General features: G+C 38.7%; 3 protein-coding genes and 1 non-coding gene across 6 annotated transcripts; 1 reads left to right on the top strand and 3 right to left on the bottom strand.

The window, feature by feature from the left end:
* The first annotated feature begins 5,965 nt into the window (after window positions 1-5,965).
* Window positions 5,966-10,229, top strand: LOC105059996 (cytochrome P450 90D2-like). 2 transcript variants are annotated; one of them, XM_073253175.1, is made up of 8 exons: window positions 5,966-6,230; window positions 6,531-6,855; window positions 7,601-7,750; window positions 7,822-8,064; window positions 8,291-8,380; window positions 8,464-8,649; window positions 8,795-8,916; window positions 9,481-10,228. In XM_073253175.1, the coding sequence occupies exons 1-8, from the start codon at window positions 6,016-6,018 to the stop codon at window positions 9,608-9,610; spliced, it is 1,461 nt and encodes a 486-aa protein (XP_073109276.1). In that variant the 5' UTR covers window positions 5,966-6,015; the 3' UTR covers window positions 9,611-10,228. The 2 variants fall into 2 exon arrangements, with proteins under 2 accessions (XP_073109276.1, XP_073109277.1); XM_073253176.1 differs by having other exon boundaries at window positions 6,098-6,230; window positions 6,616-6,855; window positions 9,481-10,229.
* A 4,304-nt stretch (window positions 10,230-14,533) lies between these two features.
* Window positions 14,534-24,533, bottom strand: LOC105059920 (uncharacterized protein ycf36). Of its 2 annotated transcripts, none has more exons than XM_073253177.1 (4): window positions 23,976-24,533; window positions 23,859-23,887; window positions 21,679-21,735; window positions 14,534-14,783 (listed from the first exon to the last, which is right to left on the bottom strand). In XM_073253177.1, the coding sequence occupies exons 1-4, from the start codon at window positions 24,478-24,480 to the stop codon at window positions 14,772-14,774; spliced, it is 603 nt and encodes a 200-aa protein (XP_073109278.1). In that variant the 5' UTR covers window positions 24,481-24,533; the 3' UTR covers window positions 14,534-14,771. The 2 variants fall into 2 exon arrangements, with proteins under 2 accessions (XP_073109278.1, XP_010941775.1); XM_010943473.4 differs by lacking the exon at window positions 14,534-14,783 and adding an exon at window positions 20,643-21,165 and having other exon boundaries at window positions 23,976-24,531.
* Window positions 24,534-30,820: 6,287 nt separating this feature from the next.
* Window positions 30,821-30,926, bottom strand: LOC140855902 (small nucleolar RNA R71). Its single transcript, XR_012139347.1, has one exon. It is a non-coding gene; the product is annotated as a small nucleolar RNA R71 (small nucleolar RNA).
* Window positions 30,927-35,990: 5,064 nt separating this feature from the next.
* Window positions 35,991-44,360, bottom strand: LOC140855398 (uncharacterized). Its single transcript, XM_073251283.1, has 3 exons — window positions 43,676-44,360; window positions 42,943-43,140; window positions 35,991-36,059 (listed from the first exon to the last, which is right to left on the bottom strand). Exons 1-3 carry the CDS (start codon window positions 44,345-44,347, stop codon window positions 35,991-35,993), a joined length of 939 nt encoding a protein of 312 aa, XP_073107384.1. The 5' UTR covers window positions 44,348-44,360.
* Between the last annotated feature and the right edge of the window lie 27,729 nt (window positions 44,361-72,089).

Below are 72,089 nucleotides of genomic sequence, written 5' to 3' on the forward strand. Positions count from 1 at the left end.
ATTTCAGAGGTGGTATGTGAGAAGAGAATTGCTGCTCCTTCCCTTTTTAAAACTTTTGGTTCTTACGATTTCCTGATTTGAATATGGTTAATGTCTATTTCGAAAAAAGAAAGCGGCTAATATGTCTCATTGATTGTTTTAAACTCTTTTACTCAGCATCTGTTGCAGTAGTCGTTTTTTCAATAGAGCATAAGTGTTTCATTTTGACGCAAGAGATGTAAGACATGTCATAAACATGGTGATCTAAAATAGCGTTTAGTGCAGAATAGCTAAGCATGAAGCTCGGCCGCATGAAAGCATCTCCAGCATGTGCTTATCTTGTCATGAACCAATGGAAACATTATAACAGTTATTTATATAATTAATATGGTAGCTTACAATTTATGAATAATTGATATACAGTTCTAAGGTAAACATTAGCAGTGTGTCAGTTCAAATTTACAGGATTTCTTGTTAAACTTTGAAAGGCCAAACATGTGAGTGGCCTCAAGAAAGCAGTACTGGATCAATCATTCACAGTTCATGAACTGCAGCCTTTGAGATCGTTATTGGTCCCTCTACAGGTTCTTTTCTCGAGTACTTCTGATGAGACAACAACAGAATTTAATGCTTTTGATCAAAAGAAGAAGAAGAAGAAGAAGAAGAAGAAGAAGAAGAAGAATTTAATACCAGAACACCACCTGCTTAACTTCAGGCTCTGTACTTCTGCAGGCAGGAACAAGTGACATTTGGATGTCAGGTTGCTAATTAAGGCCTCTTTGTGTGGCTGAAGTTGTTGATAGTGTTGTCAAGAAGCTACAAAAGATAGATGGACCAGGCATCTATTAGTCCAGATGTCGTCTTGAAGAATGGGGCGATGGGAACTTCCCACGAATTAGAGCCAGCTTCCATGCGCTCATGAACCACCAAGGGGGATCCACATACTTGAGTTTATGAACTCGTTTCTAGATAGGGCATAGAACAGTAGAATCTTTTAGAGATATGATGTCGCAATGCTGACAGAAGCCTTGGGGTATACACAAAAAAAGATTTTATGAATGGTGGCTTTGTTAAATTTATTATATTTAAATGAAGTAGGCCATAAAGGGTTCACTACTGACTCAGAGAGAGGGAGAGGGGCAGAGAGAGAGAGAGACTTAACAGATAGGAAACTAATTAGGTATATTTGCTAGCCTTATGCAGAACAAATTGCAACTTAAGTAAAAAAAAAAAAAAATCATATCTAAAAGTGGAAATAGAACACAAGCTTTCCACCAAAAACCATTTTCCCCCACATTGCGACACCTAGTGTCATTGGCTTAAATACTCAGCGTACAGGTAGTTTTGTCTAATGTTATTATTATACATTTGTGCAAGAATGTAAAGTACATATTCATGTTATCCAATTGTCCATGCGTACATAATGTTTGTGAGCATGTGTTCATGTGTGTCGTATGTTTATCCATTACTGCAAATTTCAGGTTTACATGAGAAGAATATGAGGTAGGCGATGGGAAAATCGAGAGCTTGGTTAACACCAATTACAATCTCTTTTGGGGGCTGCGGAATTTAATAAATTCTTTGTCACTTTATTTTGATATGGAGGGGTAGAGAATATGAGAGGATGATAGAGAATACTCACTCATATTTTTTTTCATTCCATTAACTCTTGCTCACTTAAAAGATATCTCGTTATATGGCATTATATAGTTATACAATGGCTCTTGATATACTTACATAAATATAGTAAAACATCTAAAACTCATTATTAAATTGTTACATGCGTAGAACTTTACAAGACACTACTTGAAAACTCCAATAGATATTCATAAGCACGCGCCTTATCAAATGACTCAATCCATGTGACCTTTTACTTACCATGAACTTGAATTAGTCTCTTGACTGGCTCTTTGACCATACCAAATTGGATACCCTGCAGGATGCCGTCTAGATAATTAACTCAAGTAGTGAGAATCAAGTTTGTTTTCCAATAAGCTCCTTTTTTTTTTTCCAATTGGCGTGAAAAATTTTGTAATAAGCTATTTGAATGACATGCATCAAGTATTTGGTGACACTGATTAACAGCTAACTTCAAAATTCTTAAATTTCTTCAATTGGTCTTTGGAATCCTTATCATTTACTAGAAATTAGATTGAAGCAAAGAAATTGAAAAGATCATCAATTTTCATTAGTTCAATAAAAATACAAAGAATTGGATAGAACAACTCATTATATAATATGCATAGCATAACATAATATAAAATAATATTATTATCATATAATAATTTGTTATTATTATAATATAATTTATCATCATAATAATGTATTATAGTATGAAATTATTATATTATTATATCATATTATAATATAATAGTATGACATAATATACTATAATATTATTCCAATATAATATATTATTATAATAAATTTATTATTATATTATGATATAATATATTTATATATTATATTATATATATGTATAATAAAGAGTATTATAAAAAATATAGATAGATTTTAACAACTTATTTGGGAAAATAATAATGCAAAAGAACATTCGTAATAGATTTTGGTGCTATTTTTTAATATATAAAAGAAAATAAATAAATTATTTTTTGATCTAAATATTATTAGAAAAATATTTGTCTAGGAAAATATAGATTTTTAAGTAAATTTTTTTTACATGGGCCTTAAATTTCTTCACTTGGTCTTTGGATTCCTTATCACATGCTAGGAGAAATTCTTTGTACACCGCCTGCAGTGTACAAAATTTGACGTGAAGCACACCGTCTCATCTGATTGAACCACGTAGCCATGATTTTTCAACGCACATTTATTGTCCATCTAATGCTCGTAGTTCTATTTTTTCGTTAGAAATTTTAGATGATGAAAATGCTCCTTTCAAAAAAATTATGGCATCTTGTATGCCATTATTATGGCATTCTACATTGAAATTATGATTTTTTGCACAGGATGTCATAATTTTTTTACAGGATGTTATAAAAAAGGAATGACATTTTCGTAAAGAGAAAGATATTTTCATCATTAAAAAAATATTTTAAATAATTTTTCAATAACAAAAATGCTCTTCTCTTTTTATGGCATCCTGTGAAAAAATTATGACATCTTGTGCCAAAAGTCATAATTTCAATGCAGGATGCCATAATAATGGCATAGGATGTCATAATTTTTTCGAAAGAGGAGAAACATTTTCGTCATCCAAAATTTCAAACAAAAAAGTAGAACAGTGGACATTAAATACATGTTAGAAAATGGTGGCTATGTAGTCCAATAGGACGAAGCAGTACACTTTATGTCGGATTTTCTACACCGCAGGTGGTGTACAAAGAATTTTCCCATATGCTAGACTTCAGACTAAAGCAAAGAAATTGAAAAGATGATCAATTTTCATTGGTTCAATAGAAACACTGGATTGGATAGAACAACTTATTATTGCAAGAGCACAAAGTGCTGCATGAACTGGCAGCTTTTCTTGACTACCATAAGCAATTTTTCTAAGTAACGACACACAATAAAGGCTTCAGCAATAGATTATTATTACCAATGTACGAGTTCATTTGATGTTTAGGTATCTAAGAGGTCATCATCTCTGTTGTTTCTTCTAAAATGAATATATATGTACCTGCTTGAGATCTACTAGTTTCTTGCACATTCCGAACTTACCCTATGATCGGTATTTGCTTTGGATTAAAATAGTTTAAAGAACTTTAGATCATTCAAGCAGGGAGTTCATTAACCAAAATAATGACATGTGCTGTCTGCCGTCAATTTCTCTTATCAACAGCGGTTGGCTCCCAGGGAGGGACAAAAAGGAGCAGCAATTAACATTTGTCATCTCCCTCTAGCAAATGTAAATGGCTTCTGGATCGATCCAATTGGTGTTTGCACTTCATGAGCAAACAATGTCCATGTCTTTGCTTTGTCATCCATGGGAATGAACTTGCCAGGCCCCTCAAAAGTCTCACGAGGTCCTGCATTATTAGTATTATTATTATTATTATTATTACTATTATCTGATGAATACATTAGATTCATACAGTCTTCAACATGACCAGAGAACATTTATAATGGCGTGACGATCTAGCCCAGGAATTCAAAAGAGTGTTCTCTTGAGCAGAATTATAATCCATCAAGCATGCTGAAGAGTTAAAATTGGCTATTCGTTTGTTATGCAGGAAAATAAACTAGTATTTAGAGATAGGTTCAGATCAAGTTGCATGAGAAAATGTATGAAAGTAAATTTCAAAATTCCCTGAAATCTAAGATGACGTGAGAACCCGAAGGATGTATCCATTTCCGAAGAAAGCCTAGCTAAACTTTGATCTTTGTATAATTTTTCCTTCCGACCATAGTTCGGACATTTGGCACTCCTTAAAATTCAGAAAAGAAGTGCAGAGAATTCAGTGAAAACTTGGGGAGAAGTTGGATAATGAAATTTTCAAAAATTTTGTATAGATAGACAATGCAGAAAATATTGATATATTTCAATATTTATCCAAGTAAAAGCATGAATGCAAGATGTCACAACATCAACAACAACAACCAACAGCAAAATGCTTGCGCCAAGTCCAACAACTTTGTATATCTACAAGAATATTCCATGAGTTTTTTTTTTTTTTTTTAATAACAAGCTATGAGTAATTCCCAAATAAACCAAATAATCATGAATAGTTAAATTATCTTTGATCAATACAAAGAAGCATTCAGCCAATAAATAAAAGGAAATATAATTCAAGAATTTATTCAGTAGCATGGAGAGCTCAATACCAATGGCTGATAGATTAGCTGTTTGGCACCCATCTCTCCAAGTGACTAAATAATCATTGTGCTCTCAAATAAAAAGTATGGAACGAACAGTTCTACCGACAATTAACCAACCTAGATAGTTTTTGAAATTCTTAAAATGCACTGAAAACCCTAATTAGTATTTCAAGAAAAAATGAATTGCAATATGTACGACAGACACCTCAAGAGCGAGATGGAATGCCAATCATAGGCTCTCAAGACAAAACTAACTAGATCTACCAATCATGTTTACAAGAGAAAAGAGAACAAATTTATTCTCCAGGAGTCAGTACATCTCATGATAGATCTATGATATCACCAACTTGGTTCACTAGGTCCACTGATTGCAGTTCGGTTAACTCTTTTTAACCTCCTTTGCCACCATATCTTGTCTTCCATTGATAAACAACAGTAATGATTTAAGTGTCTGTTTAAGAGTTTGTCTACATGCTTCTATGAGGAGAACTTGGTGGAAAATCTGCCGTTTTTGCATAAAAGGACTGATTTTTTTGTTTCTACAATAATGGTTTATTTGGATTTTACTATAATATCATGCCCTTGCCTAAAAGAATATGGCAGTAATCCTGCCAATAAAATCTTAGGAGAAAAGGAGAATTCGTACAAAAATAGAAAAAAGAGCCCTTTCAAGGAAAATTCCCTCTTCCATGATGCTGATAGCTCCGCAGCTGGGAAGAATAAATTAGTTTTTTTAAGAATCTGTTATCATTTTGTTAACATCATCAAAGCAGAGGAATGGGATATTCTGTAGTTTAATACTGTGGAACAATCAAAGCAACACAATAAGAAAGCTAAAGGATGGCATTCAAAATGGAGGAGTTTAATAAAGAGGTGCATTAGACTAAAGGAATCGCATGTGGGGGGCTCACTAACAAATTAAGGATGAGAGCTAAAGGTGGATTAAGAAATATACTTTATTTGTGGATTGGGCGATTATTTGGGTGGAAAGAGAAGGAGAGAAGGGAGGAAGACCACCAAAAGTTCCTTTTGATGATGATAGGTGGTGGATCAGGTCTTAAATTGAATGGGCCTCACATGTGTGCACGAGGTGAGCGGTTGCACTATTGCACGAGTCAATCATATACATCTACAGGAGTGGGGACTATTCAACCAATTTAAATGTAGCCTTGTACTTTAACTTCAAAAACAAACTTCCATCTAACCCTTTACCCCTCTCTCTCTCTCTCTCTCTCTCTCTTTCAAAGCCTATGCGAGATGGACAATTTGATGATGATGTGCATGGCAGCGGTCATGGTGGTGATCATTCTGATATTTTGTAAAAGTTGGAAGAAGAAGATGATGAGGGGAAGAAGAAGAAACCAACTCCCTCGAGGGAGCCTCGGTTGGCCTCTTATTGGAGAGACACTGGAATTCATGTCATGCGCATACTCACCTTGTCCTGAGAGGTTCATGGACAAGCGGCGGACCATGTGAGTGCATAACATCGCTTACCATCTCTTGCTCTTGTGATCTAAAAGAAGATGACCTTTGTTTTCAGAATCCAATTCTATGATCATTGGTTGTTGTTACTAAAAAAACTTTTTTTGGTACAGGTTACATAGAAAACTTGCAACAATATCATATGCTAATTCCAACCACTTTTTGTAGACTAACTTGTCTAGCATAAACTTGCCTTATAGAACAAAAGAAAAAAAAAAAAAATCAAATTAGAGAACTGTTTGTAGATCATCATTTAATTCTAAGTTTGAGTATTTTGTTTAAATGTTTAGGTATGGGAAAGTATTCAAGTCACACATCTTTGGTAGTCCTACCATTGTGTCAACAGAGGCTGAGGTCAATAGGTTTATTCTGCAGAGCGATGCAAGTATATTTGTGCCATCCTATCCAAAATCCCTTACTGAATTGATGGGAAAGTCCTCCATTCTGTCGATCAATGGTAGCCTGCAAAGGAGAGTTCATGGGCTTATCGGTGCCTTCCTCAAATCCCCAAGCCTTAAGGCTCAAATCACCCTCGACATGCAAAACTACTTGAAGGCATCAATGGCTTGCTGGAAGGATGATCAGCTCATCTACATCCAAGATGAAACGAAACAGGTTAGTCCATCAAAATATTCTTCTTCTTTTCCTCTCTTTCTGTCACTTGCTCTTAATTTCTAGGCACATGCAGAAACCCTCATGCACCTAATGAATCATGCGCTGGCTTAGAGAGTTCTGAAAGCTATGTGACTGAAAGAAATTTTTAAGCCACAAACATTAGAAATAATACTGTCTCTGACAGCAAATATTTATGTTCATAGCTAGCACTATTCTCCTTGGAAAACTCCCATGCCGATGAATTTTTCACAAGCCTTGTGACCTTTTCACCACTTCTGAATTTTCATCAATTATTCAGAAATTGTCCACAGGACCACAGCATGTTCGTGGATTATCAAGTAAATTAATATGTTATTATTATTATTATTTTAAACAGTTGTTGCTATTTTTGTTGTATCCGTCTCTCTCAAACTTGCTACTTTCAAGCGCATTTATTTTATGGTAGGTAATATGTGACTATGGTTATGGTAGAGCACGTTCTCAATATTTTTATAGTTGGGTAATCTTTAAGGCAACTCCACATTTCAGGAATAAAATTTAATGGTCACAAACTGAACCTTGTTGAGCCTCCTTATTAGTTTCAACACTAAATTGTGTAGTTTTATCACTCTAAAAATATATTCTAAGATCATAAACACTCTTTAATGGATATGGAGGTTTACAGAAAGTAAAGTTTACGAGTCCATGTCTATTATACATGGTAGAGAAGTATTAGATTAAAGTTTCATGTGGACATTCTCATCAGATGGTGTTCGATGTACTGGTGAAAGAGTTGATAGGTCTTCAGCCAGGGGATGAGATGCAGTTTCTAAAGCAACAGTTCCAGGAATTTATTGCTGGTCTGATTTCCTTACCTGTGAAGTTACCTGGGACCAGACTCTACAGATCACTGCAGGCAAGTCCTTTCTGTATAAAAACTAAGCCACTCTTCCTGGCCAGGCTAACTGGAAGAATGTTTTAATTTAGGCCAAGAAGAGAATGGTAATGCTTGTCCAAAATATCATCCAAGAAAAGAGAAGGAACAAAGGTTGCAACCCGAGAAATGTCATCGATGTGTTGCTCAATGATGCTACCAATCAACTAACCAATGATCTCATATCAGACAATATTATTGATCTGATGATCCCAGGCGAGGACTCTGTGCCCATGCTCATGACGCTTGCAATAAAATACCTCAGCGACTGCCCTCTTGCTCTCCAACAGTTGGAGGTAAACTACGTTCTAGCCACTTCTTTTTTTTTTCCCACTCATAGCAAGAAGACTTCAGTTAAGATTAGAATAAAGATTTGTCAAAAGTTAAAGGATTTAGAGTATAGATTGTGACATGAGGTTCACATTCTTCAGTTCAGTGCATGAAGAAGTCGTTCTATATATATTATTATATGAGACTAATTTATATACAGCGAGCGTTGTGACTTAGTTTGCGATGAAACAGGAAGAAAACATGCAACTAAAGAGACGAAAATCTCTACTCGGGGAAGATTTGTGCTGGACTGACTACATGTCCTTAGCCTTCACGCAAAACGTAAGTTTACATATACCGTTGCATCAAAAGAAAGCATATGGTGACCATTACTGAGAACTTAACAAGATACACTAAACATGCAGGTTATAATGGAGACATTGCGAATGGGAAACATCATCTTGGGCGTCATGCGCAAGGCCATGAAAGATGTGGTGATAAATGGATACTTCATACCAAAGGGATGGTGCGTCTTTGCCTACTTTAGATCGGTTCACTTAGACAGGAACCACTATGATGACCCTTATAGCTTCAACCCATGGAGGTGGAAGGTAAGATTTATTTGTAGGTTTCTTCCTGATGATCTATCAACCCTTATTTTGTATCACGCAAAGAAAAGGTGCATCTGCTTTTGCTCCATCGATCTCATGTATCGCTCATTGGAGCACCATATCTCTTCTTTGGAACTTGCCACAGGATAAGGACATAGCAGCTTGTAGCTTTACTCCCTTTGGAGGTGGACAGAGGCTTTGCCCCGGGCTTGATCTGGCCAGGCTTAAAGCTTCCATCTTCCTCCACCACATGGTTACCGGTTTCACGTAAGTATACCCCCAAACTCATGCTTGATGCGCTCATTTTTAAGCACCATAAAGATAAATACCTATGCATTCTGATCCATACTGAAAAATAAATGCAATGTGGGGCGCATGCATGCGTGCATCGTGTCACATACTCACAGGTACAAGTTCATGAAATGTCCACATATTACCCATGACTTTGTTTTTCAAGGCAAAAAAAAAAAAAAAAAAACTTATGGCTTGATTATATAATACTTGTGGATTGCAAATTAACCATGCCATATCTGATATGGGTCATGATGGGGTGTTATTGAACTTGAACTTTGCTGTTGCCTCTATTAATAGATTTTGTTTCTTTCTTCTTTTTCTTTTTTTTTTGACATGCCAACTAACTATGTTACAGTTGTTGGCATAGACTTTATTTTCCTCAAAAAGAGGATAAATATTAAATTAGTTTTAGTTTTTCTCACTTTTCCAGCCTAGATGTTTTCTGAACTTTTGACAGTTGAGTTATTTCTTTTTCCAATTTCCGAATATGTACCTCTCTACTTTGCTGAATTATTCCTCAATGCTAAATTCCCACAGATGGGTCGCTGAGGAGGACCACGTAGTCAACTTTCCTACAGTAAGGATGAAGAACAAGATGCCCATTAAAGTAGCAAGGAAGAAATCCTCCACCGGCCAAGGTGAGAGATCCGGTTGTAACACTATGTGAGAGAGGAAGACAAGGATCCATATCCAACACTAAAAAGTCAAAGGTTGTAAGTTTCTACGCACATAAAGGTCACCATCCCGAGAAGATGAGCAAGAAAATATGGGTACTGTGGGAGTCACAACCTATACAAATCAAATCCCGCGTGTGAAACACTTAAACCTATAGATGCATCCACAGCCTTAACCAACAAAGTAATTGAGTAGTAGTCAAATGATCCTGATCTTTGACCAAGAAATTAAGGAAGCCAGCAGCTTTTAGACTTCATGTCCTCAAAGGGTTGGGGCTCTAGGAGGATGCAGACCCTAGAGGACAAAGTCTGATAGGCCAACCCTAGCTAGGGAACTGCATTCACTTCATGGCAGATAGAAGTGACATGAATGTCTATGGAAATAACTAAGCTTCCTTTTTCCACCTTTCTTTTTCTATTCTATACATATGTCATCAGTACTGTAATCTGAGTGTAATCAGTGTGATCACTAAAATGTGACTTTCTAGATGTAACAGCTGAAATGCAAGGAGAAGAAAATCCTCAGCATTTTATCTATTGCCTTACAAGTTACGAGCAGCAACAACAGTCCATTTTATATTGAGTATAGCATTCCTTCTGGGACAATCATTAGTACCTCAGTGTCTCTGTGTCTATGTATAGTGTGTTTATTTCAAATAGAACATCCTTAGTTGGCATTCTGAGCATGAACAAGACATGATATTAATTAGAACAATTTATGCAAAACGTCCTTGCATTGCATCACAATTCAATTATAATAACCGTAGATTGTCGAAATTTAGCTTGAACCAAGAAGGGTTCTAGGAGCAAATTTAAGTGCATATAGAATCAATGCACATGAAAGTAGGAAGCAAGAGCAACTAGATGCATCTAAACTGTTTTTGTTTCTCTCTCTCTCTTTTGGCACGGGGTTATACTAATATATAGTCATGTATATAAATCTAAGGTACTTGACAATGGTGCAATGAGATAAATATAGAATAAAAAAATTCAGGGAAAAAAACTACAGAAGACCCATTTCAAATCACCTAAGAAAGATTTAGCATAAAGGAAAAGAAAATGAATAATTGATTGAGAAGGATATTAAATTATCATGAAGCAAGCAAGCACACATGCAAGAATGAGATTTCAAAGCAATATCAGACCCTAGTTCTAGGACAAGAATCGACTGCATAATTGCTCTTGTAATAAAGCATTCTAAAGAACAACTAAGCAGCTTTATCACTTAGACCGGACTCAAATCCTTTTCTGGATGTCTTTTTAATTTTCCAAGTCATTAATCGAATGAGCGAGTCTGTGCAAGTCCTTATCATTCTTGTTGCACAATCCTAGCTAGAAGCCATGACCAATGGCTTGTGTTGATCCAAATGCATATTTATACCATAGGCATACTGTCATATATACCAATGTAATGCGGGTCAAGACGTCAATCATTTGACCGTAAGGTATTCTATTTTTGGGAGATTGTGGGCCCTACCAATCATAATTTCATGCATCAAAATAATAAAAAGCATCCAAAAGAGAGATGCAGACTAAACACCTAACGTGTGCACCCAATCTATGTCACCCCAGTTCGAGAAGGGTCCTCTCAGAGGACTCAGAACCAAGACTCGACATTTTAGGTATGGGAACCATCAATACTACGGTCGAGACGCGGAAGTGGGGGGGGGTGGGTGGGTGGCATCACCACTGTGGATTGAGTCACATAAATCCTGTTCGAAGGTCATGGAACAACTGTAGTATCTGATATTTTCCAGGCACCCAGTCAGAATTCACGGGCACTTCCGGATCCCAAAGCCACGCGTGGTCGTTGTAGACCCCATATAGGCTCTTAAGAAGTCACGGTCAGCTTCTGTTCTGTGGGAGAAGACCTTAGCCATAGCTTTTTTTTCTTTTTTTTTTTTTAGGTAAGAAGAAGGAAAAAAAAAAAAAAAAAGGAGTGAGGGGTTGGGGTGGCAACCAACGTTAAGGACCCTCACTCCGTCAATCCTCATTTAATTGGCTTTAGTCGTGGCTCGAACCCAGAATAAGGTAATTGGAGGTTAGCGGTCCATTTCAACTGGGCTACCCCTTGAGAGGTAGATCTTAGCCATAGCTTTGAGGATGGTATTTTTCGCTGGCAGGAAGTTGGACGCACTTGAGGGTGCCAGCTTAATTGAGATGGCAAGACGTGGGATCAATCTCACTTACACCCTAATATAGACGGGACTACCTTATATGTTATCTTCTTATTCTTATTCTTCCTCTTTCTTAAAAAAAAAAAAAAAAAAAAGAAAAAAGAAAAAAGAAACACTTGCATAGCTGCATCAATATAGCTGATTCTAAATAGTGATTGCTACGTGAAAAAAATCATTAAAAAAAAAAAGACATGCATACATAGATACCTATACATATGTATGACATGTATATTTGGGCGCCAACACATATCACATGTTCCATGCTTTCTAATATATATGCACCATATAAATACAAAACTAGACGATTTTCATTATGCTAAAGTATTTAAATTAAAAATTCATCTTTTTTTTTTTGATTATGATTTCTATTGTTCTGCTCAAATATATATTGGTTGAAAATCATTTTTGCTTTCATTTGATGTATGGACTAGATAAGACATGATTCTTGATTTGTAAGAATTTTTAGTGGTATGTATATGTTAGAACAATATTTAAAAATCATATGTGTTGAAGAAGACGGGTGAGAGTTTTGGTTATAAAAATTGTAAATGATTTACAAAAAAATTAGAAATAAAAAAAAATTAAATTTGAAAGTATGTTGGACACTGACTTAAGGTATATTTTCATCTCTCATGCAGGAATATCCAGAAAAACTACCTCAAGATACGACTGGGATTCTCCGCCTACGAGCACGATTATGAAGGAGGTTGATGAAGACCCTTTTAGTGCCCAAGAAAAGAAGAAGAAATATTGTAATAGATGAGAGAAAATCATTGAAAAAGAAGATTAGAAGAGAAGACTTTTGGATAGCTTTCTTGGGTTCCAAAAGGGTTTTTTTTTTTTTTTTATAGCCAACCAATATGATCATTTATGATCGTTGGAATTTTTATTGGCCCATTAAGATCTTTAATAGGAAGTCCAATGATCAAAATCTTTAATTTAGAATCCAACGGTCAAAAAATAAAAATAAAATTAAATACACATGATCGTTGGTAAGTAGGAGCCCAACAGTCAGAAATTAAAATCATGATAATAAAGAGATTAAAATATTTAAAAGATAAACTTTAAAAATAAGATTAAATAAAATTTTGAGTTTTTCTTCAAAAATCTCCCACAAAACTCAAATTTTTTTAAAAAATTATAAAATAAAATAATATAAATTTATGAGTGCTTATACTAAGTAATGGGTAAGATGACTTAACCTTATATGGTGTGAATAGTTTCCATCTGAAGGAAACGGAGTGAATCAGATCTTGAATTATGTTTCTTTGATCTAGACTTCAACTACTATACAAAGTACAGAGTTTCTTTATCGCTAGTCTATGCATTAGTAGCCTTGCACATGTATCTTGATTTTCATGAGAGTTACTAGAGATAGCCCAAATCTTATATATGCGGTCATGTACGGATACACTCATATAGATGAGCCCCTCGAAGTACATATGTAGTGTCACATTTCGTGAAAAATACCATTTCGGATCTCATTCAGAGCTACAGCTCTTCCTAACCACTACATAGGAGCACTAGTCGCCATAGGGATGGGATAGAGTCTATGACTCTTATATCAAATAAACCAATGTGCTCTCTGACCAACCAATTAGCTTGTTGTTACCATATTGATCCTCCTTCAAGGGATCTCCTATCACAGAGGTTGGGTTTCTATTATTGGAAGGTCCATTATAAGCAAAATCCCATCTCTTTTGATGACTCTATGACCTTAGTTCTATTCAAGTCTTTATCAGGTAGACTGATATAAAAGGGTCTCACCACTCCCATAATTTTTTAATTATACCAAAATTTATCTCATGACTATGTTCTATAATTGTTCAACCATGTCATTAGAATAAAGAAAATAAGTAGAACATAAAAATTGTCAAAGTTACATATCACAATTTTAACGACACCATGAAATGTGCAGGCAAGCATATGCATGTGAACAAAAAACCATGATTTTTCTATGGTACATAAATAGCATATCTCGGACAGCCTAATGCATGCCAAAAAAATCATTTTCATGACTTTTTATTTCTTATCATATTTGAGTATGTCTTGAAAAATTTTATTTATTTATTGTAGATCTAAAATAGGAAAGGGCTTGTTTTTGAGTAAAGTTGTCCTTGTTTTTCACAAAATTATACACCAACCAGGAATAAAACAGAAGATGGCCATAAAAATCAAGGACCAGATAAAATAATTCAGTTAACAGGATTTAAACATAAAACAGCAATCAATCAGGGGTCAGCCTCAATAACCTCTAAACTGTCGGTTTATATGTTCTTATAAGCACACACAGAATGGTTTGGTGTTATAAAACATATTCAGTTACATAACAGATCTGCTAGGCAAGCAAGAACTCAATCCAAGTTAAAAGAAAACAGCCAACCTTTCCTGTCGCAGGATGAAGTTCAATAATGCAAACTAAATGAAAACTTTTAATAAAATTAATCACTATAGAAAAGAAAGAATGGTGAAGCCCATCATACAAGTACTGCTAGCTTCATACCTACTAGTAAAAGTGCACATGCAGATGCACATAAATTGGAAATATAAACCAAAGGCCATAATTGACAAGAAGTTAATAATGAAAATTATTTACATGAATATATTGGGTAAGACAATGATGTTAGAACGTTTTGAGATTAAAAATTTGACATATATTATTACATTTTTATTTCAGTCAAAAAACAGCCAAAAACAAAAACTGTAAGTTTATACCACATATATATTATCACACTCTCATACAAATCTTTGTTGATTAATGCTATAAACACCAGTGTCCAAGGCTCAGATGCTTTTTAATATGCAAAATATACTTAAACAGAATGGTAACAAAATGCAAATCAAACTTAATATATATAGGTGCCAACTAGTGGAATTGAAAAAATCATTGAGCTGGAGTGCCCAGCAACCTGTGTTCAAATCCTGCTTCACCGGGTGGCTTGGTGGTGCACAAATTCCTCCCCTCTTCTCATCAACCTTAATAACAGTACTGATATAATGACAATGATGATTTAATCCATATATTCTATAAGTAGTTTGAAGGTATAAGCTACAATTGAAAAAAAAAACAAGGGCAAAACCAACAACGTAATATGTAAGTCTGAAAAATGATGTCAATACAAAACCTTCCTCATACTAATAGAGAAAAACAAAATTAGAGAACTTATTTTTAAAACGATCTCGGCAAATCTGGAGTCTTGTGTTAGTGGTTGAATAAAAACAATTTGGAAATCAGATGTCATGTTGAATAAAGTCCAAAAAACTCTCCTCTATAAAATAATAGATCATGCCTTGATATTAACTACAGGATTCTTAATTTCAGAACAGATCACTACTGGTACACTCATTCTGGGTGCAAGCATAGTGCTGCTACCGGCAGAAATGCTTTTTGAATCATTTTGAATAGAAAGAAAACAATTCAAGATGATTAAATATGAATTTAAATTGGGAAAGTCAGGCACAAGTTTGTAGTGTTGCAAATCATTTTGCACTGGTGTATATCGTGCATTAGTATTGGGATGCCATCAATGATGTAGAGGCACACACTCTCATACATTGCTGTCTACCTACCATCAGAGTACATATAGATATGCTATGATAAGTATCAACAAATTTTTTTTCTCTGTTGATAGCAAAGTAATTGATAGTGATAAATTCATGCCTCAAGCCTTTTAAGCAGAGATCATAAATCAACACTTATAATCTGTTGGCAGAAAGCGCAAGAGCTAAATCTTGCTTACATGACACTGATGTGAGCTGTGCTAAACAGAGTTTAAACGAAGCATTTAATAAAGCACTTAGCATGTATATCAGCAGTTCAACAACTTTGCTAAAGTAGGACATGGAATAACGAGTTTAGAAAAAGAAGAATACGCCTTAGATTGTTGGAACAATATTTAAAAATCAGATATGATTTAAGAAGACTAATGAGAGTTTTGATTGTAAAAATGGTAAATGACTTACAAAAAAAAAAAAAAAAAAAAAAATCAAATTCGAAAGCGTGTTGGACACTATCTTAAAATATATTTTCGTCCCTCATGCAGGAATATCCGAAAAAATCACTCCAAGATACGATCGGGATCTTCTGTCTGCGAGTATGATCATGGAGGAGGTTGATGAAGATTTTTTTAGCATCCAGAAAAAGAAGAAGAAATATTGTAATAGAGGAGAAAAAATCATTGGAAAAAGAAGATAAGAAGAGAAGATTTTTGGATAGCTTTCTTAGGTTCCAAAGAGATCTTTTTTATAGCCAACCAATATGGCCGTTAAGACCATTTATAACCGTTGGGGTTTTTATGGATCCATTACGATCTTTAATAAAAAATTCAATGGTCAAAATCTTTAATATAGAAATCAACGGTCAAAAAATAAAAATAAAATTAAATATATATGGCCGTTGGTAATTAGGAGTCCAACGGTCAGAAATTAAAATCATGATAATAAAAAAATTAAAATATTTAAAAAGTAAAATAAAAAAATAAGATTAAATAAAATTTTGAGTTGGTCTCTAACAATATACATATTCAAGTTTTACATAACTCTCGGATATCATGATCATTATTGTGGATCTTTGATTTGGATGTATTTTTAGGGGAGAAGATTTCTTTTAATCTCAGGAACAGCAAAGCCCATGTTCTATATATATATATATATATATATATATATATATATATATATATATATCATTAATTTGGACGCATCTTTAGAGGAGTGGACTTCCTTTCTTCTCAAGTGGTGCTAAGTTCATACCATATATGTATATACATATATATATATGGCCACATTTATCATCACAATATCTGAATGAGATATTGGCCTCAAAGATACAATCCCCCCTCCACACTTGAAGTGTTGATTTAACAAATGTGTAGTATTTTTGTTTTCATAGTTTTGTTTCATGTGGTTGTTGATTGCATGGGTTCTCTAATTAAAATTTCAAAATCTTTCTTGGTCCTCTTGGCTTCCTTCTCTTGTTCCTTTAGCTTTACCTGATAGGCTAGGGTATGTGCAGTGAAAGAAGATTATTCTGCTGCACTAGGAGTGACCTAGCAAGTAAATGAAAATAGAACCGTGCTAAACTTATTCATGAGCAGAGACAAAATGGCATTTCGGGCGAAAGACACAACCCGGTCCCACTGAACACCGTAGTGCGCACCGCTCCTTCGTTCCCATTAACCATGCACACGCAGGTCCAAAGTAGCTTCAGAATAAATGCCGAAATCTTCGCAAAAAGATAAAGAGGAAACGCCGAGTCGTAGTTCATGGAGAAAAGAACTAGTACAGCAGCAAAGGGTGAAGACAGTGGTGGCATCAGATATAGTTCCTTAGCTAATTGATAGCAATTAGATCAGTTAAAGCAAACCTTCGATTTCTTGCTTGCTTTTGAAGACTAATAGTAGGAAATGCAATGTTAGCATCAACATCTAACAGAGATCTATCAGACAGCAACCTTACAACCACCTGCGGATCGTCCTTCACTGGTACCCTCGCATGGAGCTCAAGTTGGTGGCCCTAAATAGTCTCGATTCATTGTCTTTTTCTCACCCTATACATGTCCGTGAGCCTTCTAGCTGGACGATTTAGCTGTGATCCCATCCGGAGTTAGTTGTCCTGGTGATGACCTGCCACGTTTAGACTCCTCTGGTATTGGAATAGCAAATGCTCAGAACGAGCCAGTGACAACTAATCCTAAGCCCTGTCAGTGAGCATCTACCTTTGTTTATGTACTTAGGATTTGGTTGGATGAATAGGTTGAAAATTGCATTAAATTCGTGGATTGGACTGATACAACCAATTAGATGACAGGATTACAAGTATCAAGAATAGTTTTAGAATGGACCAACTTGAATTCTATAGGAAGCAAAAAAAAAAAAAAAAAAAACAGCTAACCAAAACCCTTTTTGGGTTCTTAAGAGTAAGGACTAGTGCAGCCTGCAAACTTATGATTTTGCTTGTTGTACTAGCCCAATCTACAAATCAATAGAATTTTTGACTCAATCATCCAAACGTGTCCTAACTTGGATCAAAATTCTAGATCGGGTGCTCTTAGAACATTGCATAGTGTGGCACTGTTCAAAGCATCTGTGATGTGATACCAAGTACCGAATAAATGTGAAGAATAGAGAACAAAGGACAGTGAAATCTGAATTGCACAGAGGGAACAGTGCACATCATCCATAATACTGCCATTCAAAAGGTGAACGTGAAAATCATAGTACACAGACGAGTGAACTTGCATAAACATACTAAAAGACGAGGTTAAATTATGTGCTTAGCTGGGGACACTATATGCCATCACAGCTAATATCATGGAATGGAAGTATCCGGCGGCAGTAAAGAAGCTAGGAACTGTCTTTGTAATTCTAGTTTGAGTGCGGTTTTACCTGCCTCTCGGTGAGGTGGTGCATGGAAGGTTGGAACATTTTTTATTTCTTTGGCCGTACCTGGAATAATATATTGCAAAGTCGAGCGAGGACACTATGAAGCCCAAAAACATCTTCGTGGGTTACTCCATCCTGACAAATTCGTCTCTTATTTGTGGACATCATGAAACTGACATCTTGAACCATCAGTCGGCGTGCCTGGAAGGATGGATTTGATTCAAACCATGCTTATTTCCTTTATATCATCCTTTTATTAGGCAGAGTTACTAAATTTCAACTATGAGACAGCAAAGACAAAGCTTCCCACTCAAATGAGAATCTGGCCGCCTAAAAGCATCCCTGATCACATCAAGACCATAAACACTTCCAGGTCACTCTTTCTTTGTTATCCCATGCGATGACATTGCTTAAATCACCTTTCAAACAAATCCTGTAATGGGGAACAAGGTCTTGCTCTCTCAGGATTTCCAAGTACATCAACCTCTACTTCAGTTGAAGTACATATACCAGCAAATTCTACAACAGATTGCATGGTTATGATGCAAATGCTGCGAGAGCCAGAGCAACCTTCTGACCCATGAGGGTATACGTTACCCCAAAGACTGAAGATTGCACACTGCGTTCCGGGCCAACCTCAATACATGCCATATCAAAATGGAATATTTTTTGTCTCAACCAAATCTTCCGCGTATGGCACATTACGAACTAAACATTTAGGTGTTCCTCTTAATAGAATCAATCAAGAGATCAACTGGCATAATTTGGCCCCGAAAGCAACTCCAATTTTTCTCTTTCCAGATTTCTATCATCATCTCTGTAACGTTTAAGCTTCGCAATTCCTTGGGCCAGTTACCCAGATGTGCTTCACGTCAAAGACATCCACAAGATCCCAAGGGAGTACCCAGAGTAAAATCCATCAGACCAGGTAACATCACAAACAACTGAATCAGATAGTGAAATGAATGAGGTTGATATATAATTTGTCACGATTTCAATAATCTTACTAGTACACAAGAAGATGATTTTGATAGTTTCTTTTCCTTTTTCCCATAATTTGCGTCTCATGATCTCTAAATAGATAATCATCCAACAAGGAATTCATGCAAATTGAAGCTCAAGTGCTAAAAAATGCAACAGAAACAGGATAGTTACAAAGCATCTGAAGATCCAGAGCACACTAATAGAATCTTTAATAAGAAGTGATATAAATTTCCTTGAAAATGTCAGGAAGAGTAGCAAGCTCACACACTTCCTCCTATAAATATCTGATCAAACTTTTAAATGATGCTTCTGCTAGCTCACATATGAATTTACTAGAAGCATCTCACTACCTGAGTCTACACTTGAAAGATTTCAAAAGCAGAGACCATGTTTTGTTCCCTGTAGAAAACCTTCCAATTCACATGGATCCCCTCATATAGTAGTATAAAAATAGCTCCCACCAAATCCACATCTCTACTCACCCTTCTCTCCCATCCCCCTTACTAGAGAGCAGAAACCTTATAGTAAAACATGATCCCTTTGATGCCCAAACTTCTGCCCCCCCCTCTCTCTCTCATGCACATGTTTAGCATATGGTGTTCCTTTGATCCTTAATCTTCTTCTAGAAGAATTGAATTTTCTCTAGTTCAGTTACCACTTCTTCAGGCATTTTACGTAGAAAGTGATATTCAGGTTGGAGCTTAGAAAGCACAGACATGAGACTCCGGCCAAAAAGGGATCATCTCATTCCACCTCAAATTCCTTTCCAATATTTTAAGCACCAAGGTTGACATCGAAGTCAAAATGGGAAAACCTAGGCCCACATTTTTTTCTTTAAAAAAAAAAAGAAATAAAGGATTCGAAAAGAAAAGAAGAATCAAGGCCTTGAAAGATCTTGCCAGATAGACTACTCATTTTCTCTGTATCAATCCCTAACCTAACACTTTAAGAAATATCCAGCTCAAGTTCAAGACATCTTTGAAGTGATAGAATAATTCCCTACCTGTTTAGAGAAAACCCCCATCGTTGTGTATTTATAGACTACAGAATCAGTAAGCCATACAAATTTTGAAGTTCAGTCTAGTAACTAAAACCAGCAATGAGACATCCAGCATTCTCATGATAATCATCAAATATAGTAGTTCCAACTGTTTGTACAAGTTTGGCATGAATCTTTAAGCTGGCAACTAACATATGAACTTTTTCTAACTGTAACAATGTATATTCAAGCCATTTGTAAAAAAAATATAGGCCACTTACCAAGCAGCTATATTCTCATACACTTCAACAAAACCATTAGGCTTGGCTTACTTTTAAATGGTATTTGACCAATCCCAGAATATTATGGGTTATACACAAGCTCCAGCTTGACGAGTATAGAACTCCTCCAAAAGAATTAAATTTTAGATTGCAACAAGATTCAAGAAGAGCATGTGGTCCAGTTGTATGATTAAAAAATAACAAACCATAAAAGTCAGGTCACATGATCATAAATGCTATGATGTTTTCAATATTCTAGACAGTTTCTAGAATCACAGCAGTAAAATTAGCTTCCTATACAATGGTATGTAAGTACTTGCATCCTTGTGACTCATAAATCAGAAATAACCTATAACCACCAACGAATTCACAATATAGGAATTATGTATTTATTTACAGAGATCAGATGATCCCCACATGAAAGCAAGAAAGGTGATGATAGCTAACTGTCCATAACTGGAAATGTGGCATCTGACTTCTTGTTGTGTATATATACTTATGTGGAGAACAACAGACATATCCAAGGCTCTTCCCTAAGGTTTAGGACAAATCAGGTTCACCACAGAATGCATCAGGCTCAAATGACCTTGCAGAAGCATCGTTGTATACTCCAGCTACAGCTCGTTCCCCAGCATCTTCTGCTGGATTTCTTGGGTTTTCAATGTTGATGAAAAGAAAAACACAGGCCACTAAGGAAACTGCCAGACCTACTAATGTAAGCTTGACTCTGCTTAGCAAAGGCTTCACCTGAAGTGTGAGAAACATATAATATACCAAAATGGATTTGTTAAACAGATTAATAAAAAGTCTTCAAGACATTCCTTAAGATTTGCTGTTTAGAATACAGATAAACATTCTCAGATCACATGCCATGTTAACTAGATGGTTATAGCTCTGGTTCCCTAAGAGCTCATGTAATTGTAAGAAGTGATAGGGATCATTAGGACCTTCACTTATAGGTGAAACTAGATGCACCTGACATGCACTGTTCTGCCATCAATACTTACAAGCAACATATACAGATGTCATGTGTACTACAACAATCTTTGACATACTTAACCAGACATCAACCACACTCAGTTTTGTCAAAAGTCAAAGCAAATGGAAAACCAACCTGCTTCATAATTTGAGCCTACCTTTATCAAGAGAACTAAATAACCGAAGTGTATGTGAAGGATCTGATGTGCACTACATTTGTACTGACAAACATAACCAAGCAAAAATGCTTTCAAACTGGATTTTAATTGTGAATGAACTTACAGAAAATGAACCCAAAAGACGATCACGAGCTAAAACTTCCGGAGTCTTCACCCAAATCTGTTGAAAAAATAAATTAAATCACATTACTGCTTTATACATGTCTACATTCTATGTGACGTGTTTCTATGTATGTATATATGTAGCATTCATTGAGCAAGTTCTTTTGCATGACTATGATGCTCTTATTGGGGAAATAGCAGATGAGAAAGAAAACTATTTTTTTTCAAGAAAAAGAAAAAATAAAGCACAATTTGTGGGTTTATGTTGAATATATAAAGTTACTTAACTATTAACTAAATCCATTTAATATTAGTGAATCTTCGAAGGAAATAAGCATGTATAATATGGACCGACACCTACCAGTAGGATAGCACATAAGCGGTGCTTGATTGGAGCCCATGAGTGAACTACATATCAGACAATCCATTCTGACACATGCAATTCATGGCCAAGCGACTTAGGCAGTGCCAAATTAAAGCCTAGCGGCAACAGGAACTCCTTCATGATATTGGTTGGCGGCAAAGTAAACTAGCTGGCGAAGTTGAGAAAGAGCAAATGGACAAGAGCACAAGGTAATTTTGAAGTACTAGGTTAAATCCATTTGATTTATAATTCAGATAGCTAGGTCCCCAGATCTTTCAGACACTAAAACAGAAAGGATATGATTCAGGTGCACTTCAATAAACTTGGATCTCTCTCCTAGCACACAAGAAAGATATTTCAAAAACAAGGTCACATCAATTATATGATAGTTGGACCATGAAAGGTCCACCATGCTCCTCTTTAGATAATTTCACCCCTCCACACCAACCCCCCCCCCCCCCTCTCTTTTGTATTTATAAGTGAATCGATAACATTAACTTCTCCTACTTAAGAGTCTTGGACAGCACCTCCTTTTATGAACCCAATCCTACTAAAGGGAAATACTGATTTAACAAAATTCACTTCTGAATTACCCATGTTTTTATTCTCAAATTTAGATAACTTCTAGCTAGATATTCTATGTAGGGCATTGCACCCACTCCAGATATTGTCATTGTTCTTAAATATGTTTCATAGTACCACCTCACACCACTTTGATGAATTATCTTGCATATCAAACAATATTTTATAAAGATTAACATTAAGTAAATTGATAATTTGCAAATTAGTTTTATATCATTTATCAAATTCGTATATCATGTTTTTCTTACATACCACCATAAAGTAAGTAGGTTGGATGCTACCTCAAAGTGTTTTGGACCCCCTCAAGTACTTGACTCATAAGTGCTCATGCATCCAAATTATTTGAGAACATTAGCTTTACCGGCAAAAGCAGCACCTTAACCTACCAATTGACTCCAAGGCTCTCATGATTCCTGAATTTTTGAGCATTAGTTATACCAACACAGCACACTCTCTATTTATATTTCACAACCTAGGATGGGAGAGGCCGGGCCAAAATCAGGTGGGGATAGGATTCCAACCCAGGGCTCCAGTTCAACAGCAACATCCAGTGACTTTACCAATGAAGCCAGTTGATATGCTGTACCAAACAGCACCTTAACATAACCAGCTCCTGATTCAAGTCAATAAGATTCATAGAAATTGATAGCATCCGATGGCCTAAAGAAACCCCCTCCCCCGGTCCTCCCCCAAATGTCAGAGTTTATTTCTGGTATAATGATGAGATCATCAACACTGTCATTTTTCTTCACATACTCTGACATTCCTACGCTCCTCACTAGGACAATAATTTTATCTTCTCTCTACAAGGCAACCGAGCCAAGCACGTCAACTTTCTCATGTGTTGACTTGAAATTTAAAAATCTTGCACAGTACTATAGTGGAGTTTTCTTAATCAAAGCTGTCTTCCCTAGCAGACTCTGTCCCGATTAAATAAGGTTATATTGTTGCAGTCACAATGCATGATATTATAAGCATTATATCTTTGAAAAATATTCTGAAACATAGTGAGATACAATTGCTGCACAATCCCTGATTCTTAGATTCACCACACACAACATTTTCTTCATTTTCAAGAAATTACCCTAAAATCATAGATATTGTTACTGTGCAACTACTGCTTCATAGGTTCTCTATGAGCAGTTTGTTCTGAGCGAAATCGAACTTCCTGGCTCAAGTTTGAGCTTGAGGAATCCAATATCTTTCAAACAAACTCTAATTCAAATAAATCTTACCTGACCATCGTACCACCCCGTCTCCTCATCTGCAACACATCAAAAACCGAGATTTATTGGAAAAATTAATTGATAAGAAATTGGAAGTAGAAAACTAAAAAAAGGGAACATTTTTACATTCGACTGTGGCACTGAGCAATCGGTTGCCGACATAGGCCCAGCCGAGGTACATCCGGACCACGGCGAGCGTGACGGCGAGAAGGCCAGTGAACACGGAGCCAAGGGCGCAGCGGAGGCCGTCGACCTCGGGGTCGGTGACGGCTCGCGTGCCGAAGGCGGCCACGGGGAGGCCGACGAAAAGGGCGAAGGAGACGCCAGTGAGAGCGAGGCGGGAGCAGTAGTCCTGGAGGTCGGCAGCAGCCCAGGAAAAGGGGAAGGAGGTAGAGAGGGCCTGATACTCGTTCACCGGCTGCTGCTCCAGCGGCACGGGGCACTCCGTCTCCGGCGGGGTCCCGTTTCGGAAGGAAGACGCGGAGCAGGCGGAGATCGGAGAGAAACGAGATTGGGAACTACTCCTCTTTCTCCTTCTCCTAGGGTTAGGGTTAGGGTTTGGGGATGGAGAGGGGAATTTAGGGTTAGCGAGGGGGCAGAGGAAGACAGACGAGGCCAGCGACGACGCCATGAGGAAAGCTCGAGTAGCCGGATCCAACGGTTCTCTTCCCCTGGCCCTTCTTTGGGCCCTCTTTCATCCATTTTAGTAACGAACTCCGTTAACTCAGGGACCTGTTAACGATTAAACTGTAAGCCGGGATCCGTTAGTCCTTTGTCTTTTACGACTCGTTTGGCTCGTAAAAATAAAAAATAAAAAATAATAATAATTATATAATAATTTACGTTCAATTAATTTTTTTTAAATATATAAAATAAAATAAATTAATAAAAAAAATTTATTTGAGTCTAAAATTAAAAATAACTTTCTAATTAAATTCCACTTAAAAATAACTCTTCAATTGACATAAATAATCAAATTACCTCTACAGTTATAAACCAACACTAAAATAACACCGTGATATTAGAAAATAGTACTATCTTATTATAATATAATACTATCTTACTGTAAAATAATATATTTTTTATTATAATATAGTACTATCTTATTATAAAATAATACTGTCTTTTTATAATATAACACTATTATAAAACAGTACTGTTTTATTATAAAATAGTACTGCCGTATTATAAAACAATACTGTGATATTAGAAAATAGTACTGCCTTATTATAAATCAGTACTGCGATATGTATTATAAAATAATACTGTGATATTAGAAATTAGTACTGCGTTATTGTAAAATAATACTATCTTATTGTATAACCGTATGAGGGTATAAGAGTATAACGGTTATTTTAGCTAGAAATGGAGAGTTGCTTTTAATTTATATTCGAAATGGAGAGCTATTTTTAATTTAAACTCAAGTGGGGAGCTACTTTTAATTTGAAACATAAAATGAAGATTTTTGTCTAGTTTACCATATAAAATATTTATTATATTTTTAATAAATATAACATCATATCTTTTTATTTTTAAATTTTATATAAATATTAATATTATATTCATATTAATATAAAATATAATATTAATACGTTATAATATAACATTACATCATGATAATTTATTATGTTAACATAATACTAATATATATTAATATTTTATTATAATAAATTTAATAAAATAGATATTACATATAATATTATATTAATATAAATATTATATTAATAAAAATATTATATTAATATATATATATTAAAATATAATATATATTTTAATATTAATATTATAGTTATATAAATATTAAGATAATATTAATATAATATTATATCATTATCTAATATTTCATCGTAACTATCTATTAATATTTTATAAAATTTTAATCATAAATTTTAAAAAAATATTTTGAAAAAAAAAATCACCATTTTTCATTCCATAAAAAATGTCAAAACTCATCTTTCTCATAAATTTTTATTTTTCATAAAATATGAAAAAAAAAATTCAAAAAAAAAATATATTTTTTTAAAACTTTAATCACATAATTTTTTTTTTTAATTTTTTCAGAAACTAACTCTTTCTCCCTCCATTTTTGGTCAACTAAACGGGTCAGCAGATGCTTCGTGCAGAGACTGCAAACAAGTTGCAGTCTATACCTCTATACGTAATTTTAAATATGCTCAGGGATCTGCAGATATTCTTTCTTTTATTTTGCAAGTCACTCGTTTCGATTACCACCACAGCTCACTCGTCCTATGTAGGAGGGTCCCGTTTGGTAGATGGTGACTAGCCAGCCGGTGGCTCGGTGTTGAAATTGACACCTATAGTCCTGGATCCATCCTTGATTTGATAAGGCTAAAGAAATCGAGTAATAATTAAAATAAGGAATTTATAGTTCAATTGAGAATGGATTTCATCTTTTGCTTCTCTGAGTGTGACGCTTCAATTAGCGATAGGATGAAATGGGAACTAATTTTTTTTCCCCTCTAGTTAGTTCTCTTCACGACTAGTTTTTTCCCCCCATATGCTTCATAAAATAAGAATTTAATCATAATTAATGGTATAATGGGTGATCTATCAATAATCTAGTTATCAATGTTTCTAAAATCATGCCGGACTGGCCGATTCAATTGGTTTAATTGGGAATTGATCGTCCATCCGGTCCGATCTAAAATATTTCAAAAAATGATAAGCACTCAATCAAATCTGAAAGAATCAAATGAATCGATTAGGCTTGCTAGTCTGGTCAATAAGATAAGTAGTTTGGACCTTCCAACATGCCAGGGTTCTTCATTGGCGTCTGGACCATAAAAGAAGGCCCAAACTCGTGATTTCCCATCCAACACTTGGTACATGGCTTATTTGGCTTAATCTACGCCAAGCATTTATTGGAGAAGAACCACCGAGAAAGCAATACTCGACGACAAGATTGAAGAGAAGGTGCTGGGCAAAGACCGTTCCCACCCATCTAGGGTGTGGACCTACTGTTGCAAGAAGATGATAGCCTTGATAACTCGCTGCATGAAGCACTCAAAGATGGCTGACATGGCCCCCCTGAGGTGCCACCAAAGAAGGGGAGGGCAGTGGAGAAGTGATGGATGGAGAGGAGGGTAGTGTGGCCATGACAATCAAGGGAGCCTTTGGATAGGGTGGGGGCTGAGAGGGAGATAGGGTTGGGCTGGTGGTTGGGCCGGTGCAATAGAGGGTGAAGTAGGGGCTGGGGCCAAGGAGTGGGGACAGTAGTGGGTGGAGAGAGAAGAGGGGTTGATGGAACCGAAAGCGAAAATAGAAGAAGGGTAGAAGCAACAAGACACCTGTATTACAGTGAGTTCTTAGTTTGTCCATCTAGATCTAAGCAAAAAAATTAAAAACCTTGGATCAAGTATCTTAGCCACAGAGGCCTCATCAAGGCTTTTGTTGTTGCTTAAATCGATCGAGATCGGATGACGGACACCTGATCTTCGTGTAAAAATACTGGTGCTGGAGTGACCTGCAAAATAAGTTTCAAACCAGATGTTGTGGCTCCGACGAGGATCCTCCGACACTCAAATCAGACAAGCAAAGAACAAAAGAGCAGTAACGGGTTCTTTGAGAGAGATTGGACTTATCTGGTCTTTGGGACTCTGGTTGTTTATATAGAAGGATATTGGACAGCTGGGTTGTTAGTTGTAAGATCGTATGATCCTGAGGTTACCAGACCATTGAAATTGTCATAGTGGGTGAGATAATTTAGCCCTTAATCACTTCCGCGAGATTAGGAGAGACTGTTATGCCAAATCTTATCTATTTGGGATGGATAGCTATTTTACACGATGAAGGGATAAGTCGGCTGAGGCAGCTCATGCACAGGTTGGACTTTGCAGATGCCTCAACTCAGCAGGAAGATGGACTCCTTGATTCATACGGCAGCCAGCAGTCGTGTTGATGATCCGAGAGCCTAAAATTTTTTGTGATGTAGTGCCGATCCGATGTGCTCACGGTAACCACCGTAACACTACCCCCTACTCCCGAGTCTGAGAATCAGACGAAAGAAGTACTCCAAAAGTGTCTCAGATCCGATGCCATGCATTTCTGGCCTCACGCCTGTCTTCTATATTTAATATTCGTGACGTCAGCCTGATACGATCGACACGGATAGGTGTAATTTATGGGACCACTCAGACAATGGTCCCCTCGAGGTTTTCACTATTTTGCGGTGGTTTTTCATTTTCTTTCTCTTTTCAATTCGTGCTTTGAAGGCACGGGTATCCACAGGTCTTCTTTTGTGCTGGTTTCTCATCATGATTTCTTGAGGCAGGATGAATTTGCAATGCATGAAGAGACTTGAGCAGATTCTGGCTCGTAGAAGACAGGTTGTGGTTTCAATCGCAGAGATGAAATCCACGGTCAGAAAAGAAGAATATACTGCTCCCACCATTGAGCCCACATCCCTGCCATCGGAAGCCCTAGTGTAAGATTCTCCAGAAAAAATTTCGATCAACGGGGTATCTGATAAACACTTAATTTAAGTCATCTAAAACAGAAAATTATATTTAATTTATTTTATTTATTAAGAATTTGATGCTTCTTTTTATGTTTTACAGGAAAGGTGATCGCCGATACAAAGAGTCCGATTCGCAAATCAAAAAGATTCAAGTTTGAAGAAAATTGGACTTAAAACAAAATTTAAATAAAAGAAGGATGCATACGGTATTATAGAAAATGAAGATACTATGCAAGGAACTCAAAAAGGATATAGACATCATTTTAAAGAAACAAAAATTTTTTTTTATAATTTTCTAATCAAAAAGGCACGTGGCATCGGGCGCGCGGCAGCGGGCGTGCGGCATGGTGGGTTCGTGGGGACAGATGGACGTTCATGATAGCAGATGGATCTGAAAATTAAAGAAAAAAAGATAATACTTGGAAATACTTCAAGAGGAAGAATTTGTATTTTCTTTATCTGCTTGTGATCTTTCCATCTCATCCATTCATCTTTTAATCCTTAGTATTTTCTTTAGTCCTACATCTGAAAACCATGTAAAAATCCTCCCTCTTAACACCTATAAAAAGGCTCTTGTACTCCCATTTGAGGGGGAGCCCAGAAATTCTTCTAGAGCCTTGCATAGAGAAAGAGAAAGGGACTACTCCATGAGCAGCTAGGCTAGCAGTCTCGGGAGTAGAGAAGAAATTTTGTAACGACACAGAGTGGGTTTATTGTTCTAAACTTTCTTGTATTTCTTTATATGCAATAAAGATTATGCTTTTTATTTAAATCGTCATGAGTTCTTTATTTGCTCTCTTTCATATGCTTTTATTTATGCTTTCCTGTTAGATTAATATTAGAAATAACTTTTACTTTTCGGAGATGCACCGTGATCTACGGGTACGGGATGTGCCGAAGAAAGAAGAGTTGTTTACTTAGTACTTTCCAGAGACGCACCGTGATCTACGGGTATGGGGTGTGCCGAAGAAAGATAGATATTTTTTCTAAGATTAATCGCATCCATTTAAATAAAAAAAAAGAGATACAACTCTACTAGTGCAAAATTAATTCAAAACTCCCGAGCTCTTTATTTTCTAATTACATCAATTTTAAGATAATTTATTTTCTAAATCAAAACAACACTTCTTTCTTTTATTTTGTAATCTCAACTTAGCCCAAGATCTCTGAGGATACGATCTCGACTCATCCTACCTACGTAGTGAGTAGAGTTATTTTTGGTGCTATCAACGACTACGCATCAAATTTTGACGTCGTTGCCGGAGATCTTGGCACAGTTGAATTAAAAAAAAAGTCACTGATATTTCATAATACTTAACTAAAATAGCGTAACCTCAAATATAAAAATTTCTAACTTGATTGGACACCTTGTTTCTTTGCATTGCATCTCCATAATTAACTTTAAGGGCGCAACCCATTAACTAAAATAAGGTGGGGATTTGATCACCCTTCCTTGGTCCACAAATCACTCCCTTGCATTTGCATAACCTAGACTTTAATCTAAAATTAATTAGACATTGACCCTTAAGGATTTCTAGCTCATTAGGATAAGTGACCCTGAGAGTTGAACCAGGTTAGACTTGGTCAGCTAGCTGGTGTCTAGGCAAGTGGTTTGCGGGATGACTGGGCCCAAAGGAAGGTGGTTTTTAATTGGTTCCGTTCGCTGATCTGACCAATTCAATTGGTGTCTAAGGAAAGTAACGGAGGAACTCCTATCGACCTTACACTTATCTGGCCAGTTGGTTGGTCAAGCTCCGACTTGGAGGGCTTGAAGGCTAACTACAGTTAGGAACTGTCTAGAACTAGGGTAACTTTAGGATAGAGAGTCCACTGCGTGCTAACTTGATTGTAATTAAAATCTAACCACAACTAATTCTTCTATTAATTTTAGGACTTCTTAGGATATCTTCTTTAGAACTCTTTTCTCTCTTCTCCTCTCCTCTTAAAAAAATAATAATAAAAATAAAATAAAATAATCCTTAACAGACTAGGATAGTCCTACATAGACCTTTTAGTTGCATGTTAGATCGACGATCACTAAAACCCGACTTGCAACCATTAGATGAAGAATTAGAAAAGACTCTTAGGACTATCCAAGTTAGAAACATGGCTGCACCTGGTGAGGCTAATCCTCTATGCCCATTGAGAGAATATTTTACTCCATCCTCGTATACCTACTCTCCAAGCATTCAAGCACCTCCAGTAGAAGCTACCCAATATGAGATTAAGTCTAGTATTATTCAAATGTTGCCATCATTTTATGGACTTAGTAACGAGGACCCATACAAACACTTGGATGAATTTCTTGAAATTTATTCCGCAATAAAAATCCAAAACTTCTCCGATGATGCCCTTAGGTTGAAACTGTTCTCTTTCTCACTTAAGGATAAAGTCAAGCATTGGTTAAATTCCTTAGACTCTATAACCATTTCAACTTGGGATCATCTTCAGAGAGAATTTCTCAAGAAATACTTTTCAATTGGAAAAATAAATCAAATTAGAAAAGCTATCACTAGTTTTTTCCAAATGGAGGGCGAACTTTTTCATGAGACATAAGAAAGGTTAAGGGACCTCATTCGTAAATGTCCACACCATGCTGTCCCTAAATGGCAACTTTGTCAGTATTTTTATGATGGTCTATCGGAGAAACACCGACAAATGGTTGATGCATCATGTAGTGGGACATTCATGCTAAAGAGTGAGGATGAAGCCTGGCAGCTCTTTGAAGCACTTAGTGAGAATTCTCTACATCATATGTCTGTCACCTCTAGAGAACAACCCATGCTTCAACAAAAAAGAAGTGGAATTTATCAGATTGGAAACATCATGGATATCCACAGTAAGATAGATGAACTGTCCCAAAAATTAGACCATCTTCTAAATACTGGACAATCCCCGATTCCACCTAATCCAATCCAAGAAGTTTGTGCATTGTGTGCAAGTTCGAACCATTTTGTTAGTGAATGCTCAACCGCACCTTAATTTTCTGAGTTTATACACGAGCAGGTTCAGTAAGCTCAAGTCCAACAAGCTCGCAGACCAGAAAACGATCCATATTCGAACACTTATAACCCCAGCTGGAGAAACCATCCAAATTTTTCCTGGAGACCACAACCAGTGGTTAGCCCTGCCGCACCTCGACCTCAATATTAGGACCTAACATATAGGCATGGACCATACCATCAATTTCAAAATGCTCCTCAACCATCTACTACTGGTCACAGCTCAGCTTTTGAGAAAAAAATTCTGAAAGCACTAGAATGATTAGAAGTCAACACTCAGACCCTTAACTCCCACACACAATCCATTGCTAAGCTAAAGACCCAAATAGGTCAACTAGCGACTGCATTCAGTAGGAGGGAAGGAGAAAAATTACCTAACCAATCCGAGAGCAATCCAAAAGGATAATTTGTGATTGAGAGCTCTAATATCCCAGAAGCTTTTTCTGAACATGCCAAATCAATCATGACTCTGAGAAGTGAGAAGGTCATTGAACACACTAGTAAAATCAATGAGACCGATCCTAAACCTCTAACCGAAGCCAAATCACCCAAGAACAAGGAGGACCTTAAAATAGAGAATGAACCAACTGCACCGGAATCATCTTACTTGCCTAAAGCTCCATTTTTGGATGCCCTGAAAGCCCCTATTCCTGCAGATAAGAAGGGAGGAAGACTTGATAAGATGTTGGAATTGTTTAAGCAAGTCCAAATTAATCTTCTCCTTCTAGACGCAATCAAACAGGTCCCTGCTTATGTCAAATTTTTGAAGGATTTGTGCACCCAAAAACGTAAATCTAGATCATAAATTCCAAAGAAAGTATGCCTCATTGAACAGGCTAGTTATGTCTTCCAGCATGCCACTCCTCCAAAGCTTAAGAACCCAGGAGTCCCCATCATTTCCTGTGTTATAGGAGATTATCACATTGAAAAAGCTCTTCTGGACTTAGGGGCAAGTGTGAATCTTTTATCTAGTTCGGTGTATGAACTTTTTGGATTCGGAGAACTGAAACCCACATCAGTCACACTGCAATTAGCCGACAGATCAATTAAGAAACCACGTGGAATGCTTGAGGATGTCTTGGTCAAGGTAGATGAGTTTTACTTTCCAATTGATTTTCTGATTCTCGACATGAAACTAAGTGGCAACCCAAGACAAATTCTCATTATCTTAGGATGACCCTTTCTAGCTACGGCAAATGCATGCATTAATTGTAGGACAGGAGTCATGGACGTATCGTTTAGGAATAAAAAACTGAGACTGAATGTGTTTGGTGCTTCCCAAGGACATCAATGGATAGTTGCTTTGAAGTAGATACACTAGAAGACATTATAGAAGATGCAACACCCACAATTCTAGCACCAGACCCCTTAGATACTTGCTTGGCTCACTTTGGAGTGTATGACTTTGAGGGATATATGAAAGAAGTTAATACCTTGTTGGATACACCACACGATAAAACCACTCCTCTATGGACAATCAAGTATAAGCCATTGCCCATATTAGCCAGTACACCAATAGTCCCATCTTTAGAATCACCACCTACGTTAGAATTGAAACCCCTTTCTGCTACGCTCAAGTATGTATTTCTAAGATCCAATGACACCCTCCCGACAATCATTGCATCAGACTTGACCCCTAATCAGGAAGCACAATTGGTTGGTATTCTGAAAGAACACAAAGAGGCTATCGGTTGGTCCATTGCCGATTTAAAAAGAATTGACCCCTCCATTTGCATGCACCATATTCATTTTGAGGTAAATGTCAAACCTCAACGAGATATGCAGAGGAGATTGAACCCAAACATGCGTGAAGTAGTAAAGAAAGAGGTGGTAAAGTGGTTACATGCTGGAATCATCTACCCCATATCCGATAGTAAATGGGTCAGTCCCACTCAAATAGTACCTAAGAAATCAAGTATTACTGTGGTTGAGAACGAAGAAGGTGAACTGCTTCCCACTCGCATATCATCTGGATGGCGAGTATGCATAGATTATAGAAAACTAAATATCGTTACTAGGAAGGACCATTTTTCATTGCCCTTCATCGACCAAATCTTAGAACGGTTAGCAGGACAAAGTTTCTTCTATTTTCTTGATGGTTATTCAGGATACAATCAAGTACCTGTATTTTTGGATGATCAAGAAAAGACTACTTTCACCTGCCCCTATGGCACCTTCGCTTTTCGGCGTATGCCATTCGGGCTCTGCAATGCACCCGCTACATTTCAACGGTGCATACTAGCCATTTTTTCGGATATGGTGGACAAATGTGTTGAAGTTTTTATGGATGATTTTTCTGTATTTAGAACCACCTTTGAGGATTGTCTCCATAATCTTTCCAAAGTTCTTAAACGGTGTATGGAGACAAATCTCGTCCTAAGTTGGGAAAAGAGCCATTTTATGATGTGGAAAGGAATTGTATTAGGACATATTATTTCTGAAAGAAGAATCGAGGTAGATAAAGCCAAAGTTGAGGTCATTTCAAAACTACCACCCCCTATTTCGGTCCGACAAATATGATCCTTCTTAGGTCATGCCGGATTTTATAGACGCTTCATCAAAGACTTTAGCAAGATTTCAAGACTCTTGTGCAATCTGTTGGTCAAGGACACACCATTTGTCTTTGACGAAGACTGTTTGAAAGCATTCAACACATTACGAACAGTCCTGACAACAGCACCTATAATAAAACCCCCTGACTGATCCATTCCATTTGAGATTATGTGTGATGCCTCTGACTTTGCAATAGGTGCCGTTTTAGGCCAAAAAATTAATAAGGAGCCACATGTGATTTATTATGCTAGCAAGACTCTTTTCGATGCCCAATTAAATTACACCACAACAGAAAAAGAGCTACTAGCAGTAGTGTTCATCCTTGAAAAATTTCGTTCATATCTGTTAGGGTCTAAGGTTTTAGTTTACTCTGATCATGCGGCTCTGAAATATCTCCTCTCAAAGAAAGATACTAAACCGCATTTGATCAGATGGATCCTTTTTTTACAAGAATTTGATCTGAAAATCCGAGATAAGAAGGGTTCCGAGAATGTGGTAGCTGATTACATCTCCAGGATCTTAGTTGAACACACGATGGGCATAGATGAGGTCAAAGAGAAATTTTCTGACGAACAACTTTTCGCAATCTTCTCTAGCCGTCCTCCATGGTTTGCCCATATTATCAATTACTTGTCAACAGGATAAGTACCTTCTTACTGGACAAAACAAGAAAAGGATCAATTTTTTTTGCTAATTAAACATTATTTCTGGGAGGAACCTGAACTATTCAAATACTGTCCTGACCAAATTATTCGCCGTTGTGTCCCTGAAAGTGAATTCTAAAGCATTCTCACTTTTTGCCATTCTTCGGCATGTGGGAGACATTTTAGTGGAAGAAAAACTGCAGCAAAAGTGCTGCAGAGTGGGTTTTATTGGCCAACGTTTTTCAAGGATGCATATGAATTTGGCCGAAGTTGTCTGCAATGTCAGCAAACAGAAAATTTATCCAAGAAGGATATGATGCCGCTGACCCCCATTTTAGTAGTAGAAATCTTCGATGTTTGAGGGATTGATTTCATGGGACCTTTTCCAGTCTCGTTTGGATTCGAATATATTCTGGTGGCAGTTGATTACGTGTCAAAATGGGTGAAGGCAATAGCTACACGGACTAATGATAATAAAGTTGTAACTAGTTTTATCCAACGAAACATCATTAGTCGATTTGGCTTCCCAAGGGTGATCATTAGTGATGGGGGGACTCATTTTATGAATAAATATTTTGAAGCACTTATGAAAAAATATAATATTACACATTAAGTGGCCACACCATATCATCCCCAAACTAATGGTCAGGTAGAGGTGTCAAATAGGGAGATTAAATATATCTTAGAAAAGACGATCAGGCCCGATAGAAATAATTGGTCTCTTCGGTTAGATGATGTGTTGCCCAGCTATGCAACCCAAGAGGGGGGGTGAATTGGGTTTTAAAGAATTTTAGGCTTAACTAATTACTTGTAAAAGTTATATATCAAAAGCTTGATGAATGAAGAGAGATACTTTGATTTGAGATTAATTACTTAAAACAAGTATGCAAGGATATAATGGAGAGTTAGAGAGAAACAATAAAGCATGCCACAAACACAATGATTTATAGTGGTTCGGTGCCAACCTTGCACCTACGTCCACTCCCCAAGCTCCTACTTGGGAATTTCAATCCACTAAACTTTGTATTCAACCTGAATACAACCGTCGGAAACTCCGACACTAGCTATCCCAAGCTAGTCCACTTGTTTCCCGGGTACAAGCCGACCCACACACTCCGATTTCAGATTCGGATCAACCTTTCCTTGTTTTGGAAACCCTCCAAAACAAAAACAATTGCTCTCAAGATAAACTCAGTTTAGAGCACAAATTAAGTACAAGAATAGCTCCTTAAGTGAGCTAATATAACAATAAATACGCTTTACTCAAATGAAGAAGCCCTTCTTGGATTTCCTCAAAGTGGATGAGAGATGAAGCAAATGCTTGAGGAGTTGATGAGCTTGATTTTTTTGGCTTCTTGAAGGCTGTAAATGAGCTCTTAAATGAGGTTGAGAAGTTGGCTTGAGAAACTCTCTCTTGAATGAACTTGAATGCCCTCTTGAATACTCTTGATTTTCTCTTTTCAAATCACTTGAATGCCTCTTGGATATTTTGGATGTCTCCTTTTTGTTTTCCTCCTTTTGAAGCCTTTATAGCCTTAAGAGACAAGGGAAAACAAACTAGACAGAAAAAGAGCCGTTAGAGCACAAAAAGTGAGCATTAAAAGCAACCAAATCTGGCCAAAAACTAGCCGTTACAGGCAAATCCCGTCATATGAGTCGACTCATGAGTCGACTCATGCCTCAGGGGTCGACTCATGAGTCGACCTCTGTTGCAAAGTCCAGAGATTGGGTTTCTGGATTTTCTTGGCCCAAAACAGCAGAGGTCGACTCATGAGTCGACTCATGCCTTGTGGGTCGACTCATGAGTCGACTCACAGGTCGTGCCAAGCCAGAAAACCAGCGTGCCATGGCTAATCTTTGCGTGCCAATCAGCTCATAGTTTCATGAGTTGACTCATGAGTCGACTCATGAACTTCAAACCTTCATAACTCCAAAAATATAAGTCCAAAAACCATGAAACTTTCACCAATAGATTACATATCATTTGTTCTACACGATGATGCTATCAAATCAGAGTTTTGATGAAATTACGATTTTGCCCCTGTAGAGCATAAGGTCTTTTTCACATAAAATTTATTTGTATCCCTTCCAACTGTTTTGTAGTCATCAAAATCAATCTAGGAGCAACAATCTCCCCCTTTTTGATGATGACAAAATATTTGAACAAAGGCATTTGTATGAATCATGAATTTCAAAAGATTGCATTTTAGGTGCATATGCTTGAAAAGAGTATGATTCTTTTGGTATGTGAAACAAATGGTTATATGCAAAAGTAGTTTGCCCATTTGCTTAAAGATTGGAAGATATGCTCATTGGATAATTGTTTTGGTGTTAGAGCAGAAAATTTGATTTTATTATCAGAGCAAACTGTATTTTGAAAAATTTTCTCAATTTTCAAAACTAGTCATGTGTGCCAAAGCATATTGAATAGTTGATTTGGAAAGAGTATTAGAGCATTTAAGTTTAAGATGTATCAGAGCAAGAGAAATGAAAATCCTGCAATGTATCAGTGTAGGGAAAACAATTTTACAAAGTATCAGAGAAAAATTTTGCAAAGTATCAGAGTAATAAAAATAGTTTTTCAATGTATCAGAGTAAAATTGAGTAATGTATCGGAGTAGTAAAAAAAATTGTCAAAGTATTAGAGCAATGTATTCAATATATCAGAGTGGGTTTAGAATTTGAAAGCCTATCAAAGCATATTCAATGGTTTACAGCAAATCAGAGTATGAGTAATTTTAAAAGGTGAGTAATTTTAAAAGGTACTTATTTGCAGTATATTAAGCATTTGTACTTAAAATTGTCAATGTATTAATTTCTCATAATTTGTAGTGTTTGCTTTCTTTGTGTTTAATTTCTCCCCCTTTTTGACATCATCAAACAAGGTTAAGTCCTTTTTCTGAAGCATTCTTTAATTTCTCTTCTTGTAGGGTTTGCTCCCCCTTAATGAAGCAACTATTAACAGCAAACATAAAATGATAATACCATAAAGAGAAGACAATATTTCACAAAAGAGAATATATAACCAAAGTAAGATAATCATCATTCCAAAGGTAAAGCCATAATTGCTGCAGTACATAGATTGTAACATAAAAAGTAACATACAAAGTCAACTAGCTCATGTCAATACATGGCCCCAAAAATACAGATCCTAGAGAGGACTAAACACTAAGACCTAGGATCTAGAAATGATCAATGATCAGAATCATCAGAAATGTGATAAGGATCAGATGGATCTGGATCTGAGATGCGTCCTCGACCCCGTCTGCCTCTGGCACGAGAGGAAGAACTGGCACGAGCAGGCGAACGGGAGGAACTGGGTGGCTGAGAACGCTGAGAAGCTAGGGACTGAACTGAAAGGGTAAGTCTGATGGAGTCAAGTACAGTCAGTGCCCTGGAGACAGCCTGGAGAAGTGCAGTGAACTGAGTAGTAGCTTGCTCACTTGATCCTCTGATCTCCTTCCTCAGTAACTCATAACCGCCCTCAAGAGCTCCTCTGAGTCTGCCGGCCTCTGCAGTGAGATCAGTGACCTCAATCGTAGACTCCTGAGGCTGAGGGTGTGCCAAATCGAAGACCTGCCCCTGTAACTCGAGAACTCTGCCAGTCAATCTCAGAACAGTGTCCTCAAGCTGCTGAATCCTCATGGACTGATCTGCCATCATCTGATATACTGTGGAGATGTGGAGAGTCAAAGTCTGATCAGTAGAAGTAGCCCCTGGTACAAATGAAGTACTGCTCATCTGACTCGACATCAAAGAGACCATACGCTGTGCAATCCGCTCAATCTGATAATCGGACAGTGTGAACTCTGGCGGAGGTGCTCTGCTCTCTGGCTGATGCACGGGTGTGGGTATCCTGGTAAACTCAGAAGGGCCAGCCTCTGGATCCGGAAAGAACTGTATATCTGGTGAAGCTGCCCTGAAGCCATGAACAGGAGATGATGGACCTTCTTCTTCTTCAGCTCTGACTTCTGCTGTATCCTCAGCTCTTTCTTCTGCTCTCTCTTCTGCTCTTTCTTCTGTTCTTTCCTCAGCTCCCCTGATCCAACCACCACCACTTTTTGTGAACCCCATTCGATGCAAGGTGTGTAGGTTGAAGGTATCAACATGAGACAGTTTGGTGGGAGCCTCCCCCTCACAACTAACTCCAAACCTCCTGAAAACTCTAGTCAGGGCCATACCATAAGGCAAATGTGCCTTAGATCTGTTTAGAGTCTCTCTCATGGCCTCTATCATAAGTGCTGGGAGGTTTAGGGGGATTTCTGTGATAATGTGAAACATAATGCATATGTCCCTGCCTGACAGAAGATCGTGCCTACCACTCCTAGGGAAGAAAAGTTTTGTGACCATTTGATGTAAGATTCTCATTTCTATAGGTAAAATCTTGGCCTCTAGTTTATTCAAATTCCCTTGGTAGGATCCTCCAAATATAACACTTATACCTTCTTCTTTCACGGGGAGTTCCATGTATGCATAACCTTCACTAGGTAAGTGTAAAATCTCCCCTAAAATGACAGGATCCAGACAGATATCAACCCCTTTCACAGTTGAAGTTACAGACCCATTTCCATAAATAAGATTCTGATAAAACTCCCTAACAAGGTCAACAAGGGTGACTTCTTTGAGTGAACAGTAAAAGCTCCATCCCTGAGTTTTGATCTTACTTGCTAAAGAAAATCCCTCACTTTCAAAGAACCGGAAGTCAATGTTTTTCCCGGTTTCTACTTTTCTATCTGAGAGAGGGTTCTTACTGGGAGTTTGAGAAGACAGTGAAGGACCTTGAACTGAATCTGGAACGGGAGCAGAGGTGGACTGTGCCGCTTGTCTTTTCCTTCTGACACTTTCTTCAAGTTCCCGGACAGACTTTCTCCTTTGGGGAAGTTTCATTTTTGGTGCCATACCTTCTTCAATAGCAGACGAGGAGACTTGAGGAGCAAGTGAAGGAGTGGAGGAAGGATTATAAGAGAGTGATTTGAGGTTTTGGAGGAGAGAATGAGTGGATTTGAGAGGGACGGTGGAGTGCTAGGGCACGCTCCAACCGTGAAGAACAAGGGAAGAGGTCACAAAAGAACCTTTCCCGGAGTGGCTATTTGCGGTGGAGAGGAGGCGGGAGGAGTTCCACTAGCTCAAGCCTAGGAAATGGAGCAAATGAGAGAAGGGAGAATGGATTTCCGAAGGAGGAAGACGAGCGTGAGGGTCGGCTCACGAACAGTAATTCAACATATAAACCCTTCAGCCCATTGGAAGTTGCTGGGAATTACAAGTTTGCCATTGAGTCGACTCATGGGGGTCGACTCATGAAGTTCAGAAAATCAGGAAAAATGTGAATAAATTCCAGAAAAATTTGAATTATGGGGAGAAGGAGTTTAGCTCTAAGATGAGTTTTTAGAATGAAAAACTTGAGCTTTTGGGACCAAGAAAGGTGTTGGAAATTGAGGTCTTAGGAGATTTTGACCATAAATCATTGGAATTTGAAGAATAATTCAGGCAAATGGATCAAGAATTCCTAGATTTCTCCTAATTTCACAGAATCTATCCTCACTAAGGGCCTTTGTAAAGATATCAGCTAATTGATTTTCGGTGCAAACATATTCAAGAATTATATTTTTGTTTTGAACATGTTCTCTTATGAAGTGATGTCTTATTTCAATATGTTTGGATCTTGAGTGTTGAATAGGATTTTTAGATAGATTTATGGCACTTGTGTTGTCACATCTTATTGGTGTTTCATTAAGTTTAATTCCAAAGTCTTCAAGTTGTTGCTTAATCCACAAGATTTGAGCACAACAACTTCCGGCTGCAATGTATTCGGCCTCAGCCGTAGACAGTGCTACCGAATTTTGTTTCTTGCTAAACCATGAGATTAGGTTAACTCCAAGAAATTGACAAGTTCCACTTGTGCTTTTTCTATCTAGTTTACATCCAGCAAAGTCAGCATCAGAATATCCTAGTAAATCTATTTGTGAGTCCTTAGAGTACCATAACCCTAAAGTTTGAGTACCATTTAAGTATCTAAGGATTCTTTTAACAGCATTCAAATGAGATTCTTTAGGATTAGATTGATATCTAGCACATAAACAAACACTAAACATGATATCAGGCCTACTTGCAGTTAAATATAATAATGATCCAATCATGCCTCTATAGTATTTTAAGTCTACACATTTACCTTCATCATCCTTGTCAAGCTTACATGAGGGACTCATTGGTGTGCCAATGGGTTTGGAGTTCTCCATTCCAAATCTTTTGAGTAGTTCCTTGGTGTACTTGCTTTGGGTGATGGAGATTCCCTCTCTTGATTGTTTAATCTGGAGTCCGAGGAAGAAGGTGAGTTCTCCCATCATGCTCATCTCGAACTCTCCCTGCATAAGCTTAGCAAAGTCTTGACAAAGGGATTCATTAGTAGACCCAAAGATTATGTCATCAACATAAATTTGTATAACTAACATATCATTTTGATTTCTTTTGATAAAGAGGGTTGTATCTACATTACCTCTTGAAAAACCATTACTTAGTAAAAATTTGCTTAGTCTATCATACCATGCTCTAGGTGCTTGTTTTAATCCATATAATGCCTTATTTAATTTAAAGACATGATTAGGAAAGGCATGATTTTCAAATCCAGGGGGTTGTTCTACATAAACTTCTTCAGCAATAAATCCATTTAAAAATGCACTTTTAACATCCATTTGAAACAATTTGAATTTCATAAAGCAAGCATATGCAAGTAGAAGTCTAATGGCTTCTAATCTAGCTACTGGTGCAAAGGTTTCATCAAAATCAATCCCTTCTTCTTGATTATATCCTTTAGCAACCAATCTTGCTTTATTTCTAATTACATTACCATGCTCATCTAATTTGTTTCTAAAGACCCATTTTGTGCCAATTATTGAACAGTTTTTAGGTCTTGAAACCAAAGTCCAAACATTATTTCTTTCAAATTGATTAAGTTCCTCTTGCATTGCATTAATCCAATTATGATCTTTTTCAGCTTCTTCAATAGTTTTAGGTTCAAAATGAGATACAAAAGCACAATGATTAAACACATCTCTAAGTGAAGAGCGAGTTTTTACACCATGCATAGGATCACCAATGATTAACTCCTTAGGGTGGTTGTGAACATACCTCCATTCCTTGGGTAGGTCAATTGTACCTTGAGGTTGTTCTTGAATTTCCTCACTTATCTCATCTTGTTTGTCTTCTTGTTCCTTGTCCTCTGGAGTGGCTGAATCTTTCAGAGTGATTTCCTTCATACCTTCTATTAATGGATCTGCATCATCAACACCCTCATTCTTCCTTGAAGGAAGATCGTTAGATTCATCAAAGACAACATGAATGGACTCCTCAACTACTAAAGTTCTTTTATTAAAAACTCTAAAAGCTTTACTAGTAGAGGAGTAACCCAGAAAGATTGCTTCATCTGATTTTGCATCAAATTTACCAAGTCTTTCCTTACCATTATTTAATACAAAACATCGGCAACCAAAAACATGAAAATATGCAATATTTGGTTTTCTTCCTTTCCAAAGTTCATAGGGGGTTTTCTTAAAAAATTGTCTAATTAAAGCACGATTTAGAATGTAACATGCTGTGTTAATAGCTTCCGCCCAAAAATATCTTGGAAGGTTGCTTTCACAAAGCATGGTACGGGCCATTTCTTCTAAGGTTCTGTTTTTCCTTTCAACAACCCCATTTTGTTGGGGTGTTCCAGGAGCAGAGAAGTTATGGCCGATTCCATTCTCATCACAAAATTTTTCAAAGTTTTGATTTTCAAATTCAGTTCCATGATCACTTCTAATATTTTGAATTGAAAATCCTTTTTCATTAGTGACTTTTCGATGAAATTTAGTGAAAATATGAAAAGTTTCATCTTTGTGTGCCAAAAAGAAAACCCAAGTAAAACGTGAATAATCATCTATTATTACAAAACCATATCGTTTTCCTCCTAGACTTGTGGTTCTAGTTGGTCCAAATAAATCCATATGCAAAAGCTCTAATGGTCTAGAAGTTGAAACAAAGTTTTTGGATTTAAATGAAACTCTAGTTTGCTTACCTAGTTGACATGCATCACAAATCCTATCTTTTTCAAAATTCAGTTTAGGCAAGCCATGAACTAATTCTTTCTTAATTAATTTTGAAAGAGAATGCATGCTAATGTGAGCAAGTCTACGATGCCAAAGCCAGCTAGTCTCATTAACTTTAGCATTTAAGGATACTAGGCATTGCATGTCTAATTTGGCTAAATCATTTAGATCTACCATATAAACATTGCCATGTCTATGTCCTATAAATTTGATGCCATCATTAATAGGACTAGTCACAATACAAACAGATGATTCAAAAACTACTTTATACCCTTTATCACAAAATTGACTAATGCTAAGTAAGTTATGCTTTAAACCTTTAACTAACAAAACATTTTCAATATATTTGGAGGGAGTGATACCAATGTTACCTATCCCGATGATCTTTCCTTTGCCATTATCTCCAAAGGTGACCATCCCTCCATCCTTAGCATCAAGCGTGATGAATTGTGATTCATCACCAGTCATGTGTCTCGAGCATCCACTGTCCAGATACCATTTTCTGTTTTCTCCATGGGATGCTAGACACACCTGCAAACAAATATCAAGTTTTTGTTTTAGGTACCCAAGCTTTCTTGGGTCCTTTTTGGTTAGTCAAGATGGTTCCTTTTGGAACCCATATTTTCTTTACAGTTATGTTTGCACAGGTGTAAGATTTATGTCCTATTCTACCACATTTAAAACAAGTAGTATTGGTAGACTTATTACTTGAATAATTTACATAAATATTTTTCAGATATTTTTGTTTCTTTAAGGGGTTATAGCCAAGTCCGGCCTTATCATATACGACCTTTTGATTTTCAAGAATCATATTTAGTTTGTTTGAACTTAAGGTGAATTTATCTACTATAGGTTTCAGCTTATTTATATCATTCTTTAGTCTTTGGTTCTCTTGAAGCAAAGTAGATTTTTCAACTGAAAGATTTTCTGCTTGTTTTACTAAAGACTGATTTTTCAGTTTTAGTTCTTTATTTTTCATTCCTAGTTTCTTCAATTCATCAATTAAATCATTGAAGGCTTCATGCAATTCTTCAAAAGTAAAATCACTAGGGGTTTCAGAATTTACCTCATTATCGTGTGCCATAAGGCACAGGTTGGCTTGTTCTGTTGAGGTCTCCTCATCGGAGCTTGAGTCGTCGCTCGCACTCCATGTGGCCATCATTGCCTTCTTTTTGAACTTTTTGGGACCTTTCTTCAATTGTGGACATTCGGATTTGAAATGCCCCGGCTTCTTGCACTCATAGCATATAAGGGGTTGATCTTTTTCTTTCTCTTTGCTTTGTTCCCCTTTTGTGAAAGGCCTCTTTCTCATCCCCTGTTTCCTCTTTCTTAGGAACTTCTTGAATCTTCGGGTGATGAGTGCCATTTCTTCATCCTGTTCTTCATCTTCTGTATCGTCAGTTTCTTCATCAGGAGAGGCTGTGGATTTGAGGGCAATGGTTCTCTTCTTTTTGACTTCATCCTCTTGATGTTGCTTCATGCTAAGCTCGTGAGTCATCAAGGATCCAAGAAGCTCTTCTAGAGGTAGAGTGTTCAAGTCCTTTGCTTCTTGGATAGCAGTCACCTTGGCTTCCCAGGTTCTTGGCAATGACCTGAGAATCTTCCTTACAAGTTCACTGTTAGTATAAGATTTGCCAAGACTCTTCAAACCATTAATTATATCAGTAAAGCGAGTAAACATAGCAGTTATGGACTCCTCATGCTCCATTTTAAATAACTCATATTTATGTACAAGCATGTTTATTTTAGACTCCTTTACTTGATTTGTTCCCTCATGTGTTACTTCTAACCTATCCCATATTTCTTTAGCAGATGCACAGGTAGAAATGCGATTAAATTCATTTGCATCAAGTGAACAGTAAAGAACATTCATAGCTTTAGCATTTAACTGTGCCAATTTCTTATCAACCTCATCCCATTCTCTTTCGGGTTTGGTTGACTCCTCACCATCTATTATCTTGGTGGGTGTGTGTGGACCGTTCACTATGATACTCCACATATCATAGTCTAGTGCTTGTATGAAAATCTTCATCCGAGCTTTCCAATAGGTGTAGTTAGACCCATTGAAAAGTGGAGGTCGGTTGGTAGATTGCCCCTCGGCTAGAGAAGTGCCGACGTGGGTTGCCATAGATCTTTGGCTCTTTGATTGTTAGATCAAAGAAGGGCTAGAGCACCGGGCTCTGATACCACTTGTTGCCCAGCTATGCAACCCAAGAGGGGGGGTGAATTGGGTTTTAAAGAATTTTAGGCTTAACTAATTACTTGTAAAAGTTATATATCAAAAGCTTGATGAATGAAGAGAGATACTTTGATTTGAGATTAATTACTTAAAACAAGTATGCAAGGATATAATGGAGAGTTAGAGAGAAACAATAAAGCATGCCACAAACACAATGATTTATAGTGGTTCGGTGCCAACCTTGCACCTACGTCCACTCCCCAAGCTCCTACTTGGAAATTTCAATCCACTAAACTTTGTATTCAACCTGAATACAACCGTCGGAAACTCCGACACTAGCTATCCCAAGCTAGTCCACTTGTTTCCCGGGTACAAGCCGACCCACACACTCCGATTTCAGGTTCGGATCAACCTTTCCTTGTTTTGGAAACCCTCCAAAACAAAAACAATTGCTCTCAAGATAAACTCAGTTTAGAGCACAAATTAAGTACAAGAATAGCTCCTTAAGTGAGCTAATATAACAATAAATACGCTTTACTCAAATGAAGAAGCCCTTCTTGGATTTCCTCAAAGTGGATGAGAGATGAAGCAAATGCTTGAGGAGTTGATGAGCTTGATTTTTTTGGCTTCTTGAAGGCTGTAAATGAGCTCCTAAATGAGGTTGAGAAGTTGGCTTGAGAAACTCTCTCTTGAATGAACTTGAATGCCCTCTTGAATACTCTTGATTTTCTCTTTTCAAATCACTTGAATGCCTCTTGGATATTTTGGATGTCTCCTTTTTGTTTTCCTCCTTTTGAAGCCTTTATAGCCTTAAGAGACAAGGGAAAACAAACTAGGCAGAAAAAGAGCCGTTAGAGCACAAAAAGTGAGCATTAAAAGCAACCAAATCTGGCCAAAAACTAGCCGTTACAGGCAAATCCCGTCATATGAGTCGACTCATGAGTCGACTCATGCCTCAGGGGTCGACTCATGAGTCGACCTCTGTTGCAAAGTCCAGAGATTGGGTTTCTGGATTTTCTTGGCCCAAAACAGCAGAGGTCGACTCATGAGTCGACTCATGCCTTGTGGGTCGACTCATGAGTCGACTCACAGGTCGTGCCAAGCCAGAAAACCAGCGTGCCATGGCTAATCTTTGCGTGCCAATCAGCTCATAGTTTCATGAGTTGACTCATGAGTCGACTCATGAACTTCAAACCTTCATAACTCCAAAAATATAAGTCCAAAAACCATGAAACTTTCACCAATAGATTACATATCATTTGTTCTACACGATGATGCTATCAAATCAGAGTTTTGATGAAATTATGATTTTGCCCCTGTAGAGCATAAGGTCTTTTTCACATAAAATTTATTTGTATCCCTTCCAACTGTTTTGTAGTCATCAAAATCAATCTAGGAGCAACATGATGCATTATGGGCTTACCGTACAGCTTTTAAAACCCCTATCGGTATGTCACCCTACCGATTAGTTTATGGCAAAGCTTGCCATCTGCCGGTTGAATTAGAACATCGAGCACTCTGGGCCATACGAATGTTTAATTTTAACATGAAGAATGCAGGTTCTAATCGAAGGTTGCAAATCAGTGAACTGAAAGAACTTCGCAACGATGCATACGAGAGTTCACGAATTTACAAGGCTCGAACCAAAGTATTTCATGACAAATATATCTCTAGAAAATTATTTGAGCTAAATCAAAAGGTATGGCTTTTCAATTCCAGGTTATGCTTTTTTCCCGATAAACTTCGATCCCGATGGGATGGACCTTTCATTGTCACACAAATATTCCCACATGGAGCAATTGAAATTCATGACCCCCGGAATGGCAATATATTTAAGGTAAACGGCCAACGTCTGAAGTCATATGTAGATGAAATTGCACATAAAAAACAAATCGACACCATCTACCTGTGTGATCCACTTTATAATGAATAATAAACTTGACGTCTGGCTGAAGACGTAAAACTTAACACTTGTTGGGAGGCAACCCAATAATTTTATATTTTTTTTACTTTACTGCAACTGTAGAAATTTAGAACAAGAGCCTATTAATCAATGAAGCTATCTTCAACTTTCAAAGTAAAATTATCCCAGGTGCACTCTCTCCTTTTATTTTCTTTGCTTTCCTACTCCATTGAGGATAATGTAGATTAAGTTGGGGGGGAAGAAAATTAATCAAATCCTCGAGTATGGTCAGAAATAATTAGTTTTATGTATCCAAATTTTATTTTGATTAAGAGTCAATTAGGCATCCTAATCAATGAATGATTAACGGTCAAGATAATTTTAGAGATACTGAAGAATAAATTATTAAAAAAACTTAATGAATGGTAGGGTTTAGACTAGACCAAATTTTAGGAGTGATTCTACAATCCTCTTCTTACTGATCTCAATAAAAAATTTACTTCATGAGAGATTAGGTGGAAAGGTCGAGGTATGCAAAAATTCTTCTTAAAATTTTTATTTAAAAAAAAAATATTAGTTTCCTACTGAGTAACCGGGCTCCTTCGCCTAAGTAAGTGTTGTGGTTCGCGTAAAAAGGTGGGCAATGTTAAAAAAAAAAGTGGATAATAAGAGGACTAAATTGCAAGAAGATAATAAACCTCTCTCACATTAAGTTAGAGGATTTAAAGAGTAAAGTGGGGAGTTGGTGAAAGAAAAGCTCTTAAAATTTTTTTAGTTAATACTTGCCACTAATTGGGTCAAATTGATAATCCAATGAAGTATCTCTTTAATAGTTTGACCAGGTATCATCTACCTTTTGGGATGCCTAACCTAACTTTTTATTCAAGATCGAGTCGGTACACAATGCTGATATATCTATTTTACTCGAAGACGAGCAAAATTCAAGTTGGGAGGTGTGATAAATACTTAATTTAAGTCATTTAAAGTAAAAAATTATATTTAATTTATTTTATTTATTAAAAATTTGATATTTTTTTTATATTTTACAGTAAAGGTGATCGCCGATATAAAGAGTCCGATTCGTAGATCAAAAAGACTCAAGTTTGAAAAAAATTGAACTTAAAATAAAATTTAAATAAAAGAAGGATGCATATGGTATTATGAAAAATGAAGATACTATGCAAAGAACCCAAAAAGGATATAGACGTCATTTTAAAGAAACAAATTTTTTTTTTGTAATTTTCTAATAAAAAAGGCACGTGGCATCGGGCGCGCAGCAGCGGGCGCGCGACATGGCGGGTTCGTGGGGACAGACGGACGCTCATGATAGCAGATGGATCTGAAAATTAAAGGAAAAAAGATAATACTTGGAAATACTTCAAGAAGAAGAATTTATATTTTCTTTATCTGCTTGTGATCTTTCCATCTCATCCATCCATCTTTTAGTCCTTAGTATTTTCTTTAGTCCCACATCTGAAAATCATGTAAAACTCCTCCCTCCTAACACCTATAAAAAGGCTCTTGTACTCCCATTTGAGGGGGAGCTCAGAAATTCTTCTAGAGCCTTGCATACAGAAAGAGAAAGGAACTACTCCATGAGCAGCTAGGCTAGCAGTTTCGGGAGTGGAGAAAAAATTTTGTAACGACACAGAGTGGGTTTATTGTTCTAAACTTTCTTGTATTTCTTTATATGCAATAAAGATTATATTTTTTATTTAAATCATCATGAGTTCTTTATTTGCTCTCTTTCATATGCTTTTATTTATGCTTTCCTTTAGATTAATATTAGGAACAACTTTTACTTTTCGGAGACGCATCGTGATCTACGGGTACGGGGAGTGTCGAGGAAAGAAGAGTTGTTTATCTAGTACTTTTCGGAGACGCGCCGTGATCTACGGGTACGGGGTGTGCCGAAGAAAGATAGATATTTTTTCTAAGATTAATTGCATCTATTTAAATAAAAAAAAAAGAGATACAACTGTACTAGTACAAAATTAATTCAAAACTCCCGAGCTCTTTATTTTCTAATTACATCAATTTTAAAATAATTTATTTTTTAAATCAAAACAATACTTCTTTCTTTTATTTTGCAATCTCAACTTAGCCCAAGATTCCTGAGGATACGATCTCGACTCATCCTACCTACATAGTGAGTAGAGTTATTTTGGTGCTATCAACGACTACGCATCAGTATCGTCGGAGACAGCACTAGAAATGAGCACTAAGGGACGCTCCAAAAAGGATCCGATTGAGATATCGCGGATGGAGAATACGGTTGACAATCTAGAGAAGGATTTGGCGACGGCAACAGAAACTGAGAGATCTCTGGAGATAGCGACTTCTGCTTGGCATCTTCTTGCATCTACTTCTCCTGTGGGATCTTTAGATCCGACGCTTCGTGCTCCATCTGTAGGAGAAAAATTCCAATCCATGATGGAGTATCTAAGGAATCTTTTACTGTCAGTCAAGAGGCTGTTCCTCGACGAACAAAAGGGGGAGAAGTGATTCATCGATGCTTTAAGATCCCTTGCACGTGGACTAATATTTGGCAAGCTTTGTCAGTTCCAATCTCGATGTTTCAGTAATGAAAAAGAAAGAGATTGACCTGCTGAAGTACCGATTAGAGCAGTTAGAGAGGAGTAATGCCAAGCTAATCAAGGAACTCAGTTTTATTGAGGAGGCTCTTCAAGAGGCCCAGGAGTTGATTTTTCGTCGGGATAAAGAACTGCGGAAGGTCGAAAGAAAGATTATGGCTTTCGAGCAACAAAAATCCAGGGACGATAGGAAGATTGAAGGTCTCAAGGAGTAGATTAGAATCCTCGAGAATCAAAGGTCTGAGGTCGAGAGAGACTATCACCGGACTCATGATGACCTGGAGCATCTGAGGAGGATACCTGAAGTAAAAAGAGATTCTCCTCGTCTGAAAACTCACCATCGAAGGAGCCCCAGTGAGGATCTATCCAAGAAGGCCAGAACCTCTAAGGGGACGAGCCGTGGAGAGAGAGCTCCTCGAAAAAATGGGCATTCTGTTTTCAAGGGAGTTCAGACATTTCCAGAGCTGTTCTTGAGAAGCCAGGAGGTTGGATCGGAGGTGGAGCACCTAAAGAAAAGATTAGAAGAGAGAAAAGTAAATCATAAGCTTCTCTGGAATAAATTTATAGATTAAAAGATTTTATTTAAATGTGCTGGAAATAGGAGAAAGCAGCTGGAGAAAGAAGGGGCTAGAATCATAACCTAAGCTTGCAGGACAGCATTCTTCACTGGCTTCGGGAAGTGCAAGTCCATTGTTCGGATGCACCTTCCTCCTAACTTCATTCAGCAGCTTCAAATTGATTGTCTGAATAAGAATTTGCAGGCAGTGTTGTTGGATAACTTGTCAAGATACACAATGATATCCTACTTTTCAGATGAGACAGACAAGACCGATGCAGCCGTCCAGACCGAAGGTATTGTCTACACTTAGGAATACCATCCTACAAATGACTGTCCTGACGATCCCCATAAAGAATGATTTACGCTCTCTTCCTTTTTTCATTTTTTTTATGATCCGAGGTCCCTGGTCTTATAATAAAATCTTCATAGGAACAGATGTAATTTTCTTCTATTGATAAATATGAATCATGCTATTTAAATATGTGAAAAAATTTTAATGTATACTTGGGCCCCGACTATAACTACAAAAATTAGAGTGATAGTCCAGGTGAATACTTAGCCTGCATTACGCTTCAAGTAAGGCACGAGCCGAGCTGAAGGTAAGGTGAAAATCCAAGCTGGTTCTAGCTACGATTAGAGTCGCAAGAGATTAATGATATGGGGCGAATTTCCATACCGATCATACAGATTTTGAAAAAAGATTGGAATTCGAATTACCTCCACGTGGGAGCAACTGGCGCACATTTGTATGCATTTCTTCGAAAGTGACATAAAGTGCGATTCGCTTGCTATTGGCATTAACTACCATATCAGTGGTAGCAATCATGTCCATTTACAGTCTCCACGTGTCGCGTGTATGCTAGTCCTCTGATGATGTACGTCTCCTGCAATCAATGCGCAGACAGGGTGCGACTTTTGGCGGTCCCATTTACGTCTAAGGTTATTTAAAATCCTCAGATAAGATGAAACATGGACCTTGCAAAGTTGCGGTTATCTTCTCCTTTCATTGTGAATTCCTCTCTTCTTCATCTTTTTGTGATTTTCCTGTACGAGAGAGAGATGGCCACCGTGGAGCTTAACTTTGCGCCACTGAGCTTCAAATCAGAGATGACAGAGCAAGACATTATCATGCTGCATGAGCAGTATCAAATACCTTCCGTATTTCAACTTGAAGTCCCGGGATCAGATGATCGAGTTTACCATCTGCCCCCAAAACGTATGGGTTTTTACGAGGAGTGCTTTTGAACTGGGGTGAGGCTTCCTCTCCACCCCTTTTTCATGACGCTCCTCCAACACTTCGAAATATCATCGTGCACGTTGGTCCCGAATGTATGGCGGCATATCTATGGATTCACCGCAGTATGCATGCTAGTCGGGGTTGTGCCAAATGTCAAATTCTTTCGTTTTCTCTTCAACCTCAAGTAGCATTCTGATTCGCGCGAGTGGTGATATGTAACTTTGTGGAGGAAGAAGAACGGCTTTCACTTGATATTTTCATGTATGCCTTCCACCATGCACGGTTGGAAGCCGAGGTTTCTCTTTGTATCACAGACATCGGATAAGGATTGGAACTTTACTTCCTGGGGTGAACCTCATGAGGCTTTGTTAAAGGAGCCTTCGATGGACAAGAACCTGAAGCAGGAGATGGCAGCTCTGCAGGATTTTAGGATTCAGAGTTGAAAGAGCTGCTGTCGACTCAGACATTGTTTAATATTAGTATCAGCCAAGTCACTCCTTAAGAGCTGAAAACTGGAAAGAGCTCGAGCTCGCTAAAGAGGGAGAAAAAAATTCTGCAAAAAAGAGGTACCAAGCCTGCTATTGGGCGGAGCCTCCGGGCTAAAGTTGGGAATCTCGCTCCATCGATCTCGGAGGTCAGGGAGTCTGAACCTTCCCCTCCGGAGGATCATGAGATTATGCAGATAAGAGAGGACTTGCCAACCATCTCAGCCGCTGTAGATTACTGAGTGGGTCATGCAGAGCAAGGCCTAGAGGAGGTGATTCTGAGCTTACCTGCTTCTTTCAGCTCACTGACCCGACCAGCCTCACCGACAGTTGAATCTTCCTTGGAAGAGGCTCCAGCTGAGGTCGCCAGTGCATCTGAAACTACACCATCTGAGTTGAAGCTTGAGGCCTCAGCACTGAGAGATTCCACATTGGTGAGCGAGCTACTTTTCGGGCTACTCCTTCCTGCTGATGCGAGCGAGTTACTGAATGTCCCTCGAAGGGAGATGAGGAAAGGAGCCGTGGATTGCCTTATCTGGGTATGTTGAGACTTTCTCATTTAGTACTTTTTTTATGCTTATTTATTACTTATGATTTTTTTTTTACTTACCAACTCATCCATTACTTGAACGGATACATTGAAAGCTTCCATGAGCTGACCAAAGAGGCAAAGAGATCTGGGCTCAAAGCTTAGATGCTTAAAAGGGCAAAAGAGAAGGCCAAGAAGGAGGTCGGTGAAATCTCCATGAGAGTCGAAGATGCTGAGGCAGCGTTGAGGAAGACTATTGAGGAGAATTTTCGACTGTTTGGAGAAATAAAAGAGCTGAAAGCCCACCTGGGGCTGAGGAGAAGTGAAAAGCTGAGACCGCTTCTAAAGCTGTGGAGGATTTTTGGGCCTCTGAAAAATATGAGGAAGAAAGGGTTGAATACTCCACCGAAGCCTATAACACTGGAAGGCAGTCTATCCGAACTCAAGTCATTGCCGAATATCCAGGTCTGGACTTGAATTTCTTAGACAAAATTTGGGATCCTACTTTGACGGATGTCTCAGCGGCCAGCACCTTAGCTCCAGGCACCATTCTGTAATTTTTGTATTTCTCTTTTTTTTTTTGATCCCTTTGGGATCATTTGTAAAAAAATTTAAAAGGAATAAAATGGATAGAATCTTTGTCATACCTCGGCTAGTGGACTTATGCCAATATGAGGTAATTTAATTTTGAACAATAATCTCATTTTGCTCCCTTAAATACGGATGATTATGGAGAATGGCAATCGATGACTCACCCGATAAGGTCATGCCTGGAAAATGACACAAGTCCTGAGAAAATGCACCATGTGGGTCCATTCTGCTTTGCGAAGCATTGCAGGGATTTATTCCCACTTTGAAAAAAATGCATCATTAACTGCTTGGCTATTAACTCCTGGAAAATATCGATTGATGATTGATGTGGTTGCTAGCGTCCATAAATAGGAAACCAAAGAGCAAGGAGATCTCCACTTCTTTTGTGGCAAAAAATCCTTTTCTCCGACTGCTGCCATGTCTTTGCCTTTGAATCTGCCATCTTTTGAGCAAATCAAGCAACGGATGAGAGAGCAGAATGCCTTTGCAAGAGACATCCGTCGGAGGTATTTAGCTTGTGAGAGGGAGAGAGCTATGCGGACCAGTGCATTCTCTTCTCATGGGGTTCCCCCTTCTTCTAGAGTTATGGCTCCAAGGATGACGCCGGCGTCATCATCACCACCTCCTCCATCTGAGCACATCCCGCCTGCAGTTCAGAAGCACTATATTATGGAATTCCAAAATTTTACGGCAATTCAGGAGAAAAATGCTCGACATCATTGTCAGTGTCTTCATTTAGGACTTCGATGATTGCAAGGCCCGTCTGCAAAAAATAATACCATATCTAGAACTTCATGATATATAGGCTGACGGTACCGATGAAAAAGTGGAGACCTTGATGGATGAAGATTAAATCAGCTCATTCGGATGGTGAGGAGACGAAGTCCTCGATGGATGAAGATCGAACCAGCTCATCTGTCCGATCTGATGTTCCATTGATTACAGCGGGACGTCCCTCCTCATCTCCCTTTATTATTTTTCTCTCCATCTCCTCCTGTCTTCGTCTTCTTCCTCTTATCTTCCTTGTTTTCTTCTCTTGTTTGCAAGACACTGTCTAGAGTAATTGTCCTCTCTTTGTGAAGCATATATCAGCTTTTTCTTTGTAAAAGCTTCTTCTTGGTAAAGACTTTAATAAAAAGAAATACTTGGTTTTTGACATAAACTTTATATCTATGTTTGTATCTATGAATTCTGTGTGAATCTTGCTTGGCTTATAGAGAACAGCACAGGCAAATACTTAGATCGATGTGAGAAGACGCTCGCTGCTCAGCTCAGCAATAGTAGAGTTTCAGATAGCTTAGCTTTAGCATAACTGAGGCATCATAATAATCATCTCAACACTATCCTCCTATTTTTGAGTCTGAGATACTACTTCAGATGGAAGGAATGTTTGTTGAAATGCCTCTGGCTATATGTTGTCTGTCTTTTTGCTCTTCTTTTGAAGAGACAGAGTGTACCAGCAGCGATCTGGAGCCTATGGCATCATGGCTCTTCAGTGGCATTTTAGGGGTCTAATTAGTTAGCCCTTCGGAGGTTCTCTAAGGGTCTCCTTCCGCTTCTCGAACAACTAGGACTCTGCAGGGATCTTGTAAGTTAGCCACATCTCAGAGTTATCGAGGTCTTCTTCGAGGGTCTGATAAGTTAGCCTTCATGAATGGCATTGTGTGCCTGCGGCACTAGCACTTCTCATCTTCTTGAATGACTTGGGCTCTACAGGGGGCTTGTAAGTTAGCCCCGTCTCAGAGTCGTCGAGGTCGTCTTCGAGGGTCTGATAAGTTAGCTCTCATGAGTGACGTTGTGTGTCTGCGATAATCTTGTACCTGCAGCATCTAGTACTTCTCGTTTTCTTGAATGACTCGAGCTCTGCAGGGTCTTGTAAGTTAGCCCTACTTCAGAGTCCTCGAGATCTTCTTCGAGGGTCTGGTAAGTTAGCCCTCACAAGCAGTGTTGTGTGCCTGCGGTGATCTTGTGCCTGTGGCATCTAGCACTTCTCATCTTCTCGAATGACTCGGGCTCTGCAGGGGTCTTGTAAGTTAGCCATACCTCAGAGTCGTCGAGATTTTTTTTGAGGGTCTGGTAAGTTAGCCCTCACGAGTAGCGTTGTGTGCCTACGGCGATCTTATGCCTGCGACATCTAGCACTTCTCATCTTTTTGAATGACTCAGGCTTTGCAAGGGTCTTATAAGTTAGCCCCACCTCAGAGTCATCGAGGTCTTCTCGAGGATCTGATAAGTTAGCCCTCATGAGTGATGTTGTGTGCCTGCGGTGATTTTATGCCTGCAGCATCTAGCATTTCTCATCTTTTCGAACGACTCGAGCTTTGCAGGATTCTTGTAAGTTAGCCCTTCTCAAAGTCGTCGAGGTCTTCTTCGAGGGTTTGGTAAGTTAGCCCTCACGAGTGGTGTTGTGTGCCTGCGATGATCCTGTGCTTGCAGCATCTAGCACTTCTCATCTTCTCGAATGACTTGGGCTCTACAGGGATCTTGTAAGTTAGCCCCACCTCAAAGTCGTCGAGGTCTTCTCGAGGGTCTGGTAAGTTATCTCTCGTATTAGTCGATCGTAGTTATGGTTCAGGGTCTCAAGTAGAAGGAGGCAACTTTTGAAGGACTCTGGCACTCATCATGAATTGATGGCACTACAAATTTTATTTTCATAGAAAAAAAAATATTATTACGTCATGGGTAATTCATGCGGAGATCCATCGAGTTCAAATTGGAGTCCCGCCAATCTGCTTTAGCCTATGAAGACTTCCTCAGCCATAGCCTCTTCACGTTCCGGGGCAAAACTCCACCTTCTTTGCTTTTTCTATCGACAAGTTGGATCTACCCTTAAATGATGGGATATCATCTCGAAATTGAAGCCAGGCATGTCTTAAGAAGACCAAGTGAAAAGATCTACGTTCTCTTGCAAAAGATTGATTAGTCGGCATTTGGTTACCTCATATAGATGCGAGCCGATTTTCATCATTCGGCTAAGATTCTCCTCCTCGACCGATTAGGGGCATCCGTCAACCAAGCCTTCCCTAGAATCCAGGCCAATCAGAAGCCCCAGGCGACCACCTAGTGATCATGTGGATTTCTCCTCAGACGGGTCGTTCTTCTTACGCCATCTGCTCTCCGACCTGATGCCGCTCCTGCTATGCTAGTGCTTGCTACGGCTGAGGCAGGAGAGAGGCTGCTGAGGCAGAGAGGGTGGCTGCTGAACCCTCAGAGCTCGACATTGAGGAATCGCTCTTCATACAAAATGATTTAGTTGCTCTTTCCTAACAAGCCTCTCAATCTCATCGCGAAGCTGGTGGCAGTCCTCAGTATCATGACCTCAATCACGATGGTAAAAGCAGTATTTATTGGGGTCTTGACAGCATTCCGACCTCATCTTCATCAACTGAGACACGGGTAACTTAAGCCCCACTTATAACAATATTTCACTCTGAGGGACAGTCAAGGGTATGTAGCTATCGTACTGCTCAGGCGGTGATGGTCGCCGAACTCTTCTCGGAGGACTCCAGGATCGATGACTTCGTTTCCCATTATTCTATTTCTGAGGTTGGGATCGAGAGCGCAGCCGATTTTTCTCTATTCGCTTCGGATGATGCTTCTTGCTGGATCCTGACGCTCATGAATTGGTAGGAGTATCATTGGCAAAAACCTCTTCCATGCGGACATACTTATTCGTACGGACAAGCATATCTGGGAGATCCTGGGGATAAATCTTTATTAACGATTTTTTCAAGTCATTCTTCAGTGGACCGCTCATCATTGCGGCCATCGTGATCGACTGATTCAAATTTTGGACTTCTAGAGTCATCATGTTGAATCTATTCATGAAAGAGTGGATCCACTCACCCTCCTTTTGCTTGATGGTGTGGAGGTAATTGGATCGATTTTGCTATCGCCGGCTACTGATAAAATGGCCGACGAAAGACTGACACAGGTCTTCAAAGGAATGAATGGATGTCGGCCTTAAACTCGAGTACCACTATCGAGCAGCTCTCTTAAGGATTGGAGGAAACGCTCGACAGAAGATTGCATCTGATGCTCCAAGAAAGAGCATTGCTGCCTTGAAGGTCTCCACATGATCTACAGGATTGGTGGTTTCATCGTACACCTTCAGCTGAGGCAACTTGAAGTGCAGGAGAGTGATTCCTGTATAATCCTCGAGACGGTTGAGGGCCTTTTCTATTTTTTGATCCAATTATTGATCGAGCTCCTAGAATCACCTTTCGAGATCAACCTCACGGACGGTACCAGCCTCGAAGATCAGAGGAGATCGACGTCCGGGGGTTGAGTCATATTCTGATTGTGGGCTTGGAGATCATCGCTTAACTGGCTGCTGGGCTATAGGGTGACTTTGATGAGTCAACCTCCTCTCCAGACTTCGAGGAGGCACCTACGGCTCTGGTTGAGGTGGTGGTTGCAAAGCCGCAGTCAAAGTAGCATTCTGTGGAGTCACCATTGTAGAAGGCACAGGCGGCACCATCGAGGGAACCGTATGACGCACCACTGTGGAGGGTGCAGGGACAATTTGGAGAGGCTGTGGCACCGCTTGAAAGGGTGCGAGAAAGATATGGACCGCTTGAATTGCAATCATCAGATGTTGAATCTGTTAGGAGAGCTGACCAAATTGGTCAGCTGTAATTGGCGCCGACGGGGCCGGTTGAACCGATGGAGGAATTTTTGATGCCATCGATTGAATCTGATTGTCAGTCTGGCTGGCCGCCTGTTGGAAAGCGACAGTATTGAAAAGTCGGAAAGATGTCTGTCTTGGAGCCATGAATGTGAATATAGCCCTTCCTCTATCTGTTGCTGCTTAAATCGATCGAGATTGGATGATGGACATCTGAACTTCGTGCAGGGATGCTGACGCTGGAGTGACCTACAAAATAAATTTCAAATCAGAGGTTGTGGCTCCGACGAGGATCCTCCGACGCTCAAATCAGACAAGCAGAGAACAAAGAAGTAGCAACAGGTTCTCTAAGAGGAATTGGACTTATCTGGATCCTTATGACTCTGGTTGTTTATATAGAAGGATGTTGGACAGCTGGATTGTTAGCTGCGAGATCGCACGATCTTGAGATTATCGGACCATTGAAATTACCATAGTGGGTGAGATAATTTAGCCCTTAATTACTCCTGCAAGATTAGGGAAGACTATTATGCCAAATCTTATCTATTTTGGATGGATAGCTATTGTACACGATGAAGAGATAAGTCGGTTGAGGCAGTTCGTGCATGGATTGGACTTTACAGATGCCTCAGCTCAGCAAAGAGATAGATTTCTCGATTCATACGGCAGTCAGCGGTCGTGTTGACGATCCAAGAGCCCAAAATTTTTTGTGATGTAGCGTCGATTTGAGATGCTCACGGTAACCACTGTAATAGTAAGATGTCTAAAACCTTAGAAATAGTATGTAGCAATGAGAATAAGTGGAAAAGGAGATGAAAAAGATTTTAAAGAAGAAGTGAGGTTATTGTGTTGCTTATTACAGTAGCCATCAGCTAGCAAATCTGATAGCTTATTGATTTGATGTTCAATCTGATCTTAAAAGTATTGCTAATTATCACATATTTCTAGGAGTGACAATCGGATCGGGTCGGATCATAAATGGATCGGATCATAAAATCATCAACCAAAATTCGATCTGTTTATTAAACGGATCAAAAATTCAAATCTGAATCCGATCCGTTTATTAAATAGATAATCCGATCCGATCCATTTAACCTATTTATTAAATAGATCAAATTAGGTTAAATGGATTAAATAGGTTAAACGGGTTAAACAGATTAAATAGGTCGGATTAGATGGGTCAAAAAGAGGTTAAACATGTTAAACAGGTCGGGTTAAATGGATCAAAAATAGATTAAACAGGTTAAACAGGTTAAAACGGTAGGCTGATTCAATCTGATCTGAATATTAAACGGGTTAAATGGATCGGATATCTGAAATTCAAATTCGATCCAATTATTAAATGAGTTAAACAAATCGATTTATTTATAATTTAAATTTATTTAATTTAAATTTATATTTATTTATGATAGATAATCAAATTGATGAATCAGGTTATATTTTGTCAATTTTATATATTTTATATAAAATTATAATTTTTATATTATATTTGTAGGAGTTGGATCTCTCAGTAACTGCCGTTGCTAAATTAAAAGTCTCCATGGAGTTGGGCCCTTAAGTGCCGGCTGGGTGAATAGAAAATGGTTGTTTTTTTAATAATAAATTAAATTTATCATATCAATTTATTATATATATATTAAAAATAAAATATATAAAAATTTAGAAGAAATATCCATCACAGTAAGCTATAATATAGCTTTCACGTGAGTAGCTATGTATAATGCTATCAAATCAATGCACTATTTGTGTGTGTGATCGTACAAAGTAGGTCTGTCCGCTTCCAATGGATGTTGGGTTTGCATCCTCACGGTCATACTGGCTCACAAGAAGCTCAATCATTGGGGGAAACCCAGAAACTGACGTGAAACTCTGGTTGTATCTAACATCCCTTGCTGTATACCATCTTTACCAAAAAAAAAAAAAGCATGTATACCAAGATCACACGTTTTTGCATCTTCGCAGCGCACAGACGCAATCATATGGAAGTAAAGGCTTTTGTCATGACTCATGTGTCATAAAGATCGAGTTCACGTGGGGGTCCTTCCGAAGATAGCAGTTCAGCTTTCTAATCACGAGTCACGACCTTGCATACTGGCCCCGACTGGATAAGGTCTTTAATATATCACGAGATGCATTATTTTTTATTTTAACTACCAGATGGGTGCATTGAATCACCGCTATCACATGAATCATTAATGAGAATGGTTCGGCCTCGATCAGTCCATGCTCGGATTGCACGGATCCTCGTTGGGAATTTGAAAACGGGAACTCAAAATTAATTTCTATATAAATTTTTAAGAAATATGGCAAGCCGCTTCTGCATACACACACGCGGAGTTGTCATTTTTTTTAAAAAAACATTTGCCTATTGGATGTTCCATCGGAGGCCAACTGGCGTATTGTTCGAAGTAGGGATGGCAACCATATTGAATTGGACATTTGGACGAAGACGAGGCGTGGATTGAATTGGATATAGGATTAATAATAAATTTATCGATCCAAATTTAATTTGCTAACCAAAGATGTTAAAAATTTAGATTTATCAAGATGGTTACCGTGAATGTCTTGAATCGCCGTTACATTACAAAATATTTTAAATTTTCGAATCATCAATATAATCATTGACTACCATATAATCTATAAAGTCTATCTCCATGCTGAGCTGAGGAGTCCACAAGGTCTAATTTGTGTATGAGCCATCTTCGTCCCCTCAACCGACTTATCTTTTCAACATGTGCAACAGTTATCCATCCCGAATAGATAAAGATCTGACGTAACCATCTTTCTTGATCTCGCAGAAGCGATTAAGGACTGAATCATCTCGCACAATTTGACATGTCCAACAGTCTGACAATCTCGAGATTGTACGACCTCACAGCTGAGAAACCAGCTATCTGACATCCTTCTATATAAACAACCAGAGCCTCGAAGACCTAGGTAAGTCCAATCCCTCTCAGAGAACCCGTTGCTGCTCTCTTGTTCTCTGTTTTTCTAACTTGAGTATCGGAGGATCCTCACTGGAGCCACAACTTTCGATTTGGAACTTGTTTTGTAGGTCACTCTAGCGCCATCATCCCTGCATGAGAACAAGGCATCCATCTTCCGACTTCGACTGATTTTAGTAGTAACAGATAGAGGAAGGGACTCCATTCACATTCATGGCTCAAAGACAGACATCCTTCCAGTTTTTCAATGCCGTCACTTCCCGACAAGCGGCCAGCTAGGCTGACAACCAAGTTCAACCATTGGTGTTGGAGATCCCACCTTCGATTCAATCAATCATCCCTCCGTCGGTTCAACCGACCCAGCCAGCGCCAGTCACGGCTGACCAATTCGATTAGCTCTTCCAACAAGTTCAATATTTGACGACCGCAATCCAAGCGATTCAGACATTTCTCGTATCCTTTCAGACGGCACCATAGTCTCCTCAGACTGTCCCTGCACCCCTTATAGTGGTACATCATACGATACCCTTAGTGGTGCCGCCTGTGCTTTCTGCAGTGGTGCCCTCACAAAATTCTGCTTTGACTGCAGTCCCACAGCCATCGCTCCAACTGGAGCCGCTAGTGCCTCCTCGAAGTCTGAAGAGGAGGTTGACTCATCAAAGTCATATTAGGGCCCAGCAGCCGGCCAGACGGTGATCTCCAAGCCCACAATCAGGCCATGACTCGACCCCCAGACGTTGATCTCTTCTGCACTCCGAAGCTAGTACCATTTGTGAAGTTGATTTCGAAGATGGTTTCAGAAGCTCGGTCAGCAGTTGGACCAGAAAATAGAAATGACCCTTAATAATAGCGGCTCCTCAGTGCTGTCCTACGAAGGATATAACAGCTAGCCATCCTTCATCCCGAAGATTGTGCAGGAACCACTCTCCCTGTACTTCAAACTGCCTCAGCTGGAGGTCTATGATGGGACCTCCAACCCCATCAATTACGTGAAGACCTTCAAGACAGCAATGCTCCTTCAGAGAGCATCAGATGTAATCTTCTGTCGAGCATTCCCTCTAACCCTTAAGGGGGCCACTCAGTAGTGGTACTCGAGTTTAAAGTCGGCGTCTATCCATTCCTTTGAAGACTTGTGCCGATCTTTCATCGGTCATTTCATTAGCAGCCGACGACAGCAAAAGCGGTCAGACTACCTCCATACCATCAAATAAAAGGAGGACGAGACAATCCACTATTCATGAATAGATTCAATGTGGCGACCCTGGAGGTCCAAAATCTGAATCAGTCGATCGTGATAGCCGCAATGATGAGCGATCTGCTGAAGAACGACTTGAAAAGTAGTTAATTAAGACTTATCCCTGAAATCTCTCGGATATGCTTGCCCGTGCAGAGAAGTATGCCCACATGAAAGATGCCTTTGTCGATGATACTCCTACTGTTTTAGCCATGGTGGAATCCAGTAAGGAGCACCATCCAAAGCGAGAGGAGAAAAGTCGCCAGTGCTTTCAATCCCCACCCTGGAGGTGAAATAATGGAGGTCAGAATCGTCGATCTCAGAGTTCTCCGAGAAGAGTTTGGCAACCATCACCTCCTGGACAATACAATAGCTACACGCCCCTGACTGTTCTTCGGAGAGAGGTGTTGCTATAAGTGGGGCCTGAGTTATCTGAGCCTCAGCTGATGAGAACAAGGTCAGAATATCGTCGAGATCCAAATAAGTACTGCTTTTACCATCGTGACCATGGTTACGATACTGAAGACTGCCACTAGCTCCGCGACGAGATTAAGAGGCTTGTCAGGCAGGGACGACTGAATCACTTTGTCCGGAGAGCGGCTCCTCAATATCGAGCTCCAAGAGTTCAGCAGTGACCCCCTTTGCCTCAGTAGCCTCTTCCTCTGCCTTAGCCACAACAAGTGCCATCGCAATAGGAGCGACAGCAGGTCGGAGGATAAGTGGCGGAGGAGCGACCCATCTGAGAAGAAATCTACATAATTACTAGGGGGTTGTCTGGTTCAGGGGAATCTCTGACTATGAAGAAGCCAAGGCTTGAGGAGAGTCTTCGGTTGTGAAGAAACCTCTCCCTCTACCTTTTAGATGTCCCGTAGGGGAAGGAGAATTCGAGCCGGATGGTGAAAATCGGTTCACGACTAGATGAGGTAACTAAATGTCGATTAATTAATTTTTTACAGGTGAATGCAGATCTTTTCGCTTGGTCTGCTGCAAACATGTCCGACATCGATTCTGAGGTGATATTCCATCACCTAAGGGTGGACCCAACCTGTTGGTCGATGAAGTAAAAAAAGTAGAGCTTTACCCCAGAACATCAAAAGGCCATAGCTGAGGTAGTTGATGAGTTGCTCAAAGTCGATTTCATTTGGGAGGTTATGTACCCAGACTGACTAGCCCATAGAAACTTATAGGCTAAAATAGCTCGATGGGACTCCAATTTTCAAGCTATGGAACTCGATGAACCTTCGCATATATTACCAATGATTTAACAATACTTTTCATGAAAATAAAATTTGTAGGGCCATCAATTTGTAATGGGCACTCGAGTCCTCCAAGAGTTGCCTCTTTTTACTTAAAACCTTGAACCATAACCACGATCAACTAACATGAAGATCTCAATGGCTCCGAAGTGGGGCTAACTTATCAGACCTCTGCAGAGCTCGAATCGCACAAAAAGCAGAGGAAGATCCTTCAAAGAATCTCTGGAGGGATAACTAATATGACCCTCAGAATGCTGTCAAGAGTGTAAGATATCGTAGGTACAAGCTCGTCATTGGCATACACTGCCTCTTGCATGAAGATGAGAAGAGCTAGATGCCATAAGCACAAGATCTCCGTAGACACACAATGCTACTTGTGAGGGCTAACTTATCAGACTCTCTAGAAGATCTCGGTGACTCCGAGGTGGGGCTAACTTATCAGATCCCTATAGAGCCAAAGTCATGCGAGAAGTGAAGGAAGACCTTTTAGAGAACCTTTAGAGGGATAACTAATCAGATCCTCAGAATACCATCGAGAATGTAAGATATCGTAGGCACAAGCTCGCCGCTGGCACATACTGCCTCTTGAATGAAGACGAGAAGAGCTAAATACTGCAGGTACAAGATCGTCGTAGGCACACAACGTTACTCGTGAAGGCTAACTTACCAGATCCTTTAGAAGACCTCGATGACTCCAAAGTGGGGCTAATTTATCAAACCCATGCAGAGCTCGAGTCGCACGAAAAGTGAAGGGAGATCCTTCAGGAAACCTCTGAAGGGATAACTAATCAAACTCTCAGAATGCCACCGAGAGTGCAAGATGCCGCAGGTATAAGCTCGCCACTGGCATGCACTACCTCTTGTGCGAAGATGAGAAGAGCTAAATATGGTAGGCACAAGATCGCTGCAGGCACATAATGCCACTCGTGAGGGCTAACTTACCAGACCCCTGCAGAGTCTGAGTCACACGAGAAGCAGAGGGAGATCCTTTACGGAACCTTTGAAGGGATAGCTAATCAGACCCTCAGAATGCTGTCGAGAGTGCAAGATGCCAAGGTACAAGCTCATCGCTGGCATGCATTGCCTCTCATGCGAAGACGAGAAGAGCTAGATGCCGTAGGCATAAGATCGCCGTAGGCACACACAATGCCACTCGTAAGAAAATTAATCGGGTGCTAGAAGAAGAATAAAAAAGATGGACAGCGTACAGCCAGAGGCACTATTTCAACCATACTCCTTCCGCCCGAGGTATTGTCCCAAACTCAGGAGTAGGGGGTAGCATTGAGGTGATTATTGGGATGCCTTGGATCCATAGTTGCCTAGATTATATTCGAATTATTCTAAACTGCTAAAGCTGAGCTATCTAGAACTTTATTCGTGCTGAGCTGAACACTGAACATTTCGAGCATCTATTTGAACTGTTCTCTACTAGCTGAGTAGAATTCACAAAATCCACAGATGCAAATTTAAAGTTGAAAACAAAGCAAAGACTTTCAAAACAAAGCATTTCTTTCATTAAAATCTTTACAAAGAAAAAGTTGATGTTTCGAACACTTTACACTTTACAAAGAGAGGATGGTCGCCCCAGGCACCATTTTACGAATAAGAGAAGAAAACAAGGAAGAAAAGAAGAAAAAGAGGAATATAGGAGAAGAGGAAGAAAAAGATAAGAGAAGAAGATGAGGAGTGATGTCCCGTTGCAATTGATGAAGCATCGGATTGGTCAGGTGAGCTGGTTCAATCTTTGTCCATCAAGGACTTCGTCTCCTCACCATCCGAGTGAGCTGATTTAATTTTCATCCATCATGGTCTCCACCTCTTCGTCGGTAATGCCAGCCTATATGTCGTGAAGTTCTAGATATGGTATTATCCTCAGTAGACGGGCCTTACAATCATCGAAGCCCTAGATGGAGGCTGTAGCGGCAACATCGAGCATTTTTCTCCTGAATGCTATAGAATCCCAGAACTCTATAATACAATGCTCCCGAATTACAGGTGGGATGTGCTTAGGCTGAGGGGGGAGCCTGATCATAGGAGGTAAAGAAGGAAGAGCTCCATGAGAAGAGGATACATCGTCTCATCTAGCTTTCTCCCTTTCACGGGCTAAATACCTCTGACGGGCATTCTTTGCAAAGACATTCTGCTCTCTCATCCGTTATTTAATTAGCTCCAAGGATGATAGATTCGAAGGCAATGACATGGCAGCAGACGAAGAAGGAGACTTTTTGCCATAAGAAGGAGAATTAGTAATCCCTTTGCTCTCTAATTTTCTATTTATAAGTGCTAGCAGCCATATCAATCGTCAATCGACGCTTTTCAGGAGTTAATGGCCAAGGAGAAGTAGTAATCCCTTTACTCTCTGGTTCCCTATTTATAAATGCTAGCAGCCATTTCAATCGTCAATCGATAATTTTCAGGAGTTAATGGCCAAGCAGTTAATAATGCATTTTTCTCAAAGTGAGAATAAATCTCTACGATGCTTCGCAAAGTGGAATGTGCACATGTGGCGCATCCTCATAGGCCCCGTGCCATCTCCCAGGCGTGTCCCTATCAGGTGAGTCATCAATCATCATTTTTTATGACCGTCCATATTTAAGGGAGCAGAATGAGGTTGCTGTTCAAATCAAATTGCCTTGGATCGACATGAGTAAGTCCACGTAGTAGAGGCATGACAAAAAGGGTTCTACTCATCTTATTCCTTTCAAAACTTTATTACAATAACTTATTTCTTTCAAAACTCTCTTACAATAACCCTAAAGAGATCAAAACATAAAAAAAAATACAAAAATTACAAGATGGCGCCCGAAGCTGAGGTGCTGGCTATTGAAACATCCACCGCAGTGGGATCCTAGATCTCATCTAAGATATTCAAGTCCAGATCTAGATATTTAACAGCAAACCGTGCTCAGATAGACTACCTTCCGATGTCATAGGTATCGACAGAATATTTAGCCCTTTCTTCTATATATTTTTTTGAGGTCTGAAAGTCCTCCACAGTTTTAGAAGCGGCTTCGGCTGTTCACTTCTCCTCAGCCCCCAATTGGGCCTTCAGCTCTCTTATTTCTTTTTGTAGATGAGACTTCTTTTCACTAGCAGCTGCATTCCTCTTTATCTGAGCTTCGAACTCCACTGCTTTGCCTAGCAGCTGAGAATTCTCTTCAACAGTCTTCTTCAATGCCGCCTCAACATCTTCGGCTCTCCTCTTGATAGCATCGGCTTTCATGAAGATCTCTCTAACCTCCTTCTCGACCTTCTCTCTTGCTCTTTTGAGCATCTCAACTTTGAGCCCAGACTTCTTCGCATGTTTGGCTAGCTCATGGGAGCTCTCAATGTACTCGTTCAAATAATGAGTGAGCTGGTAAGTGAAGAAAAATTCATAAATGATAAATAAACATACAGTAAGTGCTAAATGAAAAAGTCCTAACAAATTCGGATGAGACAATCCATAGCTCCTCTCCTCATCTCTCCTTGAGGGACGTTCAGCAGCTCGTTCGCATTGATGGGGAGTAGTCCGGAGAGTATCTCACTCGCCAGCGTGGGATCTCTCAATGCTGAGGTCTCAAGCTTCAGTCGGAGAGTATCTCGCTCGCCAGCGTGGGATCTCTTAATGCTGAGGTCTCAAGTTTCAGCCCAGTTGGTGCAGTTTCAAATACATCGACAACCTCAGTTGGTGCCCCATCCGAAGAGGATCCGATAATAGGTGAAGCTGATCGAATCGATGAGCTAAGAGGAGCAGGTAAACTCAGAATCACCTCCTCCAGGCCTTGGTCCTCATGCTCCACCCAGTAGCTTACGGTAGCTGAGATGGTAGGCAAGCCACTATCCACTCGTGTAATCTCATGACCTTCTAGATGAGAAGGTTCAGACCCCCTAATCTCCAAAGTAAGTTGTGTGGGATCTCTGACTCTGGCCAGGAGGCTATGCCCGGTAGCAGGCTTGGCCCATCTTTTCCATATAATTTTCTTCTCTTTTTTTAGCATGATCGAGCTGTTCCCAACATTCAACTCTACGATCATGGTGATTAAATTGTAAGACAAACATAATCAAAAGACTCAAAGTCGGAACAGCTAATTTGCGTACCTTGAGGAGCAACTTGGCTGATACTGATATTAAACAGCACCTGAGCCGACAGTAGCTATTTCAACTCTGAAATCCTGAAGTCCCACAGATCTGCCATCTCCTACTCCAGGCTCTCATTCGTCGAAGGTTCTTTTAGTGCAGCCTCTTGGAGTTCATCTCAAATAGTAAAATTTTAGTCTTCACCTGATGTCTGCGAGATGAAGAGAAATCTAGGCTTCCAACCGTACACGATGGAAGGCATACTCGAAAATGTGTGGCGGAAGCCATCCTTCTTCTTTTGCGGAGTTACATACCACCATCCATGCGAGTCCGGATGTCGTTTGAGGCTGAAAAAAGAATAGAGGAATGTGACATTCGGCACAACCTCGGTCAGCATGCACATCACGGTGAAGCCATAGATATGCCATCATGAATTCGACACCATCGTACACAGTAATATTTCAAAGTACTGGAGGAGTGCCCCAAAAAAAGATAGAGAGAAAGTCTCAGCCTAGCTCGAAAGCACTCCTCATAGAAGCCCATACATCCTTAAGGCGAACGACAGATCCGATCATCCGATCCTGAGACTTCAAGCTGGAATGCGTGAGGTATCTGGTATTGCTCATGCAGCATGATTATGTTTTGCTTTGTCAACTTTGATCTGAAATCCATCGATGCAAAGTCAGGTTCCTTGGTGGCCATCTCTCTCTAATGCAGAAAAGCCACAAAAGGACAAAGGAGAAAGGAACTCGTAGTAGAAGGAGAAGATAACTAGAACTTTGTGAGGTCCGCATCTCATTCTGTCTGGAGATTTTAAATAATCTCAAATTTTAATAGGACCTCCAAAAGCCGCCTCCCATCGGTGCATTAATTATAGAAAACGTGCATCATCAGAAGACTAACGTGCGTGCGACACGTGAAGACTGCGAATGGATGTAATTGCTGCCATCGATATGGTAGTTAATGCCAGTGGCAGGCGAATCATATTTTACGTCACTTTCGAAGGAATATGTGCAGATGTACGCCAATTTCTCCCATGCGGATGCAATTCAAATTTTAATTTTTTTTCAAAATCTATACGACAAGTATGGAAAGTCGTCTCGGATTGGCATAACCATTATAATCTCTATTACACTTACAATTCTAATCACGATCAGAGCTAGCTCGGATTTTCGCTTTAACTTCAACTTGGCTCGCACCCTTCTTGAAGCATAATACAGGCCAAATATTCACCTAGGCTATTACTCTAATCAAGTTGTATAGTTATAGCCAGTGGTCGAGCATATGTTAAAGACTTTGATGCACATATTTAAAAGCATGATTTATATTTATCAAAAAGAAGAAAAATATATTTATTCCTATGGAGATTCTATTACAAGATCTGAGGCCTCGGATCATAAAGAACAAAAGAAGAAAAAGGCCTAAATCACTCAGGGGGATGGCCGGAGTGGTCGTCTGTGGGATGGTATTCCTCAGCACTGACAATGCCTCCTGTCTGGATGGCTACCTCGATCTTTTCCACCTCATCCGGAAAGCAGGACGTCATCATAAATCTCGATCAGTTATTTGACAACACCACTTGTAAATCCACATCCAGACAGTCGATTTGAAGATGCTGGATGAAGTCAGGAGGAAGATGCACTTGGGCAATGAATTTTCACTTTTTGAAGCCCGCGGAGAATGCCGTCTTGCAAGCCTGGGCTATGATCTTAACTCTTTCCTTTTCCAGCTGCTTTCTCCTGCTTTCAGTGCATTTAAGTAATCTTTTGATCTATAAATTTGCCCCAAAAAAGCTTATAATTTACCTTTCTCTCTTACAACTTCTCCTTCCGATGCTCCACCTCCGATCCGATCTTCTGGACTCTCGAGTACGTCTCCGAGGAGATCTGAACTTCTTTGAAAGTGGAGCGCCCATCTCCTCGAAGGGCTCTTTCTCCATGGCTCGTTCCTTCGGAGGCTCTGGCCCTCTTGGATGGACCACCAATGGGGCTCCTTCGAGAATGAATTTCAAGATGAGGAGAACTCTTTCCGCTTCAAGTGTCCTTCTCAAATGCTTCAGGTCCTCACGGGTCCGGCAACAGTCTTTCTCAGCCTTAGACTTCTGTCTCTCGAGGGTGCTAATTCATTCTTCGAGATCCTCAACCTTCCTATCGATCCTAGATTTCTCCCATTCGAGGGCTTCGATCTATCTTTTGACCTGTCGTAATTCTTCATCCCGATGGAGAATCGACTCTTGGGCCTCCTGAAGAGCCTCCTCTGTAAAACTGAGCTCCTTGGATAGCTTAGTATTATTTCTCTCTAGATGCTCTAACTGGTATTTCAGCAGGTCGATCTCCTCCTTCTCCACCATCGGAACATCGAGGTTGGAATTGATGAGGCTCGTCAAACATTGGCCCACATGAACAAGGGATCTTAAAGCGTCGGCAAATCGCTTCTCCCTCCTTTGTTCATTGAGGAATAACCTCTCAACTAGCGGTAGAAGATTCCTCAAGTACTCTATCGTGGATTGGAGATTCTCTCCTGCAGATGGAACATGAGGCGTTGAATCTGGAGGTCCTACATAAGAAGTAGATGCAAGAAGGCACCCAGCAGACATTGCCATCTCCAAAGATTTCTTAGTCTCCATCATCGTCATCAGATCCATCTTCGGATTGTCGAACCACTTCTCCATCCGCATTATCTCAGTTGGAACTTTTTTGGAACATCCCTCGATGCTCATTTCTAGCGCTGTTTCCGTCGGTGCCCTATCGATCAAAACTTCCTCTGAAGAATCCTACGTCACGACATCCAATGATGGAGATATGGGCTCGACGGTAGGAGCGGCATGTTCTCCCCCGACCGTAGGTTTCATTTCAGCAACCAATACCACGATCTGCCTCCTACGAGCTAGGATTTGCTCAAATCTCTTTACGCATTGTGAATGCATCTTACTCCAAAAAATTATGATGAATAATCAGCACAAAAGAAGATTTGTGGCTACTTGTATCTTCAAAGCACAAATTTAAAGGAGGAAGAAAATAAAAAGCTGTCGCAAAGTGATTAAAACCTCGAAGGGACCGCCGTTTGAGTGGTCCCACCAGTTATACCCGTTCGTGTCAGTTATATTAGGCTAACATCACGAACTTTAAATACGAAGGGCAGGCATGAAGACAGAAGCGCATGGTATTGGATTCGAGGTACTTTTGAAGTACTCTTTTCATCTGATTCTCAAATTCAGAAGTAGGAGAGTAGCGTTACGGTGGTTACAGTAAGCACCTCGGATCATCACTGCATCGAAAGATATTTCAAGTTCTCGGATCATCAGTACAACCACTAACCGTCGTATGATCTGTGGAATCTATCTTCATGCTGAGCTGAGGAGTCCGTGAGATCTAATCTGTATATAAGCCACCTTCGTCCCCTCAGCCAACTTATCTCTTTAACATGCGCAACAGTTATCCATCCCCATCTCGAATAGATAAGGACCTGACGTAACCATTTTTCCTGATCTCGCAGGAGCGATTAAGGGCTGAATCATCTCATTCAGTTTGGCATGTCTAACAGTCCGACAATCTTGGGATCGTACGATCTCACAGCTAACAAATCAGCTATCTGACATCTTTCTGCATAAACAATCAGAGCTTCGAGGATCCAAGTAAGTCCAATCTCTCTCAGAGAATCCATTGCTGCTCTCTTGTTCTTTATTTTTTTGACTTGAGTATCAGAAGATCTTCGTTGGAACCACAACCTTCGGTTTGGGACTTGTTTTGCAGGTCACTCTAGCTCCATCATCTCTGCATGAGGACAAGACGTCCATCTTCCGATCTCGACTAATTTCAGTAGCAATAAGATTCAAATTTGATTATTTTATCAAATAAATTATATAATTTATTAACTTATGTGTCACATCACTTCCAACAATCCAATGCATAAACAAAACAAGCGACAAAACTAAAATTGCAATTCATTCTATACAGTATGCATGCACATCCGGTAGATAATGCTTGCCCAATAAATTAAGGTCATGGAAACCACATGATATAAACCACGATGGATTCTATTTGATGACGTAGCCAGTTCCAAGCCACAGATGATATGACATGAAAGTTGTCGGATAATCATGATAAAATATGTTTTTATATTAGGATACAAAATGTTCCTCATTGTTCATGGTGTCAATAGTTGGATGATGTATATCCGTTTTGGAATCTGTATATATGGATAAAAGATAGAGATATTTTAAAATTCGTACAAGATGTAACCCCAACGGTTGATATGGAAAAAAAAAAGATCAATCATTCTTTCGCACTGAACCCAATTCTTTCCGGTACTATATTATGACTTTTTGAAGATTAGGGGCAATGGATATATCACTCCATGGTTGATAAATCTACAGTTGATGAATCTATAGTATGATTTCACCTTGTATGCTGGTTGCTCTCAATAGGAATAAAAATTAAAAAAAAATCATGTTCTTTCAAAGTGGCGCTGCATATGCCAAAGTCTAGTATTCTAGTATATTCTAGCGACATTACTCTAATAATAAAATTATTGAGTTTAACATAGATAATATTATCTTCTTATAGATGATATTATTCAAGTAATCTATGGATTTTTTTTAATGAGTTTTTTTCGAGGAATACGAAGAATTTAGATGTAATGGATCATAATCTTGCATCACATATGAGAATTTAGTATGATAATTTTTAAAAGAATTCTTCATAATTAAGAATTCAAATAAAACGAGCCGTTCATAAATTATTCGAGTTCAACTCACAACTATTGAGCTCAAGTAGCAAGATATTCGGCTCATGAGCTTAATAAGCTTATTTGAATTTATATATATTTTTGGTCATATTATTTTTATTCATAATATATATTGATATATGTACATATATGTAATTATATATATATATATATATATAGAGAGAGAGAGAGAGAGTAAGTGGGTTAAGGTTCAAATTCGAGCTTAAGTATAACATAATTAATATGTAAGTTAAATCAAAGCCGATCTCGAATATTATTTTTTCTTATTGAGTCGAATTCAAATTTGAGATATCAAGATGATCTATTTCAAGTTGAATTTAAAGTTTCAGTATTTTGAACCGAGTCGAACTTGATGTTCTATCTATTCGATTTGACTTAACTGGATTGTATCCATATCAATCATCGTAGAAAAAAATTATAATATATATGATGTATGTCGTAGCACACTAAAATTAATCCTACTCACTACTATATAGATAGGATGAGTCAGGATCGTATCTATAGGGATCTTAGGTCGAGTATTTCAAAAATATAAAT

Source organism: Elaeis guineensis, chromosome 2 (genome assembly GCF_000442705.2).
Source record: "Elaeis guineensis isolate ETL-2024a chromosome 2, EG11, whole genome shotgun sequence".
Taxonomy (NCBI): Eukaryota; Viridiplantae; Streptophyta; class Magnoliopsida; order Arecales; family Arecaceae; genus Elaeis; species Elaeis guineensis.

Bases quoted from the DNA above. Each gene is read 5' to 3' on its own strand.
- LOC105059996 (XM_073253175.1), top strand. From the start codon at position 6,016: ATGGACAATTTGATGATGATGTGCATGGCAGCGGTCATGGTGGTGATC. The intron at 8,650-8,794 runs GTAAGATTTATT...AACTTGCCACAG, and splicing joins TCAACCCATGGAGGTGGAAG to GATAAGGACATAGCAGCTTG. The intron at 8,917-9,480 runs GTAAGTATACCC...AAATTCCCACAG, and splicing joins CACATGGTTACCGGTTTCAC to ATGGGTCGCTGAGGAGGACC.
- LOC105059920 (XM_010943473.4), bottom strand. From the start codon at position 24,480: ATGGCGTCGTCGCTGGCCTCGTCTGTCTTCCTCTGCCCCCTCGCTAAC. The intron at 23,888-23,975 runs GTAAAAATGTTC...GATGTGTTGCAG, and splicing joins GCTCAGTGCCACAGTCGAAT to ATGAGGAGACGGGGTGGTAC. The intron at 21,166-21,678 runs GTAAGTTCATTC...CTCACACTTCAG, and splicing joins GTCTTTTGGGTTCATTTTCT to GTGAAGCCTTTGCTAAGCAG.
- LOC140855398 (XM_073251283.1), bottom strand. From the start codon at position 44,347: ATGCTTGTACATAAATATGAGTTATTTAAAATGGAGCATGAGGAGTCC. The intron at 43,141-43,675 runs GTAAATTCTGAA...ATTTGTTTGCAG, and splicing joins TTATGGCACACGATAATGAG to GTGTGTCTAGCATCCCATGG. The intron at 36,060-42,942 runs GTTTTGTTAGTT...TTGTCTCTTAAG, and splicing joins CCTCCAAATATATTGAAAAT to GCTATAAAGGCTTCAAAAGG.